Here is a 72,089-nt window from a genome sequence, read left to right as displayed (position 1 = left end):
CCCACAATTTGAGTTCAATCTCCAGGGCCCATGTGCTGAAAGGAGGGAACCGACTCCCACAAATTGTCTTCTGACCTTCATATGTGTACTATGACACACGAGTACACAGACAGAGGGGAGGGGGGAGGGAGAGAAGGAAAAGAGAGAACCATAAACGTAAAAAAATAATCCAGAGATACTTCAAGCATTCCTGGTGGAGGAGTTGGAGGAGTAGAGCAATGAGGGCCACTAGAATGGTTTCCTTTCTCCTTAACATCAGAAATGGAAAGTTATGAAACTATCACGCATAAAACTGGTAACCAGCCAAAACTGATGACAGAACAAATTAGTCCATTCATAAGAATCATAAACATCTAGAACTAAATAAAAATAAACTTGGGGGCTGGAGAGATGGCTCAGCGGTTAGGAGCATTGCCTGCTCTTCCAAAGGTCCTGAGTTCAATTCCCAGCAACCACATGGTGGCTCACAACCATCTGAAATGAGATCTCATGCCCTCTTCTGGCCTGCAGGCAGACACACAGACAGAATATTGTATACATAATAAATAAATAAATATTAAAAAATAAATAAACTTGGTAAGCTTTGTGAAGAAAGCTTCTCTGTAATTCTACATGGATCCTGGCCATGTGTACATATGTATTTATACATGTAAGCTATATAACACTACTATAAGACAGAAAACAAGTCTACACAAATACAGACATAATTTTGGTTGTTGATTTGTTGTTATATGAGACAAAGTTTTCACTGTATTGCCCAAGCTGATAACAATCGCTTGTGCTCAAAAGATCCTCTATCTTAGTCTTCCCAGTGGTTGGGACCAGTTAATGATATATCTTAATCTTAAATAGGAAGATTCAATGTAATAATGATGCTAGTTTTCACAAATTGATCTATATGTCCAATACAGACCTAACCAAATTTCAAAAAGAAATTCTCTGAAGGGCTAAATGAGGAACTTGACATCCTTATCATAAAATGCATCAATTTACGAAAACACTAGGGTAAAGAGTGAACTGAACCTACCTATTCTCTCAGTGAATCGGGGAACAATGTCGGCAGCGGAGAGCAAAGCTATGGGGACAGTTGCAGAGGCTTAAAGAGAAAGCAAGTATCGGGAAGGCCATTCCCACAGGTCTAGAATTAGCCAGGGCTATTTTGCTAAGGTTCCTGCATGGCCCTTCATCAAGGCAAGAAATATATGGATTAGTAATGTTGCTTTGCCACAGTACGTCTCGTGGTGGGTCACACCAGCTTGTAATTATTGTATAGTAACCACAATGAGATTGAGGACTTCCACCTGGGGTCACGGTGATGCCTTCCCCACTAAGGGTTCTACGTTGAGACTGAACTATGCCTATGTGGTCATCAAAATATTTTTTAACAACTCCATTTTAGACTCTCCAGTTCTTAAGTGTTTCATGGACATTTCTCTAGATTTTAGTACAAGAGAGGTGTCTTCTGTCATTGCCTTTATAAAGGAAGTCATTTGGACAGCACACCTTCCCACTGTATCTTTATCCTGAAATAAACTGCACATTTGGAAGTATGACCTTTTGGATTCTGTGGTCTCCATGAATTACTGAACCCTGTTTACCTTCAATAATTAATGCATTGTGAAAAGTCCTCTGGGAGAACCGAATAGAGCATTAATGGGAATACATCAGGGCTCGAGGGACAGCTCAGTTGGCATGTAAAGCACACGCGCACACACACATCTGCACAAACACAGAGACAAATGTATTAAAACAGAGTGCACAGTGCTGTGTCCCAATGACCCCTTCTAGAAGGCTTCCATTATCCTCTACGTGCGCCTGTCTAGAGGGTTTGAGGGGTGAGTGCACAACTCCTCCAGGTCTGTGCAGAGAATGACTCACATCCCCCACCCTATGCCAATTAGATCAGAGGTGAAATCCTGGCTCAAACTAGAGGAGTTGGAGACTCTTCCCTTATGAAGGGCTGGCATCGGGGAGGGAAGAAATTTCAAACTTAGTTGATGGATTGTGATAGGGCCATCCTCCACCATCAGGACCAAGTGGCAGAGAAATCCAACCCCTGAAGAGGAATGAAGTCAGTTCTCAGAGACAAAGCATGGAAAGAGCCTGCTCTGCATTCCTGACGCCACTTCCTTCTCAGATGCTAGACTCTCTGAAAGTTTGGTTTCATCTTAGACCTGGAGACTCAGGGAAATAATCCACAGATTCATAATAGATACCCGTCTGTTCTCAGCAGGGTGGTTTGAGTTAGCGCCTTCATTAAGAGCTAACTATCCTTGACTTGCTCACCTTTTTTTTTTTTTTTTTTTTTTTTTTTTTTTTTTTTTTTTTTTTTTGGTTTTTCAAGACAGGGTTTCCCTGTAGTTACTAGAGCCTGTCCTGGATCTAACTCTTGTAGACCAGGCTGGCCTCGAACTCAGAGATCCGCCTGCCTCTGCCTCCCGAGTGCTGGGATTAAAGGCGTGCGCCACCACCGCCCGGCTCACCTTAAAGAAACAAAGCTGCCTGGGCGTGGCGCCATTTACCTTCAATTCCCAACAGTCAGGAGGCAGAGGCAAGCAGATCTCTGTGAGTTCAAGATCAGTCTGGTCTACAGAGCAAGTTTCAGGCTAACCGTAGGTCCATATAGAAACCCTGTCTCAAAACAGAAAGAGACAGCTGGATACCTATTTCATTACCTATGCAAAAATATGTTGCAGCTAGAGGAAAGATTTCGATTTAATGGTAAATCAAAATAGCAAGTAAAATAAAATATCAAAGGCTCATTCTACAATCTTGGAATACTGAAATCTAGACTCCCAAAAGGAAGGTTTTAAATATCTGTCCCTGTCCCATTCCTAGATAAAGATCTACAAGTAATTAACAATTGCGGAGAGAGGGAAATTAGGAAGAACCCCAACTGGTTATTCTATACCAAGTGGTCATCCCTAAAAACAAACATATTAAGAGCAATGCTGAACAGAATCAGCAAGTTGCAATCATATATGTATTTATAACAGCAGTTATATATGAATTTGAGAGAGAGTTGGATTATGGGGGGGGTGGATGGAAGGATGTTTCATATAATTATATTTTAATTAAATAAAGCTCAAAATTAAATATATATATAGCCCTGGAAATGTTAAAACCTGACAACAGTCAAAATGCATTATAAACAAAGATAAAAGGATGATATCGAGGAAATATTTATAACAAATATGAAAAGGAAATGATTGGTATTAGTAATTGCTATTGTTTCACCCTGTTTGCCTCATAAAAACCCATATACTAAAGGCTCAGTTATAATCTTGGGACACTATTAGGAGGTAAGGCCTAGTAGGAGGAAGTTAGGTCATTCACGACATGTCCTTGAAACCGATATTGAGAACCTGGCTCTCCTCTCCTTTCTTCTCCTTCCCTCCCGCTCTCTACTTCTCTCTTTCCTCTTCTCCCTCTCTTCTTCCCTCCCTCTTTCCATGTCGCTCCACCTCCTTCCAGGCTGACATGAAGGAGACAGGTTTACTCCAACATCCATTTCCCATCAAGGTGCTCTGCCTTGCCCTAGACCACAAAACCATAGCGCCAAGGGACTGCTAAAACCATTAGGGACTCTTTCCCTCTTGGAAGCTGATTATCTTGGGGATTTTGTCACGGTGATAGAAAGATAACTGACAGTGATATAGAAAGGACTATTACAAATCAATTAAACAAGGACAGAAAAGGCACCAAACTGGTAAAGGAGAAAATCTGCTAAGTCCCGGAGGATAAGGTGTAAGGCCAGCAAACATACTTCTACGCTGGGTGTGCCTATGTGGCATTCCAGAGAACCTCAACTGATAAGGAAAGACGCACTCTGAATGTCGATGGCATCACCCCATGGGCTAGGTTTCTGACCTGAATATGGAAGTAATCAAATGGCGCATCAGCATGCATCTCTCCCTGCTTCCTGACTGCGGAAGCAAACTGTGAGCAGCTGCCTCCCATTCCTGCTGCCATGCCTTCTTTCTCAACTATGATGAACTATGTGCTCTCCGTCAGTGAACCAAAAGCAACTCTCTCTCATGGTATTGGCTCCTCTTTTGTTACTGTGCTAACACACCACGATGAAAAGCAAATTATGGGAGAGTTTGTTTTGGCTTACAGTTCTAGACAGTAAGACTCCATCATGGCGGGGAGGCATGACAGCAACCAGCAGGCATATCAGCAAGAGCAGGAAGTTGAGAGATTGTGTGTTTAACCACAAATACAAAGCAGAGAGTGAAGCTGACCTAGGGAGAGGTTATGAATTCTCCAAGTCACCCCCAAAGACGTACTTCCAGCAGCTCGCACCATCTTGCCCATCTCGTACTGGAGAGCAAGGGTTCAAATGCCTGCGTCTCTAGGGGACATTTTCCATTCACTCCTTTAAGCTCATCAGATACGCCGCCACACAATAAGCAGCTAATACAGCAAGCAAGCAATCTTTTCACTATGGACTCAGTTCTGGTTTTGCTGCTACAGCCCTAGTCCTTTGTCTGGTCTGGTCTACTACCTTGCACTTCATAAGGAAAATCCTGACACAAGCCATTCACTCTGGTCACTCTGGGAAAGCCACAATCCAAATCAGAGGTATTTGACTCTCCGTAACAGACTCTCTGTCAGGGCTCTAAATTGCTACCAGTTCCCAATACTTTTCTCCGATCGCAATATTCGGGCATGTGTTTTTCTCAGTGCAAATCCCCCCAATAATATTTCAGACTAACAATGAACTGCTTACAAATTTCCTTGGGATCATCCCTTTCTTAAGACCTAATGAGATTCCATCTGAACTGGTGAGTGAATGCGGACCCTGGGGCGACCTGCCCTGGAAGAGAGCACAGACCCCCTACACCCACTTCCCTCTGCAGGCTTGTGTCTCCCAAGCTTTCCCTAGTGTTCTCAGGTGTCCTGCTCCTGTTCTAAGGCCATCCACCCAAAGGGGTCAGACTCTGGCCTCCAGGCAGGTCTGAGGATTCCTGTGGAGGGGTGCTGGCTCCTTCAGATTGTGCTGCCAGGTTCGCTGTGTGGTATTCCATCCCGCCCTGCCCCCACCTTGGCCCTTTTGTCTGGGCTGCGACCCTGGGCTGCCTGGAATCCCTGATCCTGTGCCCTGACATTCCATCTGAACTGGTGAGTGAATGCGGACCCTGGGGCAACCTGCCCTGGAAGAGAGCACAGACCCCCTACACCCACTTCCCTCTGCAGGCTTGTGTCTCCCAAGCTTTCCCTAGTGTTCTCAGGTGTCCTGCTCCTGTTCTAAGGCCATCCACCCAAAGGGGTCAGACTCTGGCCTCCAGGCAGGTCTGAGGATTCCTGCGGAGGGGTGCTGGCTCCTTCAGATTGTGCTGCCAGGTTCGCTGTGTGGTATTCCATCCCGCCCTGCCCCCACCTTGGCCCTTTTGTCTGGGCTGCAACCCTGGGCTGCCTGGAATCCCTGATCCTGTGCCCTGACATTCCATCTGAACTGGTGAGTGAATGCGGACCCTGGGGCGACCTGCCCTGGAAGAGAGCACAGACCCCCTACACCCACTTCCCTCTGCAGGCTTGGGTCTCCCAAGCTTTCCCTAGTGTTCTCAGGTGTCCTGCTCCTGTTCTAAGGCCATCCACCCAAAGGGGTCAGACTCTGGCCTCCAGGCAGGTCTGAGGATTCCTGTGGAGGGCTACTGGCTCCTTCAGATTGTGCTGCCAGGTTCGCTGTGTGGTATTCCATCCCGCCCTGCCCCCACCTTGGCCCTTTTGTCTGGGCTGCAACCCTGGGCTGCCTGGAATCCCTGATCCTGTGCCCTGACATTCCATCTGAACTGGTGAGTGAATGCGGACCCTGGGGCGACCTGCCCTGGAAGAGAGCACAGACCCCCTACACCCACTTCCCTCTGCAGGCTTGGGTCTCCCAAGCTTTCCCTAGTGTTCTCAGGTGTCCTGCTCCTGTTCTAAGGCCATCCACCCAAAGGGGTCAGACTCTGGCCTCCAGGCAGGTCTGAGGATTCCTGTGGAGGGCTACTGGCTCCTTCAGATTGTGCTGCCAGGTTCGCTGTGTGGTATTCCATCCCGCCCTGCCCCCACCTTGGCCCTTTTGTCTGGGCTGCAACCCTGGGCTGCCTGGAATCCCTGATCCTGTGCCCTGACATTCCATCTGAACTGGTGAGTGAATGCGGACCCTGGGGCAACCTGCCCTGGAAGAGAGCACAGACCCCCTACCCCCACTTCCCTCTGCAGGCTTGTGTCTCCCAAGATTTCCCTAGTGTTCTCAGGTGTCCTGCTCCTGTTCTAAGGCCATCCACCCAGAGGGGTCAGACTCTGGCCTCCAGGCAGGTCTGAGGATTCCTGCAAGGGAGTGTGGGCTTCTTCAGATTGTGACGCAAGGAATAGGTCCTCCTCTGGCACTGGGGAGATCCAACCAGTTTCAGTCACAGCAAAGATTGGTCTAGGACACCAAACGCCTCCGGGCTCTTTTGAAGGAAGAGATGGGCAGGCGCCAATGCAGGAGCTCCTCCAACAACATGAAAGGCAACATGACATCACCACAAGCCAGACATCCCGAAACAACAAGAATTGAACACCCTACCCCAGAAGATATAGAAGAAACCGACCTTAAACAGTACTTTATGAAAATAATAGAGGACCTTAAACAGGAGGTAAAAAACTGCCATAAAGAAATGGAGATGACAAACAAAAAGGTAGAGGAAATAAATAAATCTCTCAAAGATACCCAAGAAAAACAAGAAAAACAAGAAAAAGCAATCAAGCAGGTAAGGGAAACAGTACAAGACCTGATAAATGAAATGGAGGTATTGAAAAAAACACAATCTGAGGGACGACTGGAAATGGAAACTCTGAGTAAACGAACAGAAACTTCAGAGACAAGTATTTCCAACCGAATACAAGAGATGGAAGAAAGAATCTCGGACTCTGAAGATACAATAGAGGACATAAACTCACAGATTAAAGAACTAAACAAATCTAACAAATTCTTAACACAAAACATTCAGGAAATCTGGGACACCATAAAAAGACCAAACCTAAGAATAATTGGGGTAGAAGAAGGAGAATTACAACTCAAAGGCCCAGAAAACATATTCAACAAAATTATAGAAGAAAACTTCCCCAACCTAAAGAAGGATGTTCCTATGAAGGTACAAGAAGCCTACAGAACACCAAATAGACTGGATCAAAAGAAAGCATCCCCACGCCATATAATAATCAAAACACAAAACATACAGAATAAAGAACAGATATTAAGAGCTGCAAAGGAAAAAGGTCAAGTAACATATAAAGGGAAACCTATCAGAATTACACCTGATTTCTCAATGGAAACCATGAAAGCCAGAAGAGCTTGGATAGATGTGCTACAGACACTAAGGGAACATGGATTCAAGCCTAGACTATTATACCCAGCAAAGCTTGCATTCACCATTGATGGAGAAAACAAGATATTCCAGGACAAAAACAGATTTAAACAATACGCAGCCACAAATCCAGCCTTGCAGAAAGTAATAGAAGGAAAATCACAAACCAAGGAGTCCAACAACGCCCACAATAACTCAGGCATCTAGCGACCCTTCACCAGCACAACTAGAAGAAGGGAAACACACAAACTCTACTACTAAAAATGACTGAAGTTAACAACCACTGGTCATTAATATCACTTAATATCAATGGACTCAATTCACCTATAAAAAGGCACAGGCTAAGAGACTGGATACGAAAACAGAATCCAACATTTTGCTGTTTACAAGAAACACACCTCAAACACAAAGACAGACACCTACTCAGAGTAAAGGGTTGGGAAAAGGTTTATCAAGCAAATGGCCCTAAGAAACAAGCGGGTGTGGCCATACTAATTTCCAACAAAGTTGACTTCAAACTAAAATCAATCAGAAGAGATGGAAAGGGACACTTTATACTCATAACAGGAACAATCCATCAGAATGAAGTCTCAATCCTGAATATCTATGCCCCTAATATAAAAGCTCCCACTTTTGTAAAAGAAACACTTCTAGAACTCAAGGCAGCCATCAAACCACACACACTAATAGTTGGAGACTTCAACACTCCTCTCTCACCAATGGACAGGTCAATCAGACAGAAACCTAACAGAGAATTGAAAGACTTAATGGAGGTAATGAACCAAATGGACTTAACAGACATCTATAGAACATTCCACCCAAATAGGAAAGAATATACCTTCTTCTCTGCAGCTCATGGAACCTTTTCGAAAATTGACCATATACTTGGTAACAAAGCAAACTTCCACAGTTACAAAAAAATATTAGTAACCACCTGTGTCTTATCGGATCACCATGGATTAAAATTAGAATTCAACAACAATGCTACCCCCAGAAAGCCCACAAACTCATGGAAACTGAACAGTCAACTACTGACCCACACCTGGGTCAAGGAAGAAATAAAGAAAGAAATTAAAGTCTTTCTTGAATTTAATGAAAACAAAGACACAACATACTCAAACCTATGGGACACAATGAAAGCAGTGCTAAGAGGAAAGTTCACAGCACTAAGTGCCCACTTAAAGAAAACGGAGAAAGCACTCATTGGAGACCTAACAACACACCTGAAAGCTCTGGAAAAAAAAGAAGCAGACACACCTAGGAGAAGTAGAAGACTGGAAATAATCAAACTGAGGGCAGAAATCAACAAAATAGAAACACAGAAAACAATCCAAAGAATCAATGAAACAAGAAGCTGGTTCTTGGAGAAAATCAACAAGATTGACAAACCCTTAGCCAAACTAATCAAACGGCAGAGGGAGAACACGCAAATTAATAAGATCAGAAATGAAAAGGGGGACATAACCACAGACACAGAGGAAATTCAGAGAATCATTAGATCTTACTACAAAAGCCTGTATGCCACAAAATTGGAAAATGTAAAAGAAATGGACAGTTTTTTAGATAAATACCATATACCAAAGTTAAACCAGGACCAGGTAAATGCTCTAAATCGTCCTGTTAGTCGCGAAGAATTAGAAACTGTTATCAGAAACCTCCCTACCAAAAAGAGCCCAGGACCAGATGGTTTCAATGCGGAATTCTACCAGAACTTCCAAGAAGACCTAATACCTATACTCCTTAAGGTATTTCATAATATAGAAACACAAGAGTCACTGCCAAATTCCTTCTATGAAGCTACAGTTACCCTGATACCTAAACCACACAAAGACTCAACCAAGAAAGAGAATTACAGGCCAATCTCACTCATGAACATTGACGCAAAAATTCTCAATAAAATACTGGCAAACCGAATCCAAGAACACATTAGAAAAATTATCCATTACGATCAAGTAGGCTTCATCCCAGAGATGCAGGGCTGGTTCAACATACGAAAATCTATCAATGTAATCCATCATATAAATAAACTGAAGGAAAAAAACCATATGGTCATCTCATTAGATGCTGAAAAAGCATTTGACAAAATTCAGCACCCTTTTATGATAAAGGTCTTGGAGAGATTAGGGATACAAGGGTCATTCCTAAATATAATAAAAGCTATTTACAGCAAGCCGACAGCTAACATCAAATTAAACGGAGAGAAACTCAAGGCTATCCCACTAAATTCAGGAACACGACAAGGCTGTCCACTCTCTCCTTATCTCTTCAATATAGTGCTTGAAGTTCTAGCAATAGCAATAAGACAACATAAGGGAATCAAGGGGATTCAATTTGGAAAGGAAGAAGTTAAACTTTCATTATTTGCAGATGATATGATAGTATACATAAGCGACCCCAAAAACTCCACCAAAGAACTCCTACAGCTGATAAACTCCTTCAGTAACGTGGCAGGTTACAAGATCAACTCCAAAAAATCAGTCGCCCTCCTATACACAAAGGATAAGGAAGCAGAGAGGGAAATCAGAGAAGTATCACCTTTCACAATAGCCACAAATAGCATAAGATATCTGGGAGTATCTCTAACCAAGGAAGTGAAGGATTTATTTGACAAGAACTTTAAGTCTTTGAAGAAAGAAATTGAAGAGGATACCAGAAAATGGAAGGATCTCCCCTGCTCATGGATTGGGAGGATCAACATAGTAAAAATGGCAATTTTACCAAAAGCAATCTATAGATTCAATGCAATCCCAATCAAGGTCCCATTAAAATTCTTCACAGAGATTGAGAGGACAATAATCAACTTTATATGGAAAAACAAGAAACCCAGGATAGCCAAAAAAATCTTATACAATAAAGGTTCTTCTGGAGGCATTACCATCCCTGACTTCAAACTCTATTACAAAGCTACAGTATTGAAAACGGCTTGGTATTGGCATAAAAACAGAGAGGTTGACCAATGGAATCGTATAGAAGACCCGGATCTTAAACCACAAACCTATGAACACCTGATTTTTGATAAAGGAGCCAAAAGTACACAATGGAAGAAAGAGGGCATCTTCAACAAATGGTGCTGGCATAACTGGATGTCAACCTGTAGAAGAATGAAAGTAGATCCATATCTATCACCATGCACAAAACTCAAGTCCAAATGGATTAAAGACCTCAATATTAATTTGAACACATTGAGCTTGATAGAGGAGAAAGTGGGAAGTACTCTACAACAAATGGGCACAGGGAACCATTTCCTACGCATAACCCCAGCTGCACAGACTTTAAGGGCAACATTGAATAAATGGGACCTCCTGAAGTTGAGCAGCTTCTGTAAAGCAAAGGACATTGTCACTAAGACACAAAGGCAGCCTACTGACTGGGAAAAGATCTTCACCAACCCTGCAACTGACAAAGGTCTGATCTCTAAAATATATAAGGAACTCAAGAGACTAGACGGTAAAATGCCAATTAACCCAATTAAAAAATGGGGCACTGAACTGAACAGAGAATTCTCAACAGAAGAAGTTCGAATGGCCAAAAGACACTTAAGGTCATGCTCAACCTCCCTAGCTATCAGGGAAATGCAAATCAAAACAACTTTGAGATATCATCTTACACCTGTCAGATTGGCTAAAATCCAAAACACCAATAATAACCTTTGCTGGAGAGGTTGTGGGGTAAGGGGTACACTCATCCATTGCTGGTGGGAATGCAAACTTGTGCAACCACTTTCGAAAGCAGTGTGGCGGTTTCTCAGGAAATTCGGGATCAACCTACCCCAGGACCCAGCAATTCCACTATTGGGAATCTACCCAAGAGATGCCCAATCATACAACAAAAGCATATGCTCATCTATGTTCATAGCAGCATTATTTGTAATAGCCAGATCCTGGAAACAACCTAGATGCCCTTCAGTGGAAGAATGGATGAAGAAACTGTGGAATATATACATGCTAGAATACTACTCAGCGGTAAAAAACAATGACATCTTGAATTTTGCAGGCAAATGGATGGAAATAGAAAACACTATTCTGAGTGAGGTAACCCAGACCCATAAAGATGAACATGGGATGTACTCACTCATATTTGGTTTCTAGCCATATTTAAAGGACATCGAGCCTATAAATTTGGGATCCTTGAGAAGATAATAAGAAGGTGAACTCCCAAAAAAAGATATAGTAATCCTCCTGGATATTGGAAGTAGACACAATCGCCAGGCAAAATTGGGAACTTGAGGGTTGGGCAAGACTGGGCCAAGGGAAGATGGGGAGAGAAAAGTGTGAAGGGGAGAACGGGGGGAGCTCGGAGGAATGGGGTGCTTGGGATATAGGAAGGGTGGATATGGGAGCAGGGAAGCATATATCTTAATTTAAGGAGCTACCTGAGGGTTGTCAAGAGACTTGACCCTAGAGGGGTTCCCAGGTTTCCAGGGAGATGCCCCCAGTTAGTTCCTTGGGCAGCTGAGGAGAGGGAGCCTGAAAAGGCCAGTTCTTATAGCCATACTGATGAATTTTTTGCATATCACCATAGAACCTCCACCTGACGATAGATGAAGAAAATGACAGAGCCCCACATTGGAGCACCGGACTGAGCTCCCAAGGTCCTGATGAGGAGCAGAAGGAGAGAGAACATGAGAAAGAAAGTCAGGACCGTGAGGGAACCTCCAGCTGGCGACAGATGGGGAAGGTGACTGAGCCCCACATTGGAGCACTGGACTGAGCGCCCAAGGTCCTGATGAGGAGCAGAAGGAGCGAGAACTTGAGGGAGAAAGTCAGGAACGAGAGGGGTGCGTTCACTCATGGAGACGGTGGGACAGAACTAATGGGAGATCACCAACTCCAGTTGGAATGGGTCTGATGGATCATGCGACCAAACCCGTCTCTCTGAATGTGGCCAACAGCGGGGGCTGACTGAGAAGCAAAGGACAATGGCTCTGGGCTCTGATTCTTCTGCATGGACGGGCTCTGTGGGAGCCTTCTCAGCTTGATCGATCACCTTCCTGAACCTGGGGGGAGTTGGGAGGACATTGGTCTTAGCATAGACTGGGGAACCCTGATGGCTCCTTGGCCTTGAAAAGGAGGGAGGGGAAGTATGGGTGGAGGGGAGGGGAGGGAAGGGGGAGAAGGAGGGGAGGGAAGGGGGAGGAGGAGGGGAGGGAGGGGGGAGGAGGAGGGAAGGAGATGGAAAAGAAAAAAGATAACTAAAGAAAAAAAAAAAAAAAAAAAAAAAAAAAAAAAAAAAAAAAAAAAAAAAAATAATAAAAAGAAAAAAAAAAAAAAAAAAAAAAAAAAAAAAAAGACCTAATGACTCCTGGGGAAGCCAACAAAACAAAGTTTCTAAATCCCCAAATGAGAGAGAGAGAGAGCCGCTAGCCCCTTTTACAAAGAGATTCTAGGCCTGGAAGGCTCTGTGAAACAGCCCGTGAATTTCTTTCTTTAACATTTCATCACCGCAACAGAGGCTAAGAAATGATTCCTAAATACAGGACCCTGTCATAGAAGGCAGACTTAGAAAACCCTCCAGAAATGGTTCTAGACAAAGCATAAAAGGTGTGTGCTCAGACATGGCTGCAAGAAGGGGCCAATGAAAAGAAGGCAGGGGTGGACTAGCACAGCAGTTAAGACTAAGTTCAACAACCGCAGACACCACTGCGGAGCTCCCTCGCACAACTAAAAATAGTTCCCGTGGAGAGCACTCAGTGGCTAAGGGCACCTGATGCTCTTCAGAGGACCCAGAGTCAGTTTCCAGGACCACGTGGTGGCTTACAATCATCTGGAACTCCTACTCGATGAGAGCCAAAGCCCTTCTTCTGGACTCTGAGGGCATACTACATATCACACACACATACACACGCACACACAGACACACACACACCACATACCACATGCACAATAAATAAAAGCAATCTTTAAAAAAAAACTCAAACTAGGGGGCTGGAGAGATGGCTCAGCGGTTAAGAGCCTTGCCTGCTCTTCCAAAGGTCCTGAGTTCAATTCCCAGCAACCACATGGTGGCTCATAACCATCTGAAATGAGATCTCATGCCCTCTTCTGGGCTGCAGACATACAGACAGACAGAATATTGTATAGATAAATAAACAAATAAATAAATAAATAAATAATTTAAAGAAAAACTCAAACTAGAACTATCATATGATCCAGTTATGCTACTCCTGGAGATACGCCAGAAGGAATCTATGTCACTACACTTTAGAGAGTTACACATCTATGTTTATTGCACTATTCACAATACCCAGGCTACAGAATCAACCTAGATGTCTACAAATACACACACACACATTCACACACACACACACACACAGAGAGAGAGAGAGAGAGAGAGAGAGAGAGAGAGAGAGAGAGAGAGAGAGAGAGAGAGAGAGAGAGAGAGAAAGAGAGGAGACCATTTCATTTGCAGGGAAGAAATGAATGGAAGTAGAGTTAATTGTAATAACTAGAATATGCCAAGCATATTGTTACCGTGACTCTTTCACAATCCTAGTAGTGGGAGAGGTGAGACTGGGAGAACTACCGAGCAGACCAGAGGTGCAATGCTGCCCTATAGTAACACAGCTCCAGGTCATCTCTTCGTGAATGTCACATCCCATGGACACGGGTCTACCTTGTACTGCTGAAGTGTTGTTTCTAAGGGTCCTACCCGCTTCTATATGTCTATTTCCAACTTAAAAAGTTTAGATACAGCACTCTGAATTCCTTATTTAGCAATTTATTTAAATTATAAAAATTAATGCATGATATATCAGATATTTGGAAATATGAATTGCCAGTAGATTAATAACAACAGCCACACTAATTGATGTGTCTTAGGAAAGACCATGCATCTTTATCAACTAGTTAGGATTACACAATCAAAGGAATAAAGAATACTTCCTTGGGAAATATAAAATAAATAAATAACTACAATATTTTCATTAGCTGTCAATGTTCCTTTGAGCCTCTTTGAGTGCTAGCAATTGATGTATAAATTAAATGGTTCATATTTGGTATGTAGGAGTTTTAGCACATTAGAAGTATCTTCTAATGTGCTGTGTGGGCGGGAGGGGATGCTAGTGTTAGAGCTTGTGCTAAGCATGTGTCAGGCCCTGGATTCAGTTCTTAGTCTCCAGCACCAATAATTTTTAAACACATGTATGTTTGGAAAACCCCTGTGACGCTTGAAGAAAATGACCCATAACTCCTTTCAAATTCTGAAGAGAATGCTTGGAAAGACTCATTTCCAGACTAGTGAGGCATGGAAATTTCTCAAAAGTTTATAGAGAGTTTGGCCAAAGAAAAACACAGCAACTCTTAGATCAAGAGTAACAGAACTATTTGCACATCTCATAGCCTGCATCCGTTTTGCTGCTGCTTTTTGTTCAGCCCATGAGCTAAAATGAACTTCTGTATATGTATTAGTCAGGGTTTTCTAGAGTAACAGAACTCACAGATTGAATCACTCTCTATATATAGAAAGGGGGTTTATTAGAATGATTTACTGGATGTGGTTCAGCTAGTCCAACAATGGCCGCCTATGAATGAAAAGCCCAAGAACCCAGTGGTTGTTCAGCCATCGAGGCTGGATGTCTCAGCTGATCTTCAATATACACCAGAATCCCAACGAAGTAGGCTCTAATGCCAGTGAAGGAATGGACTTGCCTGCAGAGCGAGGAAGCAGGCAAGGAGCAAAAGCTCCCTTCTTCCATATCCTTTTAGACGTTATTACCAGGAGAATACGATTTAAGGTGGTTCTTCCCACCTAAAATGATCTGGATTAAAAGTGGATCTTAGGCAACATGACATCACCAGAATCCAGACATCCCGAAACAACAAGAATTAAAAGTGGATCTTCCCACCTCAAAGATCTGGATTAGAAGTGGGTCTTCCCACTTCAAAAGATTTAATTAAGAAAAAAATCCCTCACAGGTGTACCCAGACATTTGGGTTTTAGTTGATTCTGTGTGTAGTCAAGTTGACAACCAAGAATAGCCATTACATATATTCAATGATTCAGGGGTCCTAGAGTTGAAAGGAGAAGTGGATGCATGCTCCCATCCTTAACCCAGAAGCAATCCCCAGTTGATAACCGTATGCAAATGAAAAATTTAGTTTTCTCCAAGGAAGTCACGCTGGAGAAACAAACTACTCTTAAGGGTAGGTAGGCCAACAGAAATGAACTGAGCAGCATCTTCGAAGGTTCCCTGTCTCATGTCATGTCAGGGCTCTTCCTTTTTGTGTTTTGTTTTTGTTTATCTTACTATTTTTATTTTATTTATATATTTTTCTTCTCTCTTATACCCTGCAGACCCTTCCCATATATATTATGCCCTCCAGTTCTCCGTTTTTATGGGATTCTTGAATGCGTAGACGAGTGCATCTGTTTCTTGTGCCTTCTCTTGGACTGTTTTCTTTTTCTGTCCAATTCCAGTGTGTAAGTTTTTGTTTTGTCTTACTATATCTTATTATTAGCCCATAGGAGCCCATTTGTTTTCTAAGAGACAGAAAGAGGGTGGATCTAGATGAGAGCGAAGGTGGGGAGGAGCTGGGAGGAATAGCAGGAGGGGAAATCATAATTGTAATAAAAAAATCCATTTTCCATAAAAGTGACTGTCCCTTACTCATGTATTGGTATCTGTTCTTATCCACTTCCTATAATGTAACAAATTATCACAACTAAGTGGCTCAGTACAACGTGGGTTTATTATCTCACTGTTTCTCCAAGTCTCAGCAGGATTTAGCAGAACACTCTTCCCAGGGAATCACCAGGCTAAACTCAAAAGTGTCAGCTGGCACTGGAACAGCCATCTCACCTGAATCTCAATGTATCTTTCTTCTTTTTCTCTTTCTTTTATTTCTTTGTTTTCTTCTCATTTATTTTTTGGCACAAGGTTCATTCTGTACCTTCCTCAAGCTATCCTTTTTTTTTTTTTTTTTTGGTTTGGTTTGGTTTTTCGAGACAGGGTTTCTCTGTGGCTTTGGAGCCTGTCCTGGAACTAGCTCTTGTAGACCAGGCTGGCCTCGAACTCCCAGAAATCTGCCTGCCTCTGCCTCCCGGGTGTTGGGATTAAAGGCGTGTGCCACCACCGCCCAGCCTTAAACTATCCTTAAACTAGCAGTCTTCTTGCCTCGGTCCCCCATGTGCCGGGATTATAGGTATGTGCCAGCACACCCTCAAAATCTTCTTTGAAGTTCACATAGTTGTTCCCAGGAAGCAGCACCTTGCACTGGTACTACTAAGATGCACATTCTCATATTGGACCTCAGCCCAGATCCACTCGGAACTCTTAGAAGCCACCTATCTTCCCTGGCATGCATCACTTTTACCTTCTTTAAAATCTTTCACAATTTGAATCTCTCTTCTTGGGAGAAAGAGAACATCTGATTTCCTCTAAAGATTAAGATATATCAAGCCTACCAAGGACAATGTAAGTCAGCTGATTTGGAACCTAGTCACACTTTCAAATGGTCTTTGCAGCAGTACCTAGATTAGCATTTGATTTAACAACTAAAATAAAGGATGCAGGCATCAGGGGTCAGGAATCTGGGGAGTCATCTTAGAATTCTGCATAACACGTTATTTTACCATACAATGACAGTTGTGAGTAAGTGTAGTGGAACCTGTATTAGTTACTTTTCTATTGTTGTGATAAAAACACATGACCAGGCAACTTATAGAAGGAAGGGTTTTTTTTTTTGGGGGGGGGGGGGACTTACGATTCCAGAGGGATGAGCCCATCGCCATCACAGTAGGGGAGCATAGCAGCAAGCAGGCATGGCAGATGGAGCAGGAAGCTGAGAGCCACAAACAAAAGGCAGACAGTAAATTTGAAATAGAGAGTCTTTAAACTCGCAAAGCCTGCCCCCCCCCGCCCCGCAGCAATGTACTTCCTCTAGCAAGGCCACACCTCTTTCCCAAACAGTGCTACTAACTAGGGACTAGTATTCAAAAGGATATTCGTTCAAACCACCACAGAGTCCATATAGCCTACTTGTTATCTGGTTCTTTAAAATATGTCCCCCTGCTTCATGGGGTTTGTGTTGTTGTTTGTTTGTTTTGTTTTGGTGTGTGTGTGTGTGTGTGTGTGTGTGTGTGAGAGAGAGAGAGAGAGAGAGAGAGAGAGAGAGAGAGAGAGAGAGAGAGAGAGAGAGAGGAGGAGGAGGAGGATAGCTTTATGGAGGGCAGAAAACAACTCTCAAGAGTTATAGTTCTCCTTTCACCATGTGAGTACCAGGGATGGAACTCGGGTCATCACACTTGGTAGCAAGCAACTTTACTCACTGAGCCATCCCCCTGACCTACAGCATGTATTCTGACCCCTGTCCCAAATTAAGCTGAGATTCAAACTCAAGAACTGTGTGATCCTTGTTGAGCAAAGAACACTAAGGATAACATAACGGAAAGAAGATAGCATAAGAATGTGAAAATAGTATCAAACTGCTTAGCTTCTTTATTTTTATTTGTTTATATACTTATTTAATTTCACAACAGGGTCTCATTAGATAGAATAGACGAACCTCAAACTCATGATTCTCCTGACTCAGCCTCCCAAGAGCTAGGAGACATGTGCTACCACACCTAGCTGTATTTAGACTCTTCACAACCCACACACCAAATATAAGATACTGAACTTATGAAAACATTTGAAATGAATCATTGCCAGCACACACTAAGGAACTAATAAAAGAAGCCATGGCATAAAGTTATCTGTGGCCATCCTTATTGACTTGTGATACATTTGCTTCTCTGGGTCATTTCTATTTCTTAGTGCTGTTGCTTGTTCGCTTGAAGTGCTAGGGATTAAAGCCAGGACTTTGCTCAGACCAGACAGACACCCTACCACTCTGTCCCCAGGCCTGTTTTGAGGGACAGTCTCCTACATAACCCAGGCTGGCCTTCAACTAGTCATCCTCCTACTTCTGCTTCCCACGTGCTGGAGACACAGGCATGTTTCACATCCAGCTCAAATACTGCCTTCTTCTTGAAGTGCTAAAGAACATGCACATTGACTTCCCCATTAGAGCCTCCGCTGATCTCACGGCTCTCTGTCATACTCTACAAGAAGCCATGTGCCTCCATATACCACTTTCAAAGTAGCATTTCTGAGTCTGAGAAAATATATGTAAGTTCATTTTTATTATATGCTACCTGTCAGGGTCCACAGATGTGAGTCTGTTCCACCTTGACTAGAGGTCAGTGAGTTCAAGCTTGTCCTGTGTTTTTCAAAGCTGTTGACAACTAGTGGCTACAAAACAAGAGATCCTGACATAGGGTGGTTAGTTAATATTTTCAGTACAGAGGTGTATCAGCTCCATCTTTTTATGTATATTAGATTTGTTTATTTTTGTATTAATTATCTTTTTTTATATTTATTGAGCTCTACATTTTTCTCTGCTCCCCTCCCTGCCTCTTCCCTCCCCCTAGGTCCCCACGCTCCCAATTTACTCAGGAGATCTTGTCTTTTTCTACTTTCTACTTCCCATGTAGATTAGATCTATGTAAGTCTCTCTTAGTGTCCTCATTGTTGTCTAAATTCTCTGGGATTGTGGTTTGTAGGCTGGCTTTCTTTGCTTTATGTTTAAAAACCACCTTTCTGTGTCTTTCTGTGTCTTGGTTACCTCACTTAAAATAATGATTTCTAGTTCTGTCCATTTTCCTGCGAAATTCAAGCTGTCGTTATTTTTTTATTTTATTTTATTTTTTTTTTTTGCTGTGTGGTATTCCATTGTGTAAATGTATCATATTTTCCTTATCCATTCTTCAGCTGAGGGGCATTTAGGTTGTTTCCAGGTTCTGGCTATGACAAACAAGCTGCTATGAACATAGTTGAGCACATGTCCTTGTGGAACAATTGAGCATCCTTTGGATATATACCCAAAAGTGGTATTACTGGGTCCTGAGGAAGGTTGTTTCCTAATTTTCTGAGAAATGGCCACACTGACATCCAAAGGGGCTGTACCAGCTTGCACTCCCACCAGCAATGCAGGAGTTTTCCCTTTTCCCCACAACCTCTCCAGCATAAGTTGTCATCAGTGTTTTTGATCTTGGCCATTCTTACAGGTGTAAGATGGAATCTCAGAGATGTTTTGATTTGCATTTCTCTGATGACTAAGGATGTTGAAGATTTTCTTAAGTGTCTTTCAGCCATTTTAGATTCCTCTGTTGAGAGTTCTCTGTTTAGGCCTGTACTCCGTTTTTTTATTGGATCATGTGATCTTTTGGTGTCCAATTTCTTGAGTTCTTTTGTATATTTTAGAGATCAGACCTCTGTCTAATGTGGGGATCTTTTCCCAGGCTGTCCTTTTGTCTTGTTGACCATGTCCTTTGCTTTACAGAGCTTTCCAGTTTCAGGAGGTCCCATTTATTAATTGTTTCTCTCAGTGTCTGTGCTGCTGGGGTTATATTTAGGAAGTGGTTCCCTGTAACAATGCGTTCAAGTGTACTTCCCACTTTCTCTTCTATAAGGTTGAGTGTGGCTGGCTTTATGTTGAGGTCTTTGATCCATTTGGACTTGAGTTTTGTGCATGGTGATGGATATGGGTCTGTTTTCATTCTTCTACATGTTGATATCCAGTTATGCCAGCACCACTTGTTAAATATGCTTTCTTTTTTCCATTTGATTTTTTTGCTTCTTTATCAAAGATCAGGTGTTTGAAGATGTGTGGATTGATATCCAGGTCTTCTATTCAGTTCCATTGGTCCTGCTGTCTGCTCTTATGCCAATACCAGGCTGTTTTCAGTACTGTAGCTCTGTAGTAGAATTTGAAGTCAGGAATTGTGATGCCTCCAGAAGTTCTTTTATTGTACAGGATTGTTTTGGCTATCCTGGGTGTTTTACTTTTCCATATGAAGTTGAGTACCATTCTTTCGAGGTCTTTGAAGAATTTTGCTGGGATTTTTGATGGGCATCAGCTCCATCATGACCAAAGGTCCCAGAAGCTCTATCTATTCCTTTTATCATGTTGATGAAGTCTGTTGCCTCCCCCCCCCCTCCTCTTTAGGAGCGGGGGTGGGGGGGGTATAAAAACAAAGGCGTGGGAAATAAAGGAGTGATTCAGTAATCACTGAATGGCCCTCCCGATGCTGTTCTGTGTTTCGTCTCTTATTTCTCTCTTATCTCTGTTCCTTTTTGCTTAATAATTCTAATCCTCATGCTCCTACCCTGAAATGTGTGAAGCCAGTCGAGGGTGGCCCTTGACAGCGACCAAATTCTTCCCCAAAGAAGTTGTATCAGTATATGCTCCACCTAACGGGAAACACTTTCCTTGTCCCCAAAGTTCTGACAGATAACAAGCATTATCAGGTTTTAATTTTTACCAATCTCATGGGGATGAAGTAGTCGTTATTATTTAATTTTCATTTTTCCTGATTATAAATTATATTAAATGTTTCCATGTTTTCACTGTCCCTTCAGATTTCCTCTTCCATGAGCAGCTTGCCCACAGCCCTTGGCAATTTTCCTCTCAAGGCACTTGTTAGTTTTTAATTGATGCAGACTCTTTACATATTCTGAATACTAATTGTTATTATTTATATTCATGCATTCAGTCTCGTGACAAGTATGTTTTTCATTGGTATATGCTATGTAGTGGACATTATTTGAGAACCAAAGGATATGGCAGCCAGAAAAACAAAGCCCTCACTCTCAAGGGGATGATTTCTAATGAAGAGACAGACAATAAATAAAAGAGCAAATAGGTTACAGATGGTTGGTATAATAAGGGCTATGGAGACAAAGCAGGGGAAGAAAGGGAAGCAATAGCGGCATTATCAACAGGCTGCTCTAAGAGGGATTCTCCGAGGTGGCATTTGGACAGAGATATCAATTATTAACTGAAGGAGAAAGTCAAATACATATTTAGCTTCTGACTGTTCTATGCAGAGGAAGATGGAGTGTCTACAGGCTTGCACTTGGGATGTAACTCAGTGGTAACAGTGTTTGCTTAGAAGGCACAAAGCCCTTGGTCCCATCCACAGAACCACAAAAAGAGAGTTGTAGGGAGCAGCCAGCATCTTACAGATGTCTTTTCCTCGTCTATGGCTTGTTTTCATCACTTCATTACTTATTTTCTTATACACAAACATTTAAACTTTCTAATGTAAAACAATATTTCAAGGGCTTACTTTATCTATTTGCATTTTATGAAGCCTTTCCTAACTACACAAGGTCATAAAGATGTTTGCTTAGATTTCTTTGCTTATGTCTTCCAAATCACAAATAGTTGTCACATTTAGGTAATAAATCCGTTTGAGGGGCCTGTCAGCCCAGCTGGTACAGGCGCCTGCTGCCAGGGCTGATGAAGTGAGTTTCGTCCCCTGGAGCCCACATGGTGAAAGGGGAGAACTGACTCCTACAAGTGATCCTCTGACCCCCACACGTGTGCCATAGCATGTTGGACCACATACACACCCACAAGCAGACAGAGATACATAAAAACATCATTTACAATTTTTAGATCACATTGTGCTTGCTTATGTCAATGATTTGTGATTAAAATGGAATTTTGGTTTTCCATGGGAATAACCAATGGTGCCAGGAACAATATCAAATAATTCTTCATTTCTGTACAGCTCCCGTAGCAAGTTGCTATTTAGGTGCAGGTTTGTTTCTGGCCTCTATATATTCCATAGACCTCTTTTTCTCTGCACTGACTTAATTACTAAAACTTATAGGAAATAGCCAGGTTCTGGTGGCACATGCCTTTAGTCCCAGCACTCAAGAGACAGAGGCAGAGGCAGGCAGAACTCTGCAAGTTCTGGCCAGCCTGGTCTACAAAGCGAGTTCCATGACAGCCAGGACTGTTTCACAGAGAAACCTGTCTCAAAAAACTAGAAAAAAATTGTTTTCATATTGTCTTCACTATCCTTGGTCTTATTTGGAACATCAACTAGAATTGCATCAAATGTCTAAACGAATATAGAGAGTTCTAGACCATTACATTAGTAAGCCTTTCCTAAACATGAACGTATTTTACCCCTCCATTAACTAAATTTTTCTTTATATATTCTTAGGATTTAAATATGAAACATCCCTCACAGACATCCCTCACAGGCTCATGGTGTGAACAGCTGGTCCTGAGGCCATGGTGCTACTTTGAAGGTGGTGAAGACTTTAGGAGAAGGAGTCTGGGTAGAAGAAATAGGTGAGTCCAAGAGAGCCACTGACTCCATCCTTGCCTGCTGCAATGTGAACAAGCCACTCTCTTAGTCACCGTGAAGCTGCTCTTCCCCACCACAATGGATGGCAATGCATCTGAAACCATGAAGGGAAATAAGCTTTTCCCTCTTAAGTTGATTCTGCTGGGTATTTTGCCATAGCAATGCAAAAAATAACAAATACCAATATTTTTAAGAGAGAAAATGTATTGTTTTTGCATGTAGGACCTGCACAACTTTTGTCTGTTATTCCTGGATATTGTTTAGTTTTTGTTACTATTCTAGGTTCATGTTGTTGCAGTATTGAATATTTTATATTACTCCTATGTATCCTCAAGCCTCGTTAACTATTCCTTATTTTTCAATCATTAATATATATTCTCTTGTGTTTTTTATGTAGACAATACATCATTTGTCATTTCGATCAATCCTTACATTTTACTTATTTTCCCTTCTTGTTGCAATTATTATTACTGCCCCTCTGTTGTAGAAAATTATTTTAAGATGTGTTGCCTTTGTTTATGCTGCATTTGTTTAACTCTGTGAAGCTGTGACTCTTTGTCTGTCTAAAACACCCGATGGTCCTAATAAAGAGCTGAATGGCCATTAGCAAGGCAGGAGCAAGAATAGGAGGGCCTGGCAGGCAGAGAGAATAAATAGGAGAAACAAGGAAGAAAAGGAGCAACAGAACAAAGAGAGGAGGACATCAGGGGCCAGTCACCTCTGCACAGCAAACCTCGGAGAAAGAAGTAAAGAAAGGTAAACAGAAATGGAGAAAGATAAAGATAAAAGCCCAGAGGCAAAAGGTAAACAGGATAATTTAAAGTTAAGAAAAGCTGACAAGAAACAAGCCAAACTAAGGCTGGGCATTCATAACTAAGAATAGCCTCTGTGTGTGATTTATTTGGGAGCTGGTGGTGGGCCCCTCAAAAAGCAAAAGTGCAAAAAAAAACCCCCAACACCCCTCAATACAGAACAAGATCGAAAAAAGATACCAGGGAGCTGGAGAGATTGCTGAGTGGTTAAAAAGCACCCATGTTCAACTCCCAGCACACACACGACACAGTTCATGAGCACATGTATGTAAGTCTTGTAATGCCTGCGTTACTCTGGGTACAGTTCACACGCCACTATACCGTTCATGAGCTGGGCTAGGGCCTGGAGATTAAAAGAACACACAAGAGACCTAGGTCATTCGAGAGGAGATAAGCCAAATGCCGTTTATTCAAGCTTAGGAAAAACCTCACATACCTAGCTGATGCACAATGGAATTGCCCCAGGCAGGTAGGAAATTACCACACCAGAAATGAAGTAAAGAATGGCCCTATAGCTAGCCACCAGGGGGGCAGAGGGAGCACAGTAACAAACAGGATGATTAGCTGGAAAATACAACAAGATGTCTGGCCAGAAACTGGCCTCAAGATGAACCCCAAGAGGAGGGGTAGACCCATGGGTCCTACAACTCTAGCTTCAAGGGACCTGATACTCTCCTCTGGCCTCTGAAGACACCTGTACTTATATGCAGATATCTACACACACACACACACACACACACACGCACACGCAAAATTAAAAATAAATTGAGATATTTTAAAATTATTTTCTTTTTTGAGATTATAACATAATTCTATAAGTTTCCCCTTCCTTTTCTCCCTTCAAATACATATATATCTCCCTCCATATACACCTCCATGCTCTCTTTTAAATTCGTGGCCTCTTTTCTCATTAATTATTATTACATAAAAAGAGGAGCTAGTTTGGGCTCCCTTATTCTATTATCCTAGTTTATTAAATTAATAGCTTGTTTTCTAATATTAACTATGTTTTATTACTAAACAAATGCAACTCTATTGCACGTATTTTATTTGGGAATTCTCCATGTATGCTTATGACAAAGAACAATCTATAATTTTCTTTATTCACAGTAGCCTTATGAGTTGAATGGATATCTAACTGAATATCACATATAATATTACAACTGTTCCCTGATTGTTTCATAGAATTTACCTACAGGACCAGTGATCTAGGGATGATAGTGGCTTATTTATTTGTCAATCTACTGGATGATTTACTTTTTAAAGTTACATTTATTAATTTGGGGGAGCACACATGTATGTGGAGGTAAAAAGTCAACTCAGACAAGTCCGGTCCCTCCTTCCATCCTGGGGATCAAATTCGGGTTGCCAGGTTTAGTGGAAAGTGCCTTTACCAGCAGAGCCATCTCACCAGCCTTATTGGTTGATATATTTGGGGGAGCATGGCAGCAAGAAGGCAGGCATGTTTGCAGAGCCCTAACTGAGAGCTCACATCTTGAGACACAACCATTAGGTAGAGAGAGCTAACTGGGAATGGAAAAGTCTGCCCCCAGTAACACACCTCTTCCAAGAATGACACACCTCCTCATCTTTCCCAAAGAGTTTCATCACCTGGGAACCAAGTATTCAAATATATGAGCCTATGGGGGCCATCCTGATCCAAACCACCTCAGGGGGGAGTGTGAGACTTGACCTCCAGGGAGTCAAGAGCGTAAATAGCATCTGGTGTCCATGGAGACAAAATAAATGAATGGCAATGAACCCTGACTGTCAATTTGACAGGATCAGAAATCAACTAAGAGAAATGCTTCTGGGCAGAAAGGATTAACCAAGGGAGAAAGACCAACAGTTTAGAGAAAGGGCTGTCAAGGAAGAGACATGCTAAATGCTGATTTTCCGGCTCGGTTATTGGGAGTCAATTTGGTGGGGTAATTGGGTGTTAGTTATATAAAACTAGAGCAATTCATTGAAGAAAAGGAAAAAGAAAGAACGAGAAGAGTAGAGTACACTAAAAGCTAGGCAGTGAGCTGAAAAGGGACAATGCAGTAGTCTCAGTGGGGACTTTATAGACTGTGGTCCGTCAAGTCCTCTGAAAAGAGATGACATTTCAACTTAGCTCTGAAAGAAAGCAAGAAAGAGCAGGTTCTGCAAACATGGGTGGACAGAGCATTCCCAGCAAAAGCAACAGCTTGAGCAATGGTTCTCAACAGGAATGGCATTGCCTCATAAGGGTACATCCGGGAAACTCAAAGGGAAGTGCCATGATAGGGTATTCTGCCAGCACTCACTAGGAAAGGGCCAGGATGCTGTCCTGTAATGTACAAGACAGTCCTATAACCAGGGTTTTCAAAGAACAGGAAAACCTGTTCAACAATGACCTGAATCAAAAGCTTAACTCTGCTTTGCTCATGAAGATAAAACAAGTCGTACGGGGTGTTTCTACACTCAGTATTCCTGTTCTTCTATGTTTGTCTAGTGTGTTGTCTTAGTTTCTCAACCGTTGCTGTGATACCATACCCTAACAAAAGCAATCCAGGGCAGCTGGAGAGTTGGCCCAGTGGTCAAGAGTGCTTGCTGCTCTACCAGAGGACCTGAGTTGGGTTTCTAGCACCCATCTTGGGCAGCTCACAACTTCTGGTAACTCCAGCTCCAGGCCTCCATGGTCATTACATTCATGTGCACAAAACCACGCAGAGGCCCTCACATAACACATAATTTAAAGTAATTTTTTTTTTTGGTTTTTCGAGACAGGGTTTCTTTAAGTAATATTTTTTTAAATTTTATTTTTACTTATTGTGTTTCATTTGTCTGGCTCTCGTGTGACATGGTATGTGTTGAAGTCAGAGGACAACTTTTGGGAGGTGGTTCTCTCCTTCTACTGTATGACTTCCAGAAATAGAATTCAGGTCATCAGGTTTGGCTGGCAAGTGCCTTCAGCCACTAAACCATCTCACCTGCCCAAAAATCTTTAAAAGAAAAAAGAAGTGAGTTCGAGGCCAGCCTGATCTACAGGGTGAGTTCCAGGACAGGCCCCAAAGCTACACAGAGAAACCCTGTCTCGAAAAAAACAAACAAACAATAACTAAATAAATGAAAAATACAAATAAATAAACGAATGAATGAATGAATGAATGAATGAGTAAGCAAAAGAAAAGAAAGCAATTTAGGGGAGAAAGTGTTTCTCTGGCCTCGCAGATCCAGGTTCCAGTCCACCACAGGTGGAAAGTCCCAGAAACAGAGGGTCGGGGAAACCGATTGGTCACATCAAATCCATAGTCAGAAACAAAGAGTGAAGGGGACATGCAGTGCTCAGTTCACTCTCTCCTGCTCATTCCATCCATCCTCCCAGGGAAAACTGTCACCCTCATTCAAGGTTTGTCTTCTCGCGTCAATCAAACCAATTAAAATCTCTCATAGGCATATCCATAGGCCAACCTAATCTAGACAATTCCACTTGAGATTCTTTTCCTAGGTGATTGTGTCAAGTTGATGAAACTTCACATTTGTTTAGGAAAGATTGCGTCTTGTTTCACTCAGAACTTCATTGAGAATTGTTCGGCGTTTAAAAATGAATTAGCTCATCAAGGGCAAGATGGTATTGCAGAAAACATTGCACTTGATGGGAATGCTTCAACGAAAACTGGGGGAGAGATGGTTTTTGTAATTCATGCCCATGGTGCAAGGAAAGGAGAAAAAAAGCAAACAGTATAAAAAGGGCACAGAGTTCAATTTTTTTTTGTTTTTGTTTTTCAAGACAGGGTTTCTCTGTAGCTTTGGAGCCTGTCCTGGAACTAGCTCTTGTAGACCAGGCTGGTCTCAAACTCACAGAGATCTGCTGCCTCTGCCTCCCGAATGCTGGGATTAAAGGTGTGCGCCACCACCACCCGGCTCACAGAGTTCAAATTTAATTATTCTCTAGTGTACAGGTTTTCTTCTCCACAGACAACTTGATTATAAAAGGGTGGTTTTAAAAAAATCATTTCAGAGTACTGATTTTATGTCTCTTTAAAGGGAAAGAAGGGCCGGGCGGCGGTGGCGCACGCCTTTAATCCCAGCACTCGGGAGGCAGAGGCAGGCGGATCTCTGTGAGTTCGAGACCAGCCTGCTCTACAAGAGCTAGTTCCAGGACAGGCTCCAAAGCTACAGAGAAACCTGTCTCGAAAAACCAAAAAAAAAAAAAATAATAAAGGGAAAGAAGGGAGCAGAGGAAAGGGCAGGATAGAGGGAGGGAGGGAGAGGGATAGCAAAGAAAACAACGCCACATAAATGGATATTTGAGCACAGAAGAAGCAAGAATGGATACAGAGAGAGAGACAGACAGACAGACAGACAGACACATGCAGACACCCATGCAAACATGTACACAAGCATGCACGCATGCATGCATGCACACCTCTTAACTGTGGTTCCCTGAGAGCACAGATCAGAGAAGTTCCGCTTCCTTGATATACTTCCATCCCATTTGTCTTAGGACAACAGCTCTACACCGCTTTTGCAATTTATACAGCACGATTCCAGCATAATAAAGAATGCAAGAAAACATAGAAGAACAGGAATCAATTAGTGTTGGTCCAAACAGCAAGATAAACAAGCCATCATCTAAGAAGCTATGAGTGAACACAGCTAAGGGGAGGTGCTGAGGGAGGATTTCTTCAGAGAGAAGAGAAACTGAAAGGTGACAGTTGGAGTGACTGGGGTGACAGGAGGCTCCCTACCAGACTGGCATCAGCGGGCCACCCATCTACTTCCTGCCACAACATTTACATCTACAACTTCTTACTGACTGCCTCTCCTTTTAGTTGTATGTTTGCCTTTAGTATAATATCTCAGTTTCACGTGCTATGCACTTCCCAAGGCTGGAGCGAGCAAGGATCGTTGAAGAGGTTTTTTTTTTTAAAAAAAAAAAAAAAAATAGGTATTAAAAAAGAGCACGTAAAGTTAGAGTCTGCACGTCACAATCTGTTTGCCTAGGATGTGTGAGACCTTGGACTCCATGCCCAGGACATGATTTTTTTAAAAAAGAAAAAGAAAAAAAAAAAGACTGGCATGTATCACACGCCCAGTGCTTAACAGTTGAGTGGGGCTCTAGCTCAGGCAAATCTGAGCACATCTTGTGAGCACACTACCTTGAAAACATAGATAGCATCGAATACATACTTTGCTGCTCATCACTTTGCTGTCCACTGTTAACTGCAGAGAAATGTGCTGTGGAGGTTAAAATAGGCCTCGTTATCTTTCTGGGCCTATAGCTTCCTAGACTTAACATCCTTCCATCTCTGGCTCATCTGAACATCTTATTGGTGCTAAAGACAAAAAGCACCATAAAGAAAAAGAAATAAAATAAAAAACCAGAATACACAGTTCCAAGAAGGTACGTTAGAAATTCCCATACAAGCTGACTTGAGAAAAAAACAAACAGAGCTAAGGATGTAGCTCAGTGGTAGCGCACTTGCCTAGTATGTACAAGGTCACAGGTTCAACTCCACAGCAGCAAAAGAAACTGGTTTCCTTTTGCAGTTGGCACTGCTCAATTGAGCCAGCTCTCTGTGCAATGTGGTACAGCGGCAGCAGCTGCGGTCCCAGGGTGATGCTTCATGACAGCTTTGGGGCCCAATCCTGCTGGCAACAGAGTGCTTAGGGCAGAACGGGGACCTGAACACATCCTTACCCCAAGCCAAAATTCAATTCCTGCCGTTTTACCATCCTGCATCGTCTGAGCTTCAGACTTGTAGAGCTACATTCTGCCACTTTCCACAGCTAGGAAATTCCCTCACCACAAGACCCAAGAAGTCACAAGGCAAGACAAATAAGCATTCCCCAGCCGAGAGCAGAGCAAGGCTTCCGTGAGGCAAAGAAGTGCTCCCTGTGGAAATCCGGCCATGCTCAGCTGAACAGATGAGAAAGACACTAGCTGAGGAAAATAAGATAGCGCCTTGTCGGTACTGTCTCATGACAACACAGAAGGCATCGAAGACATGTTTTGCTGCTAGTCATTTTAATGTTCCGTGTATCTGCATAGAAAAGAAAATACACTTGAGCGGTTAAAATAGACCTCATCTTTCTTAGCCTATAGCTTGCACGACTTGAAATGGTTCCTTTTTTTTTGCAAGTTTCTTTGTCTCTGTGTTGAAAACATTCAAAAATCCTCTTTTGGGTTATTTTGAAATCTACAATATATTATTGTAAATGTTTAAAGTGATGGATATGCTAATTGTATCCATGTAACAGGGGCCCAAAGGATTAGAATTTCCCCTGGGAAAATTCATGCTGGGGTGAGGATAAGCCACCCACGGGAGCCCTGGTACCGGAGGATAAGCTGGTTTCTCACGAGAAAAGACTTCTCTCTGGCTTCTAGTAACTTGGACTCACTGCTAAATTTATATATGCATTATTTCCAGTCCATTGCTTCATCTTTATAAACTGTAACCCTAACATAGACAAAGCCAAGAGGGATTCAGAATCTCTTGTTTGCTCAGTTCTGGCCCTTCACTTATTTTGGAGAGAAGGGGTGGGGAGCAAGGGGGAGGAAAAGGAAGCAAGTTTATGTATGCTTGTACACGTGGAGGCCAGAGGCTGGCATCCAGCATCTTCCCCATCACGGCCCTCATTCTTTTTCAATGCATTGCTTTCACTTATTGATTTTAAATTTAAAACAAACGTCCTCAGTATTTGGTCTCGTTCGGACATTTTCTCCTGCCTGTCTTCTTCCCCATCGCTCCAGCACCACCACCTTCATTTTTGAGGCAAGTTCTCTTACTGCATGCAGTGTTACTACTATGCAATCCTTGTGTGTGGCCCTAAGTAGATGTAGGCCTACATCGGCCTAAGTATGAACCCTGCTTCTGCCTCGCAGTTGCCACGCAGCCTTAAGCATCTCCATGTCTTAGTTTCCGCTTCTATAAGATAATGTCTAATCATAACCTCAGAAGCAACACAGACAGAGATTGGTTACCTGTCCCGGTCAATGTTGATTTAGTCCTCGCAGTAACTTCTAGAAAGTGCGAACTCCACGGTACAGGTGAAGCACCTGAGGCACAAAGAAACCCAGTGAACTCCCTACCGTCACGTGACATCCGCAAGGCCAAGGAATCTAAGGTAGGTTCCAGAGCCTGCGGTCTAACCACACCCACACCCACAGCCTCTGCAAACGAGACCAGATCTGCTAAAAAGTTGTTTTGAACGCACCACCGAGTGTTTGGCAAGTGGTGTTATCCAAGGTCTGTCATTTCTGCACGCTGCACAACCTTTTAAAATAAAGAGGATGATGGAAGAGAAGAAAGTCAGGGGAGGGGAAGGGGAAGATTGAATGTGAAAAAGGAAGAGAGAAGCAGCAAGGTAGAGGACCGGTGAATACCTAGGAAACAAGTCTTGCTGGCTTGGCCTTCAAAGAACAGGGGGAACTGTTCGAGACAGAAAATGGAAGCCCTAGTCTTGCCAGTAGCATTGCAAACACACGCTGACTGGGCATGCCTCAGATACCTGAGAAAGTCGCCTTCGATCCCACCCTAACCCGGTGGCGCAACTCGGGCGTGGGCCCAGCTTCCCTAGTTCATCTCGAGAGTCCGCCCCATGCGGGCGGGGCCTGGCCGGACCACTCTACCGGTGGTGGCCCGCGAGCCCCGGACATCAGCCACGAGGTGGCCCGCACGGGGCTGGGTCCCGATGGCTACGTGGAGGCGGGATGGCCGGCTAACCGGCAGCCAGCGGCTGCTGTGTGCAGGGCTGGCGGGGGCGTTCAGCCTCAGCCTCACGGCGCCCCTGGAGCTCGCCACCGTGCTGGCCCAGGTCGGCGTGGCGCGAGGCCACGCCCAGGGGCTGTGGGCCACTGGACGCCGAGTGTGGCTAGCCGAGGGGCCGAGGGCCCTGTGGAAGGGGAATGGCGTGGCGTGCCTGCGCCTCTTCCCCTGCAGCATGGTGCAGCTGGCTGCCTACCGAAAGTAAGAGTCCGGAGGGAGGGGTCGGGAGGTCGGACTGGGGTGCCAGAGCCGCCACCTTGATGTGCCAGCACTGGGAATCCGAAAAGGTCCCCAGCCTCCCTTCCTTCCGGATAATGGGGGGGGGGGGCAATGTGCCTTGGCGTCTTGGGGCCACAAGGCTATATGTGTGGCCCCCAAAGCACAGTACCAGTTTTTCACATGCTTTTGAGATTCCTGCCTTGCGAGCTGCAGTTTTGTGAAATCTTTAGTCTTTTCTGGGGGAGAAGAAGGGGAGGAGGTCAAATTGGCAAATGATATCCGGAGGTCAAGAAACGAAAGAGCTTCCCAAAGAAGTGAGGTCTGACCATTACCAATGTCCAGTAAATTGGAAATATTTGCTTTCGCTGGCTTAGGAGAGAATGCTCCAGAAGGTGTGTCTGTGAGCCCAGTGTACCAAGGAGTAAGTGCTCAGGACAAGAAGAGGGACCAGGACGATTCCTGCCCATCCCCAGCTCCAGCTGCAGCCTATCTTGGCTTTAGGATCTTAGGGGGCCTGCAGTTTCCTCTTCCCCAGCAGGGACCCGTCTCCTCAGCCTACCGCTTACCCCACCCCCAGCCACTCACTGATCTCCTGTGGACTTTTCTCACCTCCTGCACATCAAGCACTGCTACCTAGGGAAAGATCTAGAGATGCAAATGATGCGTACGTGTGGAGTGACCTTAAGGGGGAGCTCAATAGATTTGCATGGGAGCTGGGAAGGAAACCTAAAAGAAGCAAGCAGCCCATGGTGGCAACTCTAGAGGAGGGGCTACTTCTCTGTTGGGGAAGACAGTCCCTGGGTTCCTCATTAGGGAGGCACGGTGCCAGCTCTAAAGACTGGCCTTGGCTCTGAATTAAATAAACGGCCTACAAGCTGGTTAAGCTACTTTTTGTTTTGTTTCCAGTGCTAGAGGTGAAAGCCCAGGCCTTGGAGCAGGCAAGTGAGGTGTCCTGCCCCTGTGTTCCCAGCCCTAAGAACTACTCCGCCACAACACGCCACCTTTCTTCCCGCATTCACTTGACATTAGTTAGGACACAGAATAACACACATGATCCTGGAGATGCTGCAAGGATGAAAGCAGTGTGATCCCCGTCTCAGTTTACAAGGTAGTTTTAAAAAGACTGGCATATCTCAGGCCACAGACATAACATTGAATTTAGTGACTATAAATTGCCAGTGGATCAAGAGCGCCAGTAATGTACACTTCAGGTGAGAAGATGGGACAGCTTCACAGAGGAGAACAAACTGTCTGAGTTTGGCCTTGGGGAAATGAGTAGGAGTCTCCTGGGCAAAGAGGAGGTGTTGCAGGTAATGTCAACATAGGCCAGGAAAAGGAAAGGCATGCAGTATAACCGGCTGGAAAAGCGGGTTGGAATGAGATCTTGAAAATCAGACTTGGTATGTGATGGTGCTGTGGGAAATGCTTGTGCAGGGTTGGGGCAATGCTGTGATTAGAAATTCAAGGAGAATGAGTGTCTCCTACTGGCATGGTAGGGTGGAAAGGAGAAAGGCCGTCGGTGGTAGTAGCAGCTAGGAGCCTGTCACACCACGCAGCAGCCCAGAGTATCTGAAATGGGCTGGTGACAGAAAAGATGGAGGAGAAGGGCAGACACTTACATAGACTAGGTGTGCTGATTTTCTGACAGATTATTTTCTTTCTGAAAGCTGAAAAGAAGCATTCTCATGAATGACAGGGTATAGTTAGAAAGGTTGATCAGCCGTGAAGTCATCCTTCCTCCAGAAAGATGGTAGGCATGGCTTATCATCATACCAATTCATTTGCACTCTCTCCTGACCATGAATTTGCAAAACAGGTAGCAGGGAATAATGGTACACTGTCTGATCATGGCTCAGAACAGAACATCCAGCATACTCAGTGAATAGAGTGGCTGAAAAATTCTCCACAATTGCAGTGACAGAGCTAGAACTTGAAAACATCCTCTGGCTCCCGAGTCCAGGGTTCTGTCCACTACTACACAGCTAAAATATCTGCTTAATGGGACTGAGGATGAAAAGAGATTACTGGTTAGAGTGTTGGGTGCTATGTTTCTGTCACATGCAAATGATAGCAGATACAATGGGTGGCTTTCAAATGCATCAAAAAGAAGGTCCTCCTCCAACTTTATTGCACAACTTCTCGTTTGTCTGACTATACATTGGTTTGGGGCCCTGCAGCTGTGAATTGATCAGAGCACCCCATTTCCTTATTTCATAACCAATCAGGAGCTTGTGTTAGCATTATAAGTACTGATTGCATACATCTGGAGTGTGTGTAGAATCTGCACTAGCTGAAAGGAAGGGGTTCCTACGGATCACCAGGGCCTTCAGTCTCAGTCTCACTGAGAAAAAAAAAGCTTGTATGTACATGAGGAAGAGCAAAACCAGAACACTGCCTCCCCAGCCAGTCAGAGTTTTAAGCTGTAGGGACCACAATGATGCCATTGGTAGCCTAACAGGGTTATCTGCATTGACTATTTTTTAAATGTGTATGAGTGTCTGCCTACAAGTACATATGTACACTGTGTGCATGCCTAGTACCAAAAGAGGTCAGAATAGAGCACCAAATTCCCTGGACCTGGAGTTACAGATGCTTGTGCACTGCCATGTAGGACCAGACCGCCACGTGCACACCAAACCCCTGCTCTCTGCAGGAGCAGCCAGTGCTCAACCACTCAGTCCTCTCCAGCTCCTTGACTTTACTATTCTAAGGGAAGATTAGAGGTGAAGGGGCATAGAAGAAAGAACTCGCTTCAGTTCTCCTCTTTCATTTTCTACATTCGATAGTTAAGAGTACTTCATACAACAAACCATCATAAGATAGGGTTTCTCTTCCTAGTCCAAGTACTTGAGTAAGCCAAGGGCCTGTTTCCCTCTAGATGCTTCTGTCAGTTATTTCCTTGTTAGGACTGGTGAGCTCTCCTATGTGATCTATGCTGAGAACTAGCACAGTATCTACAGTATCTGGTGCATTATGGATGAACAACAAATGGGCAATAAATTGGCCTAAGTCCTAGAATGGCTGAATGGGATAGGGAATAAGAATGGGACAATAAGAAAGAATGGTGCTGCGTTTTGTATTCTAAACTCCAAGTAGGTTTTTTTTTCCCCAGCTTGCTGCACACAATCATTTCTATTTCGTGTGTCTGCTATCCTTCTAACTTGACTGGCCAGGGCAAAGAAACAGTATGCCGGCATTAACACAGAGGCAGGCCAGTGGCTCATTGGTGAATGCCAGCTTTAATTGTCTGTATATCATTTTTCCTTCAGTGCTGGGAGCACAGCCAGGGCTCCAATTGAGATGCACCAATAACCCCTTGAAGGAGATGTTGCGAATGAACTTCAGATGGCTTCACCTGAATGCACACTCATTATTCATCAGGCCAGCTGTCATCTGAACAACAGGAAACCTCCCCCTCCACTGGAAGTTTGAGAGCCAATGAACTGGGAATGCTTTCATTTTGAAAAAGATGAAAGTATTATTTTAGCCCAACTCTGTTCGCTTACTTTTATTCCAAACTCTTGGTATCCTCCTTGTACCATTCTATGGCAAAAGTACTATTTTTCCTAGTTTTCCAGCCTCAGCACTAAGGAATTAACTTGCTTTTTTTGTAGCCTGGAAGGGTGTGCTGTGTAGAAGTACCCTTATAAAATTTCTTCTGGGGGAGGCACTCATGACTGAGAATGCCTTGCCCCCCAAAAAAAGGCTTATAACAGGGTAAAGGTTTGCATTTAGAAAAGTCCATGCAAAGTAATTTTAACTGAATTGTAAAACTACTGAGAGACACAAAGAATAGTTTGTCAAACACTATATACCTACCATCCATGCTTTACATACTATTTTTAGACAGAGTCTCTCGTTGTATTCTAAATTGACCTTTAACTTGTTCTGTAACCCAGACTGGCCTCAAACTCAAGATTCTCCTGTCTTACTCTCCCAAGTGCTGGGATCAAAGCCCATACCACCAAGTCCAAAATGTCATTGTTGATGGAGAGAAGGGGGGGAGGGGTTGTGGATGGTTAGCTTTTGTTTTTGCTTTTGTTTTTTTTTGCAATGCCGGGCATCAAACCCAGGACTTTGAGTGTGCTAAATAATCATACTATGCGGTGAACCCCCCTGGCCAGCAGGGAAGAACGACCACCGAGTCGAGGATCCTTCTCAAATCACGCTTTATTGGAGCCTCTTGGTTGTAGGGAGAGCAGAAAGTGAAGGGCCCAGAGCACTAAACGGCAGCCGCTTATATAGGGAGAGCGGACACAGGTCATGCCTGGATTGGCTACTCGCTCGTCTTTCGATGCCCCCGGCCACGGGATTGGCCAAGATTACTGCGCACTACTGCGCATGCGAGAGGTTCCGGCTACAGCCTTGCCATATATGGAGTTGTTTACTCGGTGGTGCAGGGGCTCGGTGCCATCTTGTAATGGCGGCCAGCAAATCGGCTCCCTGCAATACTACCACTGAACTCCATCCTCAGCCCCCTTGGTTTCATTTTTGAGTTCAAGTCTTGGCCAAGCAGCCTCAAAATACTGGGCTCAAGTGCTTCTTCTGCCACAACCTCCCATGAAGCCATGACTACAGGCATGTATGACAAGCCCTGCCACCCATGTATCTCTCTTAAATATAATAAAGCCTGGGTGAAGGTAGAGTCCTCTTCCTTTTCGTTCTTGGTCCTAGTCCGTTTTTCCTTTCCCAGGGAAAGCTTTTATACTTCCTCCTAAGTACCTGCTTACCTTAAACAATCCTTAGGGTTTATTGTTTGTGGTTGTCATATCTACAGATCATTCTGCAGCTTGTTTTGCCCATTCATCATGATGCTTTTATGGCTTATTTATTGTGCTTCTGTGATTTGTCTAAGCTCATTCATTTTAACCAGATGGGATCCATTGAATGACAATACCATCATCCCTTTTTCCATTCCCTTACTTTTTGACAGTAAATTGTTGGAGCTTCTCATTCTTGTAAGAAATGTTTGTAGTGTGTCTTCACGTGTAGATCTCTAAGAGTGTTCCTCTAGACTATGAACTGTGAAATGGAGTTACAGGGTTAAAAACTTGATTCTCCAAATTTACTAGACACTGCAAAGTGACCCTACCGGTTTTATGGTCCTTTCTTCCACGAAGGGCAAGGGCGTCAGTTACCATCCATTCTCTCTCCATCATTCGATATGATGCCAGCCTGCTGGATGAGATGTAGATATCCTGTCACTGTTTGTATTTGTATTTACTTTTCTGATAACTAGTAAAACAGCAGTTCCACTTCTAATCTCCATTATAAAGGAAAACTCATTCTTTTTACTAAATTTAGCAGAGCTTATTTGAGCCATACCAAACCAAACCAAACCAAACCAAGCCAAACACAAGTCTCCAGATATCTCCCAGAACCGAGGAGTTTCCAAGAAGTCCAACCCACCACATGACTGTAAGACAGATTTGGGTGGGGGGGAGCAAGGTTTTGAAAACAACTTAATTGGTGGCAACCTCACCATCCAATCAGCCAGTGTCGTAGGTTAGCTAGTTAATCATTACAGCCTAATCAGCTAGCTGGATGTAGGGCCTTCTGCAGAAAGCCAAAGCCCTGTAGCTATGATTAAAGTTGATACTGGCTTGGACTGTTGAGCTCAGAACTCAGTTTCTGGGATGCTGGACTTGGCATGTAGCTCAGTAACAGAAGTGTGTACCTAATGCATAGAAGACTTTGGATTCCATTCCCAGTGCTGGAAGAGAGGGAAATTTCCAGATTTTGCAGTTATTTCAGGAAATTCTATTCCCTTTCAATTCAAGAGCATGGAAAGATTGCATTCCAGAGAGGCAATCTTTCTGTGCCTTTACAGCCCACCAGCAAGTTAGATGGTTGCACAGATAAAAGGGGGAAATGCTGGAAATGAAGTGGGAAGAGTTTGGGGAAGCTATAGATCAGAGGTTGGACAGCTCTTCCTTATAGCTAGCTAGTGTTATATGAGGATAGTGGGACTTAAACTTACTACCCAGTAATCCCAGTATAATTCTATGATATTTTTCACACTGTAAAGCACTTCCAAATGCTAAGAAGTATTTGAAGTGGTGGAAAGCATGCCAGCATAGTCCAACGCTCATATCTTGAACTTTCTCTGTTTTCCCCCAGGTTTGTTGTGCTGTTCATGGATGACTTGGGCCGTATTTCCCAGTGGAGCTCCATTGTGGCCGGAAGTCTCGCGGGCATGGTCTCCATGATTGTCACCTACCCTACGGACCTCATCAAAACCCGGTTGATTGTGCAGAACATGCTGGAACCATCTTATAGGGGGCTCAGCCATGCTTTTTCTACTATTTATCACCAAGAAGGGTTTCTGGCCCTTTATCGAGGAGTGTCCCTCACTGTTTTAGGTAAGGTGGAACTTGATACCCCTCCTTGACACAGGTGAAGGTATTATATACCTTCGTGAATGCTTAAATCAATTTTAGAGGCCTCAAGTGACTCAGGAAAGCCTGGCTTCAAAGCCCCCCTCAAAAATGCCCAGCTGACAGGAGTCTTCGGTGTGGAAGTCTACGAGCAGGATCTCGGTGATATCTACAGCCTTTGACAGAGCTACACATACAGAGGTCTCTGTTTGTCAAATCCAGAAGGATTTAGTCCATCATGTAGTACTAGATGAGGTTAGTCACCCTGTCCTCTGGAGACTTGGCTTCTAGGGTGCCACTGTCTCCTGGGTATCTTCACACCTCTCTGGCAGCTCTCTCTTATACACTATACCTGGCCCATTTGGGTCACTTCCCTCAAATTTATTTTTACCCTCTATATGGGCTTTCTTTTTGTTGATGTTTATGTTTAGTTGTTTTTTAGAGAAAAGGTCGCACTCTATAGCCCTGGCTGACCTGAAACTTGCTATGTAGACCAGGCTAGACTAAAACCTGCAGTGATCCTTGCACCTCTGCCTCCTGAATACTAAGATTACAAGCACATACCACCATCTTTTACATTGGCCTTCTTACCCTGAATCCCCTCTCTAGATGACTCTGTCCTAAGCCAGTAGCTTCAATAAGCATGAATATATTTTGACTCCTAATATCTTTAATAATAATGCTAACATTTTTAGGAGTGCTCACTGGGTACTAAGTACATTTCTAGAAGTTTTTATTACAATTTCTTATTCAAAATTTTTTATCTTTATTCTTAGCTTTTAATATAATATTTTATTAAGTCTGAGAATTTCATATAATGTATTTGATCATATCCCTACTCCTCAGTTAACTCCTTCAAGATCCGTCCCCTCATTTCCCTACCCCCTTCTCAATTTCATGTCTTCTTTGCTAATAACCTACCCAGTCCAATCTGTGCTGCCCATATTTATACTTATGGATATAGGGTTATCCACAGGATCATGGTCAACCTAGCAGGACCACAACTCTTGAAGACTTTCCCACCCCCACAAAAGTTTGTTCTTATTGTTTATTAATCACATGTATATATCCAGATCTTATGCAGAGGTATGTGGTCAGAAATGTGGTTCCCCACCAAATCCAGAAGAGGACATTAGATGGGTGTTCTCACATGGGTGCGGAGAAACAAACTCATGTCCTCTGCAAGAACATAGCACACTAACTGCAGAGACGTCTCTCCAGCCCTCTTATGTCTAATTGATATATACTTGTACACGTTTATGGGCTGTCATTTGATATTTTGATACATGCATATATTCAATAGTGATCAAATCAGAGCATTTAGCATATCCATTGCCTCAAAACTTTATCGCTTCTTTGCTGTGAGATCCCCCATTCTCCTATCAAGACTCTCTTTTCTAGCCACTCTAAAATGTACAATACATTGTCACTAACTATAGTCAGCATGCTGAGCAATAGATCACCACAATTTATTCTTCAGCTCTGACATATCATTGTTTGTTTCATTTTTTTTGAGACAAGGTCACGTTAAGTAATCCAGACTGGCCTGGAACTTGCTATGTAGTCCAGGCTACCTTTGAACTCTTGATCCTCTTGCCTTAGCTTCCAAGTGCTAGAATTACAGGTGTGCACCACCTTTCCAGGGCTGTTTAACTTTCTATCTGTTGAACAACCTCTTAGACTTCATTTTAAATACGAGGAAGTAAGTACTTGGCTACATAACTGGCTCAAGGTAATACAGGCAGTGGGATGCCCTGTGATTATGTGATTCTGGGGCCCTCTCTCTTAGCTACTGACTTAGATCAGTTCCTGATGGAACATACCTCTGTTGAACATGATGACCTCCATATTCCATAGGTGCAAAATTTGATGTTCTCATTAGTCTCAAACTTACTCTTCTTTATGCATCCCCTACTTAATAAGACTGCCTTCCTTCCTCCCAGTGGCCCAAGCTCGAAGAAACTCAGGAATCACCTTGGTTCCTCCTCTCCCTGTTTGCCCTTTAGTCATGAAGCCTTGTCACTTTGACTTCTTTTAATGCACAAGCCTGTGCCCTCTTCTGCCTTAGCTCATGCCTCCATCATCTTTCCTGCTGACTCTAGAGAGTCGGACTCTCCTGAAGACTCGTGTTCCTATCTCTGGCCCTCTGCCCAGTGTGCCCTGTGTACTGCTGCCAGACCAGGATGATCTTTCCCAATGCTCTGCCCTCGTTCCACGGCGATCCTTAAAAGCTAAGAAGGAAAGGCAGCATTTCTGGGGCACTCTAGATCCTTAAGAGCTGGCCTCTGTTAGTCTGCCCTACAGTCCTATCCTGGAGCCTGCCTTCACCTGCTCTCATGTTCAGGTCATGCAGAGAGAGTGTGCTTCCTAGAGCTACACACTCATCGTACTTGATACGGAGTGCCTTTCTACTCTCTCAGTGGCTGATGAAGCTGCTCTTTGTTCTTTGCGCATGACACTGTGCCTGCACTGCCTTTCTACTCTCTCAGTGCCTAATGGACCTACTCTTTGCTCACAACCCACTTCAAAAGTTCTCTTTCTAAACCAAGTGTGGCGATACATGCATATAATGCAATCCCAGGACTCTAGAGCTTACAGCTGGAGAATCAGGAGTTCCGGGCTAACCTTGGCTACACAGTGTTCCTATCTCAAACAACTATAGACATGCCAGGTCTGCAATCCCCCCTTAGCTTCAGGATGTGGAGGCAGAAGTGAAAGTTCAAGGCCCACCTGGGCTACACCATTCAAATAAAGCCCAGGCAATTTACTGAGACCTGTGTCAAAGAGTTAACAAGGTGGTAGTGGGTAGAGCGGGGTCACGACTCTATGTTCAATCCCTAACATAACACAGAGAGATAGAATTCTCTTTTCTGTCATTCTTTCCTGGTTCTTCTGGACAAAATCAATCACTCTGATACTTGTGTGCATAAAGCATCTTGTACATGCCGGGAATGGCATATGGAGTGTTCCTAGCTATGTCCTGCACTTAATGGGAAATATCTATAGAAATTAGCTTGCTCTGAGCTGTGGTCCCAGTGCTTGACATAGGGCCCAACACACAGCAAAAGATCTCTCGATTCCTATTTTTGAGACGAGGTCTAATGTCCTGTCAGCTGGGCTTGAGCTCACTACATAGGCAAGGCTGGCCTTTAACTCCAGATGGTCTTGCCTCAGCCGCTCTAGTGTTGGGGCTACAGACATGTGCTACCACTTCCAGCTTCCCCAAAAGTTTTTGAAAATAGAAAGTTGGTGAGCCTTTTCAAATATATTTTGTTTATTAAATAGTACCTTTGCCTAAAGATAAGTGATATCCCACCTGTATTCTGCCTCCCGTTTTTGCAGTGCTAGGGACGGAAGCTAGAGCTTTGTGAGCACTCTGCCGCGGAGTCACACCCCAGCCGTATCCCATCTAGTGGATCTCTTTTTGCACTTCCACTTTTTACTTTATGTGTAGGGGTGTTTTGCCTGCATGCATGTCTGTGTATCACATGTGTGCAGTACCCATGGAGGTCAGAAAAAGGTGTCAGACCCACAGAAACTGGAGTTACAAATAGTCCCAAGCCACAGTGTGGTTGCTGGGAGTTGAACCTGGGTCCTCTGGAAGAATGGCCAGTGCTCTCACTGAGCCATCTCTCTATCTCACTTTTGAGGGACAAATTAGTTCATCTGTTAACTAAAGATGGTTCGGAAAGTTCCTGGAAATTTGTGAGAATACCAAACAGTATGTCCTCTGATCACCATCTTAGTTACTAGGAAGGTGAGGGTACCACTATGTATGATGCTAACTGGGCCCTAAGACATCTCAGCAAGGTCAGGTAACCTCCATGGCCACCGTTATCACAGAATACTTCCTTCTGCACTAGGGAACAGTCCCTTTCTAGGCTCCCAAACTGGATCAAGTACTAACTACTAACTTTTTTTATTTTTCAAGACAGGGTTTCTCTGTGTAACATCCCTAGTTGTAGCTCTTGTAGACCAGGCTGGCCTCGAACTCACAGAGATCTGCCTGCTTCTGCCTCCCGAGTGCTAGGATTAAAGGTGTGCACCACCACTGCCCAGCCTAGTATCTTCTTTAATGGAAGTGATTTTTTTTTAAAGAATTTTATTTTCTTTGTAAGTGTGTGTGTGGGGGGGGGGGGTATGTGCACATGAGTGCAGGTGCCTGTGGAGGCTAGAAGATGGTGTCAAATTCCCTGGAGCCGGAGTTACAGGTGGTCGGGAGCCACCTGACGTAGGCGCCCCTCTACAAGAACAGTAGGTGTTCTTATCTCATGAGCCATCTCTTCAGTGCTATGGAAATGACTCCCTGCAATGTTTCTTTTTGTTCTTTTCTCCTTTTTGTATTTCAAAAACACAGTAAAGCCCTAAAAATTGTAATAACTATATACTCACTGGAGACCCCAGTTGATTATTTTTTTTTAACTTTGTCACATGTCCATGAATCCCTCAGAGCCATTCATCAGTCCATCTTTTTCTTTGGTGACTTCTTTGTCTCAGTTTTGAGACAGGGTTTCACTGTGTGGCCTTGGCTGTCCTGGAACTCACTCTGTGCATCAGGCTGGCCTTGAACTTACAGAGTTCTACCTACCTCTGCCTCTCAAATACTAGGATCAAAAGTGTGCACCGCCACCACCACCACCTGACTTCTTTGGCGATTTTAATGTAAGTTACAGCATCTGTATCACAAACGCAAGTTCAGAATCTAGTTGGGTTTTTAATGTAAGTTACAGCATCTGTATCACAAACGCAAGTTCAGAATCTAGTTGGGTTTTTAATGTAAGTTACAGCATCTGTATCACAAACGCAAGTTCAGAATCTAGTTGGGTTTTTAATGTAAGTTACAGCATCTGTATCACAAATGCAAGTTCAGAATCTAGTTGGGTTTTCTTCTCTTCTGCCTGGAGCAGTGTCTCATGCAGTCAAGTAGCCCAAGCTGGCAATAAGCATTGCTATGTAGGTAAGAATGAACTTGAACTACTGATCCTCCTGCCTCCACCTCTTAGGTGCTGGGATTATAGGTATGTGTCACCACACCGAGCTCTCAAGATTGGCTTATAGTTCTTTTATGTACAGTGTATTGACAGTAAACAGCACCAACCTTGAGTGGACCAGTTCAGGCTTTTGGTGATCATATGGTGTTGTCACCTCACCTCCAGAACATGCCCTGTTGCTCCTTAAGTGGCAGGGCTTTAAACAACCCCAGGCCCCTGCTATTCCCATCATACAACCCTCAGGCTTTCCTTTGTTCCAGACAGTCATTTCCCCAGACAGCAACCTCTCCTTGTACTTGATTCCAGGCGCTGTTCCTTTCTCTGCTGGTTCCCTTCTAGTCTACATGAACCTGGAGAAAATCTGGAATGGACCCCGGGACCGCTTCTCTCACCTGCAGAACTTTGCCAATGTCTGCGTGGCTGCTGCTGTGAGCCAGACGCTTTCCTTCCCCTTTGACACCGTGAAGAGAAAGATGCAGGTGCGGAGCACTGGGAGGGAGGGGGGCTTGAAGCATTTGCACTTAGGTAGCCACAAAAAAATGCTCGATTCTACCCACCCACTCCTGCCCAATAGCCCCACCACGGATGCCATGTTTCTAAAGAGCTCAGGGCTGCTCATGCAAATCTATGTAGTCTCTAACACTTCTGCTAACCTCAGGACAACTAGGTGTCTTCTAGAAAGCTTCCAGATGAGTCTCCCTTTTCTTTCCTGGCCTCCAAATACATTACTTACCTGCCTGCAACCCCAGAAAAGGAGGCCACTGCAGAATGCAACCTGCTAACTTGCCTTCCTGATGTCACCACAAGGAGAATGTAGCACTCTTTCTTCTCATTGTGCCTTCTCTCAGTAAAACCAACTGGCTAGGACTAAAATAAACCAAGAACCATAAAACAGCAAGGGACAGCAGAAAGAAACTGCATTTCAAACGGGTGCTATCTTGGGCGCTGTCCTAACAATTCCCCAGGGAAATGTGGTCATGATAGGGCACAAAGGCAAAAGAAAACAGTAAAGAATACAAATTGAAGAACCAGCTTAGCCTAAATTGTTATCAGCAAAACCAAACCTGATCAGTGATGTAACACTAAGCAAAACTGGCGGGTTTGACCCTTCCCCTAACCCTGCTCACTCCATCGGCTTGTCTGCTTCCTTAGCCTCTTTTTGATAATCTGTGTGTCCCTGAAGCTCTGGGTGAAAAAGAACTTGGGGTCATTTGCATTTGCAACTTGAAATGAGTAGTCCCACTAGTTGGTTCCTGTTGGTTTCTCCACTTGACTCTGACTTGGCCCTCGGGGTTTTTCAACGCTCCTCCCCACTTCCTGTTTCCCTGCTTCAGTATCCTTTGACCAGTCTGGTCAGTGCCAAAAACCCTGAAGGTACTTCACTTACTAACGCTGTCTTCAGACATGATGACACTCCACTCTGCCACTTGGATCCACAAACCATCTCATCTGTCTGGGCTGCCTTTTTCCTGTCCTTGTCCAGATGAACCACTGCCACATTGGTGTGACTGTAGTGCAAGTACACAAAGAAGTCTCCTTAGTGCTACTTAAAATGAACAGAACTTTTGCACATACTCAAACATGGTTAAAATGCGGTGATCTCACATTATGTATGTTTGGCCATAATAAAAAAGTAGTGTACATGTTGCAGAAATTTTAGGAAATAAAGTAGGAAAATAATAAATTATTCTTAGGCCAACACCCATAGATTATAAGTTACTAGTTCTTCTTCCATGTATGGTCATATATTGGTATATACAAGGTTTTAGGAAATTGTTTTTCGACTATAAATAAAAGTTAGTAGCAGCTACAGCTCCAGGTCACTAACTGTTTAATTATCAAGTGTTAGTTCACCATATAAATGTCTTAGAAATAGTTAAAATTTCTCAGGTTTATTTTTTTCTTCTGGTTTCTTGAGACAGGGTTTCTCTGTGTATCTTTGGCTGTACTGGAACTCACTTTGTGGACCAGGCTGGCCTCAAATTCAGAGATTCATCTGCCTCTGCTTCCCAAGTACTGGGATTAAGGTGTGTACCACCATGCCCGGCAAATTTCTCAGTTTTTAAATAATGAGGCTATTACTAATTCTTAAGCATAACAACACTGTAATGAATCTTTGTGGTTTTCACGTTATATTCCTAGAGATTGACTTATAGGTCACAAAACCTAAGTCTAAAGCATCCTATTTTTAGGTACTGAGGATTGAACCCAAGGACATGTGTGAGTTTAGGCAGGCATCCTCTTACTACTGAGCTACATCATCTGCCCTTAAATTTTTGTGTGTGCCAAGAAATCCTTAAGTTACCAGGGCTGGCCTTGATCTTTTCATGTAACCCAGGAAAGGCTTCAAACTACTTGAGAGCTTCCTGTCCCAGCCTCCAGGGTGCAGGCAACTGGGATTTTAAGCATGAGCTCTACACACACACACACACAGAGAGAGAGAGAGAGAGAGAGAGAGAGAGAGAGAGAGAGACAGAGACAGAGACAGAGACAGAGACAGAGAGGGGGGTCTCAGTTTTTTGTTTGTTTTGTTTTAAGACAGTATCTCTCCACATAGTCCTGGCTGTCCTGTAGACCAGGCTGGCCTTGAACTCACAGAGATGTGCCTGCCTCTGCCTCCTGAGTGCTGGGATTAAAGGCGTGCGCCAGGCTGGAGAGATGGCTCAGAGGTTAAGAGCACTGACTGCTCTTCCAGAGGTCCTGAGTTCAATTCCCAGCAACCACATGGTGGCTCACAACCATCTGTAATGAGGTCTGCTGCCCTCTTCTGCTGCCCTCTTCTGGCATGCAAGCATACAGGGAAGGAATGTTGTATACAAAATAAATAAATAAAAATTAAAAAAATAAAATTATTTAGGGGCTGGAGAGATGGCTCAGTGGTTAAGAGCATTGCCTGCTCTTCCAAAGGTCATGAGTTCAATTCCCGGCAACCACATGGTGGCTCACAACCATCTGTAATGAGGTCTGCTGCCCTCTTCTGGTCTGCAGACACACACAGTCAGAATATTGTATACATAATAAATAAATAAATTAATTTTAAAAAAAGGCGTGCGCCACTAAGCCCAGGCTCTTAATGAAATTTACACTCCAAATAGAGTCTTTGATCCGCAGCAGCAGCAGCCGCCAGAGAGCGTGGTCCAGCTCCTGTCACTGCCATCAGCTGTCATTTCTCAGGCCATTGTGAATCCAATAGGTGAAAATGTGCTTACATTGCTTTAATTCTAATTCATTGTTTATAAGTGGGGCTCCACGGTTTTCAGTGCTGCCCCTTGCATTTCTTTATAATTTTTATTTGCCCCTTGCCAGTTTTGGGGGGGATGTCTAGATTTTCCTATTGATTGGGAACAGGTCTTTACATATTAAAGGTATTAACCTTTGTGGTGCATGGCACATTCTCTTCCATATCATATCTTCTAACATTTAGATCAATGCTTCTTATGCGGGGATTTTTTTTTGAGACACAGTCTCACAGTATAACCCAGGCTGGTCTGGAACTCACTATGTAGCCAGGCTGGCATAAAGCTTGTGGCACCCTATGTCAGGGCTGAGCATCCCTGCATCAGCCCCACCCTGTTTCAGTTCTCACAGCATTCTAACACCCTCTGCCTTCACTGCCCTTCTTCGCAACATCTCCTTGATTCCTCCAAGTTATTTGCCTCCCAGGTAAGCTTCAAAGTTGCCTAGAGTTTAGGATTGGAATGACAGTACCGTGCAAACCTACGGTGATGCGTGTAAAACAGTCCATCTTCTCTTCAGGACCACAGTATGCACCCCTCCCTTTAGCTTCACTTATCTCTTTTTTTTAAGGTGTAATCATATAAGATTGCCACTGTCCAACCTCTCTATCATATTCGAATGGTAACCAAATGTTTCAACCCTTAGGAAAAGATTTGCTCTTCAGAAGATATTTTCCTCATAAAAATCTTTATATTCTTTCCAGAAAAGATACCTTTTTGCCGTGCTGAGGATGGACTCTCGGGTCTTGTGCATGCTAGGTGGCTGTGCTACCGCAGAGTTACAGCTGAAAAGATACTTGTTAAAGCTTCAGAGGAGGGGCTGGAGAGTTGGCAGCCCCCTCTTTTTTATCTCCTTGGGTACCAAGCACCCACGTGGCACACACACATATGTGCAGGCAAAGCAGCCGCACGCACAAAACTATAAAATACACCGCTTAAATTTTTTTCAAGAGCTTGTAAGAAGTAGGAAGAAAGTGTGGAAAGTGTGGCAATGTCCTAAGGTTTTCCTCATTAAAAATCCTAGATTTAGCCGGGCAGTGGTGGCGCATGCCTTTAATCCCAGCACTTGGGAGGCAGAGGCAGGCGGATCTCTGTGAGTTCGAGACCAGCCTGGTCTACAAGAGCTAGTTCCAGGACAGGCTCCAAAGCCAGAGAAACCCTGTCTCGAAAAACCAAAAAATAAATAAATAAATAAAAAATAAAAATCCTAGATTTAGGGCTAAGGATGAAGTGTAGCGATAAAACACTTGCCTAATGTGTACAGAGTTCTGGAGTCAATCTCCAGCAACACACACATACAGAGGCTTGAGGACTCTCTCACAGGTGGTGGCAGCACGCGCCTTTACAGCACTCAAGGCGGATCTCTGTGAGTTCAAGGCCAGCATGGTCTACAGAGTGAGTTCCAGGATAGCCGGGGTTACATAAAGAAACCCTGTCTCAAAAAAAGAAAAAAGAATCTCTTTCACTTTCTCACCTCTTATGAGTCTAGCATAGCTTATGTAGAATTTGGCGAGTTTAGCCACCTATCTGTAATGGACCTACCTAAGACCAGAACCTGGAGACCTAGGAGTAGGACTATTCACCAGGAAAGGTTTCAGGAGAAGTTCAGGAGCTAAAATAATGTCTTCCTCTAGGAGACCTGTCTTAGTCAGGGTTTCTAGTGCTTCAACAAAACGCCATGACTAAAGCAAGCTGGAGAGGAAAGGGTTTATTTGGCATATACTTCTACTTCTTGTTCATCACTGAAGGAAGTGAGGACAGGAACCCAAGCAGAGCGGAAACCTGGAGGCAGGAGCTGATGCAGAGGTCATGCAGGGGCACTGCTTACTGGCTTGCTCCCCGTGGTTTGTTCAGTCTGCTTTCTTATAATAGAACCCAGGACCACCAGCCCAGGGATGACACCACCTACAGTGGGCTGGGCCCTCCCATATCAATTACTAATTAAGACAATGCCCTACAGCTGGATCTCATGGAGGCATCGCCTCAACTGAGGCTTCTTCCTCTCTGATGACTTCAGGTTGTGTGAAGTTGACACAAAACCAGTTACTCTAAGACTCTAACCAATACTTCATTGTATACTAGAATATACCCATAACGGTCTGCCACCAATGAGGGCAAGACACACTGGGAGTGAAAGTCTGAGGACAGTCCCAATCATTTTTCCCTTGTGGACAGTGCATACATACATAGAACTTCAGATGCTGCTGAATCCCCGTAATCTCAGTACTTGCGAGATAGAGCCAAAAAGACCAAAACTTCAAGGCCATCCTCATCCATGTAGCCTCAAGAGAACAACAAAAGCAGAGAAAACAGTTTTCAGATAAATGCGAAATCATAGTGGTTGTTTTAAAAGATGCAACGTAATCAAGCTGCAAAACAGGATTGGCAGTTAATTATGAATAACATCGTAAATACCATAAATACCATAAAATATAGTAAGTCAATTAACAGGTATATTAGCAAGAATGTTATTTTATGGGTTAATAAATATACCTTGTCCATATTATCTATTTTTTAAAAAATTTAATAGCCAGGACAGAGCCAGGAGCTTTTTAATGCAAACACGGCATTACCGTCTCTGACCACTAGGTGTCATGCAGTAAAAGCAGAGTATCTGAGCCGTGGAAAGGTATATGAGCCCGCAGCTCAATGACAGTTTCCAACCTCACAATCCCAGCTGGAAATCCTTTTCAGTTAGGAAGATAAGGAGCCAGAGGCAACAGAAAACACCTCAAGTGTTTTTTTTTCTTGTAAAGCACACAATACAAAATTAATCAAAAAGAGAGCACCATAAAAACCATCTGCCCCCACTGGATTAGGCAGGGTTTACCAACTTAATTTGTCACAAGGGACTTACTTGTACAGGGCAGCCTAGCTGCTGTGACCTGAACACAGTTAATGGTAACATTTGCATTCCATTGCTTTTCTCCATGGCACTGCCCAACATGAAGCAAATCAACAGCAGGTGTCTGGTGGATCGCCAACTGAACAGGGACTTTTTCCCAGCACCCACAGAGGCCTTTGTCTGAGTGCCTGAGTGCCTGGTTGTCTTAATAGGCTTTTATCCAGATACTCGTGGATGCAGTCTGTCTGTTTCATACCACCCCAGGCTGGAACTCTTCTGAACATTAATGACAATAATCAGAAGTCTTGTTTAACCACCTGAGCTTACAGTCACTTTATTCTGTTTTTCTTTTTCTTGCTTGGCATGCTAGAGGATGGAGAAGTAAATAATTTATGCGTGTTCATGTTTTGAGAGAATGTTTCTGGCGGGGGGGGGGGGGGGGGGGGAGTGTCAGCTGCATGCCCAAGTGGAATGAAGTGCCTCTACCTGGTGTGGTTTTAGACTCTAATGCCACTGCCTGAAATCTCCTTCTTCGTGCTTCTGGGCATTTTAACCCGAGCTTTTCCCAGATACAGCCTAGCCCTTCTGTCTGGATGACCACACCTGGCTAAGAGCCCGAGCCAGAAGATACTGGCAGTACCAAGTGTATTGAAGAAACAATATGCTGGGCGTAGTGGCATACCCTTCAATCTCAGTACTTGGGAGGCAGGGGCAGGTAGATTTCTGTGAGTTTGAGAATAGCCTGATCTACACAGCAAGTTCAAAATCAGCCAGAGCCACAAAATGAGTCTCTCTCTCTCTCTTTCTTTCTCTCTCTCTCTCTCTCTCTCTCTCTCTCTCTCTCTCTCTCTGTTTCTCTCTCTCTCTCTCTCTGTTTCTCTCAAAGAAAAAGGAAGAAAGAAAGGGGAAGGATTTAAGAAAAGAGAAAAGAAAATGGGAGAAATGCTGACAAAATTACTTTATGTGCTTACGTATTAAGGCCTAAAGGATTCAGCTGGTTGCTGAGGAGGCATAGAGTAGCATTCCCAGTGTCTGCCCTGCAAACCAGCTACACGGAAGCAATTCTCCCAGCTTCTCTAGACTGCCTGAGACTTTGTGCTGTGTGGGCTTGCAGTACAACATGGCTGCCCTGCCTCTGAGCATCCAGGACGGAGATTCAGCCTAGGGAAGGGAAGCTTGAAGCAGAAAAAAAAGGTGCTCTGGAACAAACACTGAGCCTTGAGTTCAAGGAAGAAAAAATCCAAATGATAATCTTTTTCTAATAAACTTGATGGCCAGCTCAAAAACAAAACAAAAAAAAAACAGAAAAAAAACAAAAAACAAACAAACAAAAAAAAGGACCAAAGAATTCTGAAAATACATAATGGTTCCATAGGCAGGGTATGTGAGAGGGTAAGACAGGCTGGAGAACACTGTCCTGGGAATCTGGGGAACAGCTGCCGACATCGGACCTGCAGTCTGATAGGCTTTCTGAAAGAGTCAGGAGGGAGGGCCATGTGCACCTGCCCGGGCTCCACTCTGCCCAGCGCCCACTCTGTTCCTCATGCTGGGTATCTCCATACACAAAGCCATGTGTCAGCCTGCTGGTTTGTACCCCGGTGGACTTTGCCCCCACCCCAGCTCACAAGGTAAGCAGGATTGGGCCAGGTCAGCATTTGAACTGAAAGTGCAGAAAATGAAGGACAAAGGTGGGACCCAAGTGGCACAGCTGAGTGAGCAGAGCACACATGGCCGGTGAATAAACAGAGGCCCCAGCCTGCTCAAACAGACTCCAATCTGACGGCGATGGTCGCCACCTCGAGCAAGCTTTGCTGAGTAGGACACGGTCACTTCTTTCATCCACTCAGAGCCTCTCGTGGTCCATGCTGTCTTCAGTCCCAGCCTTCCCCCTCAGTCCTAAGCCCATGTTTCTCCCAGCCTGCTGATCAGTACCACTGGCTATCACATCTTCGTGGTCACTTCCAACCCACTGAATACCAAATTACTATTCTTCCCCTAAAACTGTCTGCTTAGAGCTTTCCCTTTCTGAGCTATCATTGTCCCAGACAGCCGAGCTAAGCTTCCAGAAGTTAGGTTTGGTTCTGTGGATCCCCTCATCCAATCAAGCCAAAGCCTAGTTTCATTTGCGCTCCTGACTCTCCCACACGGGCCCTTTCTCTTCCTGCTCTGACTCCAATCGAGGCCCTTATCAGCTCATACTATAGCACACGCTGTTCTCTAGGATTGATTCGGAAAGTGATCATTAGCACCGAGCAGGAAGATACAGTAGGCACTGGGCCAGCCGTATATGCTCATTATGTCATCCAGTCCTTAAGAGTTCCCAAAGTGCCAAGCGAACGCTCTTATTACTAAACCTGTTTTATTACGGGCCACGGTGCACTGGGAGAACTTGAGGAAGTCGGCGCTCCCTGTCCACCATGCAAGTTCTGGGGCTTAAACTGGAGCCATCAGTCTTGGCAGCAAGCACCTTCACCTGCTGAGCCATCTTGCTGATGGAGATGGGGAAACTGAGGCACTCAAAGGTTCTGTAGCTTACAAACCCTTCTTTAAGCAGCTGTGCTGGGATAAAGGCCAGGCAGTTTGCCTCCAGGACCCAGCTGCCTAGCCCGTGGGCTTCTTTCAGAACAAATGTTCTTTAGCCCTGTCTGTGTGGCTCCTTCTCTATCACCTTTAGAGAATAAAGGACAGCCCATTAGTCTGGCATGTTTCCCTCACCAACTTCACTGTTCTTTTGTATAGAGGCCCTTTGTGTAGGGAGTTGCAAAATTAAATGTCTGTAGGAATTCAGAAGCAGCACAGACAGGAGAGCTAGGGGAAACCCAGATAACAGGCACTCAGCCCCCAAACAATAAGCCTTCAACTGCATTCTCAGCCGTCGTGCCTTTTGAAAGCATTCTGGAGAGCTAAACTCTGTGCTTGCAGAATGTGATTAGCATTTAAATATGCATACCAGAAAAGAGTGAAATGAGCCAGTGCGGGCTGCAGCTGAACTGCAAGCTTCTCTTCTGCAAAGGATGCTTGCCATTTAGAAATGCAATCCCAGTTTTCCAGGGAGCCCCAAAATCCAGATTTGGATGTAAAAATCTTTACATCTTTCAAGGTTGCAAATAACAAAAAATACTGACGGGGCAAAGCAAAACATGCCTTCTTTTGGCCTCTGCGCAATTCAAGCATCCAGTTGCAATAGTGAAGAAGTTCCCCTCCCCCAAGCCCTGAAGACCAAATGTATTTTATATTCCGGTCAACAGGCCTTTGTTCCTGCAGCTACCTCTGCCTCTCTAAAGGTTCAGCTGAGCTTGCCTTGGGAGTAGTATCTGTTGCTTTTGTTTGCTGGCTTTTCCCATCCCTAAGGCACTTTCTTTCAGATAAAGGGGAAAGACGGTATTTGACCCTTTGAGAACCACAGTGCAGGTACTTCAGACCACTGGAAGGGAGTTCTGGGGAAGAAGAAACTGAATTAACTATAGGGTACCTTCTTTGAAAAGGTAGATGCTGTTTTTCACGGACTCACACTTCTGCCCCCATGTCCAGGGGCATAGTAGCTGTATTTCAAGAAGTTTGTGGGTGTATAACTGCTTTTAAAGGATGCTGTTCGCCTATCCATGGGTCCCCTGATTCTGACAATTTCCAAAGTCATAGCATTTTCTCCTGTCTCAACATCACCGTTCTGCTGTCCCTTCCCTGTCAAAGCTACCTCCTGATATCACTTCTTATTTTCCCAAGCAGGAGTAATCTCCTCCATCCGAGTGTTTTTAGCTCACTTAGGCGCTGAGCTCTGAAACTCTGAAATCCAAAAATGCTCTAAAATCAGGAGTTTTGAGCAGCCATATGATGGAAAATTCCACAACTGACTGCATATAAAAGACTGCAAATAAAATACAGGCACACTAAAAAGATTGTATATGGGACTGGGGAGATGGTTACTACATAGGCACAAGGGCCTCGGTTTGAATTCTCTAAGCCCATATAAAGCTAGGCATGGTAGTGTACATCTATGTAATTCTAGCACTCCTATTTGACATGGGAGACAGAATTAAAAGAATCCCCAGAAACTCATGGCCTAGATAGCCTGGCACACACTGCAGTAAACAGGGACACTGTCTCAAATAAAAGGGAAGCAAGGACCACATCTGAGATTGTCCTACGACCTCCACATATAAGCCATGGCACACACGTACTAGCACACATACATACACCATATACACATAACACATATGCACATAATAATAAAAATTAAAATTTAATACATAAAAGAAAAAATTTATAGGACTGCATAAAATTACCTCCATTCTAATAAGGTATATGTGAAGCACAGTCAATTTCATGCTTAAACTTTGCTCCCAGTCAAAGATCTCTCATTATGAACAACTATTCCAAAGTTAAGAAATGTTCAAAATTTGAGGCCCTTTTTATCCCAATCATTTTTAGACAAAGGATACTCAACCTATGTAGGGCTCTTAGGGACCATGCCACAAGAACCCGTATATTATAAATGTCTGTTTCCTTTCTCTTTGCCTGTGGGAGTCAATGTTAGACTTTTGTGTATCCCTGTAGCGTGTAGCCTCACCTAACTGGCACTTGATACTCGTTTAAAAATGAATGCTGCTCAAGGCAGGCTTAGGAGAGCTCCCTGTGAGTACAGAGTTGAACCTTTATGCCACTGAGTGACCCTCAAGTCTGTGTGCCAGTCCCTACACAAGCTGAAGGTAAGAACGCCCAAGCCTACCCTCTCCCTAGCCTGCTTCCCTAAAGAAACCTTCTTAGCTCTAATACTACCTTCATGTGTCGTTCTGAGAATGCAGTCCCCTACTCGGGGCAACCCAGGGCCAAAAGCTGTGAACTCGTCACAACTGGGAAATGTGCTCAGAGGAGGAGCCAGGCAGTGTCAAAAGTTAGTAATCCCAACATCTGGGAAGCGGAGGCAGGAGGATCAAATTTTTTAGATCAAGCTTCTCAGACGTGCCTGGGCTACAAAGCAAGTTCAAAGCTAGCCTGGGCAATTTAGTGAGGCCGTTTCAGTCAAACAAGAAAAGATGTTCTCCCTACGTTCTGACCTCCCATCACTTCGCATGGGCCTGGAGGCACTTGAGTTATCAGCGCATCATCCAATTGATAGTCCTTGAGTGATGGCTTTCGGGAAATGCAGGGCTGTATCTGAATCTGTGCTCGTCTTCGCTGAAGCTTTTGTCAGGGCTAGACACGTGAGGACTTATCAGAGATAATGACGGTAAAAAAGCCTGCCCTGAATTAAGGAATTGTAACGACATACCATTTGCTGGTCAGATAATCTATACCAGGCAAATTCTTTAGTCCTCTTTATCGACCTCCAGAACAAATACCATCACGACTCTTATTTCAGGGGTGGGGAATGAGGCCCCGAAAAGGGCGGCTGCCTGCCCAGGAGTCACACAGCTAGTATATGTTAAAGTTGCCTCTCTCCTTCCTCGGGGCTTTCCTTTGTCCACCAGGAAGTACAGAGCTCTTTCCTAAATGCTAAACAATTAGCTAATTTAGATGTTAGTTCCCTTACCTCTACTGAGAAGGAGGAAGCTGGACCTTGAGAACTGGCGGCTAGAAATTTGAGTGCACGAACAGTTGAGAAAAGTAACAGTGTGAAAAACCCAGAAAGTGACAGGTGGAAGCCTAAATCCATTCGAGCTGCTCTACAACAGTAAGTGGCCTCTGAATGATAGAAATGGATTCCTCATAGTTCTGGAGGCTGGGAAGTTCAAAGTCAAGGCAAATTTGACGTCCAGTGAGTGCCTGCTTCTCACTGTTAGATGGCACCTTCGTGCTGTGTCCTTCCATGGTGGAAGAAGCAGGACAACTCTTGGCATGGCTTTCTGGACACAGATCTCATTCCTGAGGGCTCTGGCTTCATGATCTTATTACCTCCCAAAGGCTTCAACTTCTGAAGCATTACATGGGGGTCAGGATTTCAACACAGACATTGGAAAGAAACACAACTGTTTGGCATGTAAAAAGCCTGGGTTTGGCCAGAAGCTGGTCACCTCAAATTAAAATGGGAAAAAAATATTCTTATGAAAACTGTACTATTCTGGCCCTGGAAGCCCCATTGGCAGTGGTACCAAGCATAAGAAGGAACAGAGCAGAAGCACAGATCCTTGAGTCAGACAGAGACCGATCATGGCTGATCAGAGGACTGGGCAGAAAGGAAGTCCTTAGAGTCCTGGAGGGAACAGGAGAAGACCCCAGGAGAGGTAAGGAAATTGTTGTCCTGGCCACTAGTAGAGGATGCTAGTGGAGTTTATGGTTCTGCCTCCTTGAGTGTCTCCTGGACGGCACAGCATCTATTCTTCATAAGAAGGAGGCTTTCCTAGCAGACCACTGCCCTGTTCTGCAGTGCACTGTTGAGTACTGAGCTCTCAGGGTGGTGAGGGAGACTGTGCCCCTTACCTTTGTTGCAGCCTCACTGATGTCTGGCTCTCTGGAGTGTCCCAGGTGAGTGTCACTGCCTTAGCAGTTAGAAGCAGCGGCTGCTCTGTGAAGCCAGGTGGATGTCTGAGCATCTATTAGGGCAAGATGGGCTTTTTGGAGCATTGTTATTAAAGTGAAGGGAAAGAAAAACTGCCCCCCACACGCTTGTTCACTCGAAAAGTATACAGTGCCCTAAATACTTTGGGGATAGCAGTTGCTGATCAGGGGAAACAAGACTGTCCCTAGAGGGCAGGCAAGGAGGGACTAGGGAGGGCCTCCCCAGTTCCACTGAACTGAACTTTGCCCTTTTCTCCTGACCTGAGCTGGCTTGTTTCTTTGAATCCATAAAAAAATCTGTGAGTCAAAACAGCCAATCTATGCTAAGCTAAGTCTAAACAGTAACAGCAGCTAAGATAAAGATGCTCTCCCACCTCCAGCCCCCAAAAGAGCAAGTGAAGATAAAGGAAAGGGAATAAAGGCGCCAGGAAACACTTGCTGTCAAACAAGAACGGTCACCTGGGAAGCCTCTGCTATCCCAAGGGTGTGGAAAATGGAGTTGACTGACCCCACTGCTGACTTGCAGCAGATTTGGAGATGAGGCACCTATTTTTACCAACTTTCCCGCCAATATAGCTGTCAGTTACCTATTTGCATGGTTGTGTGCCCCTTGGAGTCTTCAATTAACAGATAAGTTCACGGGGGTGATGGCATGGGCATTGAGACCCAGCATGGCCCTTAATCCTGCATGTGGACAGGAATAAGTCACAGGACCTCTGAGCCCCATCTATCCAGCATGAGGCAGAGAAACTGTGCCTTCTTCATGTGCCTGTGTGACAGACTAAATGACGTTATTGAACGTTAGCAGGCACATTGCAAATGCTGTTCTCATTGTGCCTGCAGCACCTCGTCCCAGTCTATGCGTAGACGGCAAGGGGGGGCCTGGTTTTTTAATGAGCATTTATTAATCAGGCCCAGTGGTGCAAGCCTGCAGAGACTGAGGCAGGAGGCAGGCAGATCATGAAGAGTAAGTTCAGAGCCAGCCTAGGTAATTTAGTGAGAAACAGTCTCAAATTTTAAAACATTTTCTTATACTCTCTCTCTCTGTCTGTCTCTGTTTCTCTCTCTCTCTCTCTCTCTCTCTCTCTCTCTCTCTCTGTGTGTGTGTGTGTGTGTGTGTGTGTGTGTGTGTGTGTGTGTGTGTGTGTGTGTGTGTGTGTATACCACGTCATTCAGAGGACAACCCACTGGACTCCATTCTCTCCTTCCACCATGTAGGCTCCAGGCCGGCAGGCTTGGCGTCCTGTGCCCTAACTGGCTGGGCCATCTCATCAGGTTTTAAAGCAAAATAAAAGGGGTCAGGGATACAGCTCGGTTGAAAAGTGCTTGCCTGACATGCACAAGGCCCTGATTTCCATCCCCAGAAAAGCAGACATTCAGTGAGAGGTCACCAAGCGCTAGTCCTGCATGTAACTGTATCTCCTCAGCCTCCTGGAAATTGCCATCTCCCAAATTTGGTTTCTTGATGTACATTCTCCCTCCCAGGCAGGATGTCACTGTCAAAGTTTGCTCTTAGAAAATTTAGCCATAGCTACTGGTTGGGGTGGGGGCCTCTCTGGCCCAAGCCCCTGGGCCTCTGCACAGTCTACCCATGCTTTCTCAGAAGCTGCTTGCCTGCATCTCAAATACTTTCTCTCGGAGGCTCAGCTGTGCTCTGGGCTTCCCCATCCCAAGCCCTCAGTAGCCACACTGGCACTGACTGTTTCTCTCCTCTCTTCCCAAGCACAAAACTAATCCGCTGTGTTTGCTCGCCTTTCCTAAAATGATGGCAGGCTTTCTGGGCAGCTCATCGTCCCTCAGGCCTGATGCTGAAATGCAAGGCAGGTACACTGGCAGAATCGAGATGAGCTCATAGGCACAACACTGCAGGGCAGCTGCCCATGCCCACTGTGTGACTCCCTCTACTGTAGAGCAAGGGCTTCCCAGCTATAGGACAACGATATGGGGCCTGGCTACACCAACAGGGATATGAGTCATGTGGGTCACAAGACAGAAAGATCCGTTTGCTGCAGTATGGTTGCTTGCTATTGCTGCTGTTGTTTAATTATTGATTCTAGTCTCATTTTTTTTTTAAATTTTTTTTCTTATTTTTTTTAAATATTTATTTATTTATTATGTATACAATATTCTGTCTGTGTTTATGTCTGCAGGCCAGAAGAGGGCACCAGACCCCATTACAGATGGTTGTGAGCCACCATGTGGTTGCTGGGAATTGAACTCAGGACCTTTGGAAGAGCAGGCAATGCTCTTAACCTCTGAGCCATCTCTCCAGCCCTAGTCTCATTTTTGTAATGATAATAAAATATTCAGACAAAAGGTAACTCAGAAGAACAGGAATATTATTCAGCTTACAATTCCAAGTTCCGATCTGTTATTGTGAGGACACTAAGGCAGGAACTTCAAGCATCATATCTACAGTCAAGAGCATAGCAGATAAACCCATCAGTCCTCCCTCCCTTCCTTCCATGTGAGGTCAGCTAGCTTTCTTTACCTCTATGCAGTTCAGGGCCCGGCCTAGGGAATAGTGCTGCCCACGGTGGGGTGGTTCTTCCGACAGCAGTCAACAATCAGGACAGTCCCCTGCAGACATGCCCACAGGCCAGTGTAACCCAGATAAGTCTTCAGTAAGACTCTCTTCCCAGGTGATTCTCATTTCTATCAAAATGGCAGTGAAAACAAAGCAGCACAGTGCTACTCGCCAAAGGACTCGAGCCTCTTTACCATTAGCTGCCTTCCACATACAACTGCACGGCTTTGCATTCAAGCTGAATCCTACACATCTCCAGAAAACAAAGGTCATTTCCAAGTGACGAGTTGAAAAGTTCTGAGCTCCGGTTTGCTACACTGACAAACTGTCTTTTTCCTACTTATTTTTCCCTTCTCTTCCCTGACCCACTGATCTTGAACACCTAGCTTCAAGTGATCCTCCTGCCCACATTCCCCCAAGTAGCTGGGACTATATCTTGGTCTTGCTATCTTAAAACTCCTACAACGAAACGTTCTCTTTTCCGCAGGTAAATGCATGCACACAAAATCCAAATGGAAGCATAAACACACAATGGAAACCAAGATTCCTCACCCTGTGCCCTCCCCATCCAGTTCCCTCCCAGACAAGTACCACGGTTCCTGTGTCCTTACCTGTACTTTCCAAAGATGACTTATGCAAAAGTCGCATTAATGTGAAGATTTGTGTTCTTTCTGGTTGTAGGGAATCAGCAGTATACTGTGAGTAGTCTTCTCCACCAAACACCCCTTACACGGGTTGCACAGCAGATATCCTGCATATTAGATGCTTACATTACAATTCATAACAGCAGCAGAATTACACTTATGAAGCCGTAATGATGATGATTTTATGGTTGGGGGTCAGCACAACATGAGGAACTGGATGAAAGAGTTGCAGCATTAGGGAGCTGGTCTACACCCTTTCTTTTTCACTAAAATTATGTCTTAAGAGTGACACCCTATTCATCCAGATGGAGCAGCCACATATTCTTAATTATGGCATAGTATTCTATAGCATGATGTCTTATTTTCTACTGCTGAGCATCCAGACTTATCTCTAGTCTTTTGCAGTTACTAACACTGCAGTGGCAAATATCCTTGTAACATACATTGTTTCATATATATGCAGATATATCTGCAGAAAAAATTCCTTAAGGTAGTAGTATTTTGGCCAAAAGGGTTCATAGTGGGCTGGGCACATAAAGTCATTTTGTAGTCTTTAACATGTACAAAGCCCTAGGTTCCATCCCAGCACTCACGAAATAAGGACAGGAGAATCAGAAGTTCAAGGTCATCCTCAACTATGTAGTGAGTTCAAGACCAGCTTGGGTTACATGAGACCCTGCCATCAAAAATCATGCAAGTATATGTGGTGGTTTGAAAGAAAATGGCCCCCATAGGCTTTAGAGAGTGGCACTATTAGCAGGTGTGGCCTTGTTGGCGTAGGTGTGGCTTTGTTGGAGGAAGGGTGTCACTAGGGAGTTGGTTTTGAGGTCTCAGAAGCTCAAACGAGGCCTAGTGTGGCTCACTATCACTTTCTGCTGCCTGTGGATTCAAATGTAGAACTCGGCTCCTTCTCCAGCACCATTTCTGCCTGCATGCCACTATGCTATGCTTCCTGCCTTGATGATGAAGGACCGAACCTCTGAACTGTAAGCCAGGCCCAACTAAATGTTTTCCTTGATAAGAGTTGCCAGGGTCATGGTGTCTCTTCACAGCAATAGAAACCCTAACTAAGGCTATATCTTTGTAAGTATTGCTTAATCATTTCAGTATTCATTGAAAGAATATTTAGCCAGTGCTACCTCTTCTGAAAGGTCTGGGAAGTTTAGAAACTTTCAAATGCTTAGCTTTAAAGTGTTTGGTTTTTTTTCCTTTTTTCCCAATATATAGTAAGCACCTACAGTGTGAAAGAAATGTTGGTAGACATTTGGGAAAGACCCATGGCAAGAAAGATGTGGTCACTGGCCATGTGGTATTTGCAGTCCCAGCAGGATAGGGAGCTAGCGAGAGAACACAAGAAAGAAATAATTATACACAACAGATCATTACAAATCCTTACCAAGTGCCATGAAGAACATGGCGACCAAAAAGCGTGTGATAAGCCCAGTCTAGGCATCTGAGAAGATTTCCCTGAGAAAATGCTATTTCTTCTTGTCCCTATGACAATCTTGGCGAGACAGAGAAAAATGGCAGGAAGGCACGTGGAGTTGGGCCTGCTGCAAGGATTACATAAACGGGAAAGGGTCTTCAGGGTCATTTCATTTCGATATCCTTAGTAGCCGCGGGAGGAAACTAAGGTCCAAAGATGTCACTGATTTATCAAGGTTATACCACTAGTGGCCGAGCCGGGCCTAGTTCTCCTGATCTCTTTAGGTGATGTTATAGTGCAGGATCCAGCGTGCTCCCCCTGAGGGCTGGGGACCTGAAGTCAGTGACTACATCTTACTTAGCCTAGAGTTGCCTGGGTCTGTGTAGAAGAAACCTTAAGTTCAGGCCCTTGTGACTAGCCATCTACTGTGTTCTGTTTCTCTTTGCTAGTAGGATATAATTTAAGAACAAGGCAATCTAGCATTCCAGTCTAGCAGGTTGGTTTGGTCTTCAGCATACTTGTCTCTTCTCCAAGTTTAGAAATGGTAATAATGACCTTAATGATGGCGGTTACTTATTTAGTGCCTGCTCTGTATCAAGTACAGTGCTAAGCACTTTGCATGTGCTAGATTATTTAATATGAACAACAATCCCATAAGGTACATGTTATTATTAGTCCATTTTACAGGGGAAAGAGGGGGGCTCAGACAGATCAAGGCATTTGCTGGAGGTCATAGGCTAGTGAGCTGTTGCAAGCTGTCTAGCTCCGGTGTGACATGAAGGTAGCAAGCCCTGTGGGGAGGCACAGTAAGGATGTAGATGAGGAAATGGATGGGACAGGAAAGCTGAATGAAATCAAGGAAGGGGCTATTTACCGGAAACACAAAAGAGGGCTGAAGGAACCCAGAAGAGGACTTGCTTAGTGTATACAAGGTCCTGAAATCAATCCCCAGCACTACAGGAAAAAAAGGTACCAAAGAATCAACATAAGACCACATCAAGGACCAAGATGCCTTATGGTCCTGTTCATCACAGCCCCTCGGATCGTTAATGCCTCTGCTCACTTGCCTGCTCCTTTATGTCCAAGCCACCAGCATCCTGTTGGCTTCATGTTCCTTGTTCCCATGTTCTCTGTGTCCCTTCCTCCCTCCCTCTTCTCCCACTCTGTGAGTTTGTCTGTGTTGGTGCATGTCGCATGTTGGCCCATGTGTGTGGAGGCCAGAGGTCAATGTTGGGTGTTGCTCCTGAGAGTCTCTCTGGGACCTTGCACTAGGCAAGTAGGCTGTGCTAGCTGGCTACAGAGCCAGCTAGCCTGTCTCTGCATCAGCAGGGCTAGAAGAACATGCATTACCACGCCCATCGTTTTCCATGGGTGCTGGGAACTGAAACCAGACTTTGTACAACAGGCATCTGACTGACTGTACTTATCTCTAGCCCCTTATCATTCTTTTCTCTGACAGGGTCTTTGAACTTGATATTAGCTGGGAATGACCTTACAGTTTTGATGTTGCTACCTTCAACTCCCCAGTGCTGGAATTATGGATGTGTATCCCCATGCCCAGTTCATGTGGTGCCGGAGACGGAGCCCACGGCATTGTTAGAGTGACAAGCAAGGACTCTACCAACTGAGCCACAACTCCAGGCCCCTTGTTTTTCATTCTTGTGGCTTTCTGACTCCCATTCTGAGATCCATGTCACTTGTCCCCCTCGGCTTATCCTCAACCCCACAAACTCCCTCTGATTCACACTGCTGAAGATGGGTGCCTGGGAGAGCAGCTAGGGGAGCACAGAAAGTTCATGGCCTCAAATCTGCACCGCTCCTCCATCTGCAGAGCTAGTCTTCAAGCGTCCTTGGCACATCTTCATAACAGCTTTTCCAAATCTTACCAGACTCCTCACTGCGCACCCGCCACCTCCTCCCTAGGTGGATAACCTGGCGCTGCCCTCCTCACTATGCACCTGCCACCTTCTTAGGCGGGTAACCTGGTTTGCTCTGATAACCTGGTTTGCTCTTTCAAGGGGAAAGTGGAGTGATAAAGAAAGTCAACCTTTTGCTTCTTTACATGCTATTCCCGCCTTCCTGGCGGTGCCCTGGGTGTCACACCTCACATTCCTCTTGGGCATCTTTCCTCCTTAACAGATGAATACGTTCAAGTCCCACTCATGGAAAACACAATTTCTTCCTCCAATCCTAACTTGCCCTTTCAGAGCGTTGCCCCCTCCCTTATTCCCAGACAATCAAATTAGCTAGTTTTGGTGTTGTGTTCTAGAAGTTTTGGATGGATGTAAAGATTTGTGTGACTGCCACCACAATGAAGACATAGAACTGTTCAGTCAATCCCCCAATTCTCATGCACTCCCTTTACAGTCAAGGCCTCCAGGAGCACCCCTGAGATGGTACCATTCCGTGTGTTCTCCATCCCTGTGGTGTTATCTTCTGAAAATAGTGCACTCCGTGTCGTACCTCTGGAGTTATGCACACTGTTGTATTCAGTGATAGCTTTAGGATTTCTATTTAATTCTATGCGTGTGTGTAGTGTATGTCTGCGTGTGGCTATGTACACATGAGTGTGGATGCCTACGGAGATCGGAAGAGGATATTAGACTACCCTGGAGCTGGAGTTACAGGCAATTCTGAGCTACCCGATGTGAGGTTCTGGGAATTATAACTTAGCCCTCTGCAAGAGCAGTAAGTGCTCTCACCCACTGAGCTATCTCTCTAGCCTCCAGCCTGTTCTTTATTTTTTTCTATGGATTTGTTTTCATTTAAATTATGTACACGGAGGTGGGTATATCCACCTGTGGAGGAAGCTTGCCTCAGCCTCACAAGTGCAGTGATTAAAGAGACGAGAGAGTTCCTTTCAGGAATTGAGCATTTTGATGAGGACAGAATTTTATCAATAGTTCGGAGGGGAGGTATGCAATCCATGGAGTGCCCAAAGGAAAGATGACCAAAGGTGTCAAAGTGAGAATGAGGGCCAGACTGAAATTGGCACACACTGTTCTTTTTGCATTCTCTTATTCTTTGAAAAGTTTATACACATATACAAGTATCGTGGTCACATCCACCCCTCCCTCCCTCCTTCCAGCTCTCCCTGGGCCATCCCCACAGCATCTCTCCCCTCCCCCACTCAACATCTTCTTTTTCTTTTTTCTTTTTCAAGTTATCTAAGATGATGGTGAGGCTGGGCTAAGCCCAACCACCAGGTGCCAGTCTCTAGTAAAAGTAGAAGGGGGGCCAGGAGGGCCAGAGATGACAGCAGGACAAGGATGTGGAGTAGCCTGGGCCCCAGATGGGCACTTTTGTCACGAGAGTGAAGCGGACAACAATAGACAACCGGAAGAATGCCACAGTCCCCTGTTCTCAACCCTGTGACATTTATTTGTGTTGTGGGAAAAAAAAAAAAACCCTACTTGGTGGCTTCCCAGAAGAGGAATCAGTTAAGATAAGGAGTCAAGAGGACACCAAAAAAAGTTTAAAGTCTGGGGCTGGAGAGATGGCTCAGTGGTTAAAAGAGCACTGACTGCTCTTCCAGAGAACCCAGGTTCAATTCCTAGTACTCACTTGGCAGCTAGCAACCATCTATAACTCCAGTTCTAAGAGGGTCTGATGCCCTCACATGTACATGGTACACAGACCTACATGCAGGCAAATCTCCCATATAGGTAAAATAAATATAAGTAAATCTCAAAAAGGTTAGAAGCATAGGAGGATGTAACAGGTCCATTGGACATAGGCTAGGATGGAATGCAGGTATAAAATTGAGTCTATCCAAAATACCTACTTTCTTTTAAGCAAAATACACCACAAATACGTGAGCAAGGCATCATGGTTCTATAGCAAATCAATTATTTGTCTAAATTTGGCATGGTGGCTCATACCTGTAATCTCAGCATTTAGGAGGCTGAAACAGAAGTGTGGTGACGTCCCAGCCAAACTGGGTTACATAAGAAAAACTTTGTTTCAAAAAGCCTTTATTCTAGCTGGGTGGTGGTGGCTTTAACCGCAGCACTTGGGAGGCAGAGGCAAGCAGATCTCTGTGAGTTCGAGAACAGCTTGGTCTACAGAACAAGTTCCAGGACAGCAGACAGCCAGGGCTACACATAGAACTTTGTCTCAAAAAAAATGTTTTTTTCCTTCTAAGACCATGGAAGAAGATGAACTCTGAAGTTGCTATTTTTTGCCACCATCTAGACACAGATCCATACCCAAGACCCTGCTCATTTTATGTCGGACATTAAATTTCGGGTACTTCAACCACTCCCTAATACCTTTCATTTCCTGCCAGGCTCAGAGTCCTTATCTTCCCCATCATGGAGGAGTAGATGTCCATTTCTCAGGAGCAGTGGACTGCTTCCGGCAGATAGTGAAGACCCAAGGGGTCCTGGGCCTCTGGAGCGGACTGACAGCTAACTTACTGAAGGTGAGAAGGGTGGTCAGTCTCCTGCTTCTCTGCCTCTTCCACTTCTTTCCCTTCCTTATCACGCTAGTAGGATTCACATGAAAACACCTCATCTACCACTAATGGACACAGCCCATCGACCCTGATGGATGCAATGGGGGAGAATCTAACACCCAATCGTAGAAGAGCTGAGCATTTGGTCTGATCTAGAATTTTCCAACAGTTGGACACATGGACCCCCTAAGGAGAATACAGTCCCCATCTAAAATTGTTTGCAGAAATACAAAGACAATCCACAAATGAATTATATTTCCATAGACTTCTGCCACCAGAATTAAGAACAAGAACTCTGGACTAGCCAGCTCACATGCAAATATGCAGTCATGCAGTCAAGCCCAGCATGTAGTGGTGAGCAGTGCAAATCAACGACATACATATTCATGTGGACCCAGCGCTTGCCCAGGGCATGATGCCCTTAAGGGGCTCTGCCATCCTTCCTCTCCTCCCGCACTGTACCAGATTTCCTCTTTCTACATTCTTTGATTCTAGAAAGAATTGTCATGTAGTGCTGTCCACAGGTATTATCTTAGCTTACCCTGGTGCAGCTCCACTGCAGAAACACCTTTTCTTAATAACTTGCTCCAAGGCTCCAAAGGGTTGGGTTCAGCTCAGGACAGCTTCCCTGTTCTGTTAATTAAACCTTGAGACACTGAAATTGGCTAAAGGGAAATGACTGAATAGAGTATTACTCCCCATACTTCCTAGTACACACCAATAAAAAAATAAAAATTAGCCAGGCAGTGGTGGCGCATGCCTTTAATCCCAGCACTCAGAGACAGAGGCAGGTGGATCTCTATGAGTTCAAGGCCAGTCTGGTCTACAGAGCAAGTTCCAGGACTCCAGGACAGCCAGGGCTACACAGGGAACCCGTGTCTAAAAACCAAACAATAAATTAAATTAAAATTCATTTTGTAATTTCAAAAAGTTGTTTAACATACAGGCTGGAGGCTCAGTGAGGAAGAATGTTTGCTGATCTTCCAGAGAACCTGAGCTCAGTTCCCCCACCCATGGTGAGATGCTCACAACCACACATAACTCCATGTCCTAGTGATCCCGTACCCTCTTCTGGCCCCCATGGTTGCTGAGCCACATACACGCACACAGATAGGTGAATAAAAGTAAGTCTTTTTGAAAAAAGAATTTAATACAATTTTCATTTTCTGTTTAACAGGTAGTTCCATATTTTGGAGTTATGTTTAGCATGTTTGAGTTCTGTAAAAGAATTTTTCTTTATCAAAATGGTTACATCCTGTCCCCACTGACCTACAAATTGACTCCAGGGGTAGACCAAAGTTTGAAGCCCCAGGAGTTACGGGAACTAAAGAAGTTCTTCAAGCCCAGAAAACTGGAATCTAAAAAACCAACTCTGTGAAGCTGAATGGACGGCGTGCAGCAGTCGCAAGTGACTATGCCCTCCTAGCTGTGCACACCAGGAGGAATGAGAGAGTCCTTCTGCCTGCTGCTCTTGGAGATGTGGCCACGAGGCCATACATCACATCAGAACCCTGAATTTTCCCTGTGAATACCTGTGCCTTGAGAAGCTTTTGCAAGACTGCTCTGTCACTTGGCGCCCCACCAGACTGTACGGAAGCCTAGTGGCAATCAGATGCGCAGGATATGGCATCTTGCAGCTGAAGTAGCAGAGCAGAGACCAGGTCACGAGCCCAGTCACCAGAGTCCAGGTAGAGTAGTCCAAGTTTCTCTTAACTGTGACCTGTGGCTTCCCCATATAGACCTCCTTAAACTTAGACCTTTGTGGGCTTCTGAGAGCACAAATTACCATGTAGGTTAGGCCTTAGCAAAAATCCCAAATGAAAAGTTTTTGGGGTTTTTTTTTTATTATTCCAAATGCTCTTGCTATGAAGTGCAGGCTGCCCTCGGTCATGATCTTCCTGCCTAGACTCCCAGACACCTGAGATTTCAGGTGTCTACTGCAATGCTCATCCTTGGAACCCTTATTCTTTATTGAAAACTCAAGCACCCCAAGCCTAGAAGCTTCTATTTCAAGAAGGCAGTTTTCCCCGTGACTTCTTAAGGATGCACTGACATTCCTGACTGACGTCATGCACAGTTCCAGCAGCCTTAATTATCTGCCTTTTTAACTTGCTTTGTAAGCCGACCCTGAAAATAAATTACTCAATCATTTTCTGTTATTCTCACAAGATGTCCTAATTGGCTAGAAAGGATAGATAGAACATATGACACACGTACTCCCCCAAAATGGCATAAAATAAAAATCTTTTAAGCTAATCATCCATTGGAGAAACTTTTGCTTGTTTGTTTTTTGTTTGTTTTAATGTAATCAAATGGGGATTCCATGTAAAACTCATATAGCTATACTTTCCAAATAGTACCAATCATGCATTTTAAATGCATTTATATGTTAACAAGATGTGCTGGTGCCCATCTGCAGTCATAGCCCTTGGGAGGCTAAGGCAGGAAGATAAGAGTTCAAGATCAGCCTTAGCTGATAAGTAGGTAAGTTCAAGTTCTTCTTGTACGTAGTGAAATCTTATCTCAGGAAACAATAAGTAAATAAATAAATGTATTTCTGACATGAATTCACGTATGTTTTCTGTTCCTTCCCTGCCATGTACATGAAGGTTTTCAGAATTTTGAAAGTATTTTTCCATATTAAACTTATTTTCTAAAGGAAAAAAATGTGACTGGGGAATTGGCTCAGCAGTTAAGAGCACTTGTTGCTTCGCAGAGGACCCGAATTCTATTCCCTGCACCTACCTGCATGGTGGCTCACAACCATCTGTAACTCCAGCCCCGGGGGATCTAACACCCTCTTCTGAACTCCACAAGCACCAGACACGCACACAGTGCACATACGTACATGCAGAAAACCACCCACATACAGAAATAACTCTGGAATTTTTTTCTTTAATTTTTTTTTTTTATTTTTCGAGACAGGGTTTCTCTGTGGCTTTGGAGCCTGTCCTGGAACTAGCTCTTGTAGACCAGGCTAGCCTTGAACTCACAGAGATCCGTCTGCCTCTGCCTCCCGAGTGCTGGGATTAAAGGCGTGCGCCACCACCGCCCGGCTTTTAATTTTTTAAAAGGGGAAAAAATCAGTTATTTATTCCTAATCAAAGTTATAAAACTATGGTTAAGTTCTCAGACCTTTGTCATATTTAAATAGACAAAATAACTCATTTTCCCCACTCCTGCAGCAGTCTGTTTTAGAGAATGACGCTGACATGTGTAACCCGATCTGTTAAGTTGCGGGGAGGCAAATACTGCATCCAGCCAGTAATCCATGTTTGTTTATTGTCATTTTCTTTAAAGCAACAAAACAAACTTTCAGAAAATGCTGAATTCTATAAGTGTGTTTTTGACAAGCGTTACCATCTAGCCTCAGATTGGTCTCATCTTAGGGTTTCTTCTGTGCAGTCTTCCACAAATGTCACATAAATGCTACTTGGCACAGAGATATTCTCTGAGCTGAGGGGGACGTCGTTGTTTTGATTTGGCTTGCTTTTTAAGAGTTACTCTTCGTTATTTGTGTGATGGAGTGAGGGTGTGTGTGAGAGCACGGGTGCTGTAGAGGTCCAGATCCCTCGGCTCTGCACCTCCAGGTGGCTGGATGCTGCTGGCCATGGTTGCTGGGAACCAGATTCAGGTCCTCTACTAGATCAGTATGCGCTCTTACTAGCTGAGCCATCTCTCCAGCCTCACTCAATTGTGATTTTTTTTTCAATAAAATCAAGAATATGTCTCATTTTCCTGTAGTTTCAGAACAACGCCTTAAAAGTCTAGTTCTGTTCCTAAAATGAACTTAGAGCTATTTTTATTTCCTTAGAGGTGAAACAAGATGTTCTGCCTTCCTAACTTCTGGTTGCCAGTGGGCACCTCCCAGCACTAAGAACTTCAGAAGAATCATAAAGAAGTGCGGTGTGCTAATCACCCAGGAGGAACTCAGGAATAAAACATACCTGCATCCATGAATGTCTAGGGCTACAAAGCAAACCCAAGCAAAGCATGGCAGAGGGGCATCTCCTACCAACAGGACGGCCATGGGGCTTGACCTACGAGTCAAAGTACACTGAATGAGAGACTAAAAGGCTCAGCACAGGGGAGGGGGGCTAGTAATGAGTAGGGGCTCTGAGGTAATGAGTCTTGAATTAGGCTTAGGTTGTTTGGGTTTTGTTAACAGAGTTTCCTAGAATGCCATTCAGTACGTAACCCAGACTGGCCTAGAACTCACAATTCTCCTACCTCCATTTGCCGAGTGCTGGAATTACACTTGTTTTATACTGTGCCTAGTTTTGAACTGAGTTATGTTTTGTAAACTTTCATTTTATTGCTGTTTTATTTTCTTTTTCACAGGAGTTGTTTTGAGACAGGATTTCACTCTGCAGTCCATTTGGGCAGGGATGAAACTGTGTATTCCAGGGTGGCCTCAAACTCATGACAATCCTCTTGCCATAGCCTGGTGACTGCTGGAATTACAAGTATGGGGCCACATTGCCTGCTAGGTTTTGATATTTTAAAGTATCTCACTGTGTAGCCCAGGCTGGCTTTGAACTCATAATCTACCTTACTTAAGTTCCTGTAATAGACAAAATTACAGGTTTCCCTTTACATGCCTGGCTCTGAACTTCATTTTGAAGAAAGGACTATAGTAATTTGAATGGATATGTCCCCTATTAGGTGCATATACTTGGATACTTGGTTGCCACTGATTTTAGTGATATTTCATTTGTATTTTAATAAATGAAGTTTGCCTGAAGATCAGAGAGTAAAACAGCCACACTGGTCAGCCACACAGACCAGGCAGTGGTGGCACACACCTTTAATCCCAGTAGCTACACTAGTTCGCCATATAAACCAGGCAGTAGTGGTGCATGCCTTTAATCCCAGCCCTAGAGAGGAATATAAAATGGGAGGAGACAGGTCTCAGCTCAGTCTCATTCTGAGAATTTGTGGAGACAGGATCATCACTTTGGTCTGAGGTGGAGATAAAAGCAAGTGCTTTGTTTTTCTGATCTTCAGGTTGAACCCTCCCCCTACCAAAAAAGTGTATGGTTTTTTTTTCTGAGACAGGGTTTTATTTATTAAAATATGAATGACATATCACTACACACTGATGGTGCTGGTCAGGGTGTTACAGAACCGTTAGGAGGAGCAGCCTTGCTGGAGGGTGCACCTCCCTGGGGGCAGAGTTGGAAAGTGTATAGTTTCGTCCCACTTGCACTCGGATTTCTGCACATGGTTGAAGAGACCATGTCTCAGCTTCTTGATCTGGCTACCTCCCACCTGCTGCCATGCTGTCTCTGCCTTTGTGGACCCTCCGTCTGGAACTATAAGGCAAAATGGACTCTTCTATAAGCTGCTTCTGGTCATGGTGCCTATCACAGAGACAAAACAGTAACTCATTCAAGGGCATAGGCAGGAGCACAGGGATGTAGGCAAGCGAAGAGCGCTTGAGGCAGAGAGAGAAGACTGGCATTTGTCCATTTGTTCAACAACTGTTAGGCACTGTGGATGCAGTGACATGAAAGGCAAATGTGACCCCAGACACATTCTAGTGAGCGGAGAGATCAATAGACAAGCCAACTGATCAGAAAGCTAGGTAGTAATGTTGGAAGAGGAATCACAGGGCACTTTAATTAAAGAATTCTGTGGGGGAAAGGGAAAATCTTTCAATCGGGGGTCCAGGGAAGGCCATTCTGAGAGGTGACATTGGAGATAAGACCTAAAAGATGAGAATGAGCCAACCACAGAGAGAAGCAGAAAGAACATCTCCAACAAATGGAAAGAGCAAATGCAAATGTCCGGTTGTCCAAAAACAATTTAGTGAATAGAGAGGAAGGGGATGCAGCCAGAGTGTGGTCCCTGGTGAAGGAGTGGGAGGAGATGAGGTTGAATAGAGGGGCACATCATCTGCATCTGTTTGATTGCAACTCTGGAGACAGAATCCAGTGCCTTGCACATGTCAGGCAGGCCCTCTGACGCTGAGCTACATCCTTCGCTCTAAAAGCCAAATCTCATATGGTCACATAGGCCATGTATAACGAGAAGTACTGAAGATTTTTAAAAAGAAACAACACGGTCTGGTTTTCAATTTAACATACAATGCTAGTTGTTATGGGGAGGACAGAGTACAGGGAGGCATGGTTAGAAATGAGAAGACCAACAAAAAGCTGACTCCAGAGTTATGAGCAAGAAATGCCAGCTTGGCCTAGAATCGTGACAAAACCAAAAGTGGGTTCAAGGACTGGAGAGATGGCTCAATGGTTAGCGCACATGCTGCCCTGCTAAAGGGTTGGAGTATAATCCCTAGCACCCACTCTGGCCTGTAACTCCAGCTCCAGAAGGAACTGGCACTTCTAGCTTCCGAGAGCATCTGCACTCACATGCACACACCCATAGGCCACACACACAAACAAGTTGAAAATAACAAAAATAGGTGATGGGGAGATTGTTCAGTGGTTAAGAGCATGGGCCCAGGTTCCATTCCCAGCACCCATAGGGTAGTTCAAAATCATCTGTAATGCTGTCCCCAGGGAAATCTGATGCCCAGTCTGGCCTCCTTGAGCGCAGCATGCATGTGGTGTACAGACATAAAAAATAATATTTGTAAAAAGAAAAATGTTAAGACATATTTTGCAATTGAACTTAAAAAGACTTGCTGAACGACTGAATGCAAGTAGAATGGGGATGTAGAAGGAGCTGTGGGCCGCTTCCTGCCACCCGGCTCCCGGCTGCCGGCTAGCTTTAGCCAAAATACTTACACGGAAACTGTATTCATTTAAACACTGCCTGGCCCATTACATCTAGCCTCTTACTGGCTAATTCTCACATCTTGCTTAACCCATTTCTAATAATCTGTGTAGCACCACGAAGTGGTGACTTACTGAGAAGATTCTAACCTGCATCCATCTCAGAGAGGAGAGTCATGGCGACTGCCTCACTGTCTTCTACCCAGCATCCTGTTCTGTTTACTCTGCCTACCTAATTTTCTGTCCTATCAAAGGGCCAAGGCAGTTTCTTTATTAACCAACGAAATCAACACAAAACAGAAGACCCTCTCACATCATTTCCCCTTTTTCTGTTAAAACAAAAAAGAAAGGCTTTAACATTGAGGCTGGGACCTAAGGTTTTAGCTTTTAATTTAACAAACCAGATGATGTTGTCATTTGTTGACATAGGAACAATGGAGGAGGGTAGGAGTTTTGCCAGAGAAGAAATTAAAAGTTCCATTGCTAATATGTTAAATTCAAACTTCCCAAAATAAATCCAAGTGAAGAAATAGATAGTTGACTAGAGCCTAAATTGTCCCTATAATTGTCCAATTTGTAGTAGAGGGAACAATAACCCCAAAGTACCCATACACTAATTCCCAGAACCTTTTAATGTATTCCCCTACACAACAAAATAAACTTGGGGGTTGGGCTTGTTTTTTTGTTTTGTTTTTTGAGACAGGGCCTTCCTATTAGAGCCCATACCAACCCTCCTGCCTCAGCTTCTCAAGTAGTGTGATGACAGGCATGAGGCATCATTCCCTGAGACAAAAAGAGATCTTGAACAAGTGACTACAGTTATAGCAGTGAGACAGATAGTTCTGGCTTGTCTGGGTGTTCCCAGTCTCTTCAGAGTCCTCAGAAACTGAGGAGATGGACTCAGAGTGTGGGGAGTAAGCAAGAAATGCAAGAACAAGAGAGACGTGTCAAGGACTAACTCTGAACACAAAGGTGCCCAGGAGCCAAAGAACGGGGATGGCTTCAAGAAGTTAAGAATGACCCTCAGCTGACAGCCAGTAAGGAAACAAGAACCTCAGTCCTAGAAGCAAAAAGGGCTAAAATTTGTCAGTAACTTTAATGAGC

At 44.2% G+C, this 72,089-nt stretch overlaps 1 protein-coding gene and 1 non-coding gene across 3 annotated transcripts; both read left to right on the top strand.

Moving 5' to 3' along the window:
* The first annotated feature begins 30,933 nt into the window (after positions 1-30,933).
* Positions 30,934-66,057, top strand: Slc25a43 (solute carrier family 25 member 43). 2 transcript variants are annotated; one of them, XM_038317160.1, is made up of 5 exons: positions 30,934-31,233; positions 37,372-37,613; positions 42,959-43,098; positions 64,081-64,215; positions 65,426-66,057. In XM_038317160.1, the coding sequence occupies exons 1-5, from the start codon at positions 30,959-30,961 to the stop codon at positions 65,624-65,626; spliced, it is 993 nt and encodes a 330-aa protein (XP_038173088.1). In that variant the 5' UTR covers positions 30,934-30,958; the 3' UTR covers positions 65,627-66,057. The 2 variants fall into 2 exon arrangements, with proteins under 2 accessions (XP_038173088.1, XP_038173087.1); XM_038317159.1 differs by having other exon boundaries at positions 42,926-43,098.
* On the top strand, positions 64,842-64,968 carry LOC119805631. The gene has a single exon (XR_005283947.1). It is a non-coding gene; the product is annotated as a small nucleolar RNA SNORA36 family (small nucleolar RNA).
* Positions 66,058-72,089: the final 6,032 nt, after the last annotated feature.

Source organism: Arvicola amphibius, chromosome X (genome assembly GCF_903992535.2).
Source record: "Arvicola amphibius chromosome X, mArvAmp1.2, whole genome shotgun sequence".
Lineage (NCBI taxonomy): Eukaryota > Metazoa > Chordata > Mammalia > Rodentia > Cricetidae > Arvicola > Arvicola amphibius.
Note: the sequence above shows the minus strand (reverse complement) of the source record. Positions and strands in the feature narration are given on the sequence as shown.

Excerpts from the sequence above, each read along its gene's own strand:
- Slc25a43 (XM_038317159.1), top strand. The coding sequence starts at position 30,959 with ATGGCTACGTGGAGGCGGGATGGCCGGCTAACCGGCAGCCAGCGGCTG. Across the intron at positions 31,234-37,371 it reads CAGCTGGCTGCCTACCGAAA|GTTTGTTGTGCTGTTCATGG; the intron begins GTAAGAGTCCGG and ends GTTTTCCCCCAG. Across the intron at positions 64,216-65,425 it reads TGACAGCTAACTTACTGAAG|GTAGTTCCATATTTTGGAGT; the intron begins GTGAGAAGGGTG and ends TCTGTTTAACAG.